Source organism: Acomys minous (assembly GCF_964271855.1).
Source record: "Acomys minous genome assembly, chromosome: 5".
Lineage (NCBI taxonomy): Eukaryota > Metazoa > Chordata > Mammalia > Rodentia > Muridae > Acomys > Acomys minous.
In genome coordinates this window covers 77,491,434-77,562,527 of record NC_140494.1, presented here as the reverse complement: position 1 = coordinate 77,562,527, position 71,094 = coordinate 77,491,434, and the positions used below count along the sequence as shown (strand labels likewise).

Below are 71,094 nucleotides of genomic sequence, written 5' to 3'. Positions count from 1 at the left end.
CCATTTCTTTTTTTCCCCCGTGAACTTGCTTTGTAACCCATCACAATGGTGGATGCACAGTGCGGTCAGAGAGGCATAGAGGTCACAGAGCCACAGAGAGGCAGCAATGTCATGAAATGAGCCACGTGAGCGAGAGATGAGGACCTGCGGCTGCCGCGCCAACAAGATCTCAAGTCCATTGCTGTGGACACTAGCTTCCTGGAAAGCAGAGGAGAAGCTGCCCAGGGCACAGATGGCCCGTCAGGCTCCTGGACTATCCCCAGCTCAGTAGGATTTGCTTTCTAAGTCCCTTTCCTCATCACTACTTTTTTTTTCTCAAGGGAAGAAAGAAAAGCCTTAAGTCTATGAGTTTTTCAGCCCCTCTCAAACACAACACTGAAGATGGCTCTGCTCGGGGAGCTCCACTTGGGTCATCTGTCCCAGGAGCTAGTCCTAGGGTGAATCCTGGGTGAAATTATGGCCTCCCCAGGTTAGGGTAGTGTGTGTATTATGAGAGGGGTAGCCTGGGGAACAGAGGAGAGCAGCAGAGAGGAGGGGAGGGCAGGCGAGGGGAGGGGAGAGTAGTGTTGCTCTACAGGCCCCTGGGCCACCTGACAGGACAGGGCAGTTGGGACTGGCCTCCCCAAGCTCCACTTAGCAGTGGGACCTGGGCTGTGCACCTACATCGTCTCCTCTCGCAGCCTGAGTGCTGAACTTGCCCTGTGTGTCCTGTAGGGAAGGAAGTAAGAAGCCATCATAAGACATCTTGCCAGTTGCGAGGGGCCTGGAAGATGGAAGCAGGTGGAGGTAGCCACCATGGTGGCTAGGGCGTGGAGTTGAGCTGATGACAACTCAGTCCCTTAAGAGCATTTTATCTCTAATTAATGTTGAGGAGAAACCAGAAAGGAAAGTCTATAGAGCTATAGAAATCAGTGAGGTCTTCCAGCCCTGAGGCCATATGTCTGAGCACCCTAAACAAGGTCTCAAGGCTGTTTGCCAGCACAGGGCTGAGGCGCTGCCCAGTTTACTCCAAGTCTAGCCTGAGTGTTCCAGACACTTTGCACTGTTGGGTCTCCTGCTCCGGCCCCCGCTGCACTGTCAGCATTTTAGTTGTCAGAACACAAAGGGGGCATGGACAGTTACCAGGGCTTTAACTACATGTCTACTGTGGTCTTTGTCCAAGACTCCATGTTGAGAGAGAGGCCTTTCAGTCTTCTGTCCTTGTAATTCTCTGGAAGCATCTGGGACAGAGGAGCTGCAGGCACTCAGCAGCCGTGCTGAGGTGGGGCAGTTTGCAGGCTCTGATCTCGGTCAACACTGAGAAAAACAACGCTGCTTGGGTAGTTTAGTACTGACAGCGTCCAAGGCCTAGAAAAAGAACCTCTTCGCTGGTCCTTAAAGTGCCAGGGCAACCAGGCCAGGCCGACTCCCCTGGTTGCTCAGAGGCAGGAGCTGGACCCATGAGGGGTACAGCCAATCTCCAAGATTCACGTCAGATGCTAAGACTTAAAGCAAAGACTCAGAAAACGAGGTTCGACACAGGCTTGGACATGACCTGCAGAGCTGTGCCTGGGTGCTCTGTGGCCCCCACTTTTGATACTTGGGCGCACACAAGGAAGCTGCCACATCTCTCTGGGCCTGAGAACAAGCCTAAGCCCAAACCTTATATAACTCCCAACCCACACTCAACTGTGTGTTCAGTTATAAGCACAACTAAAAAGCAGATGTAAAAATAATAATTAAATAAAGTTCTTCCTCATAGTGCAGAAGTCTAGTGTTCAGGTCTCCTGGGAGCATTTGATCATAGAACTTGAGCGTCTTCTCTCAGGATAGAGGGTAAAGGCTGTGACGTTTAGTGATGGTTGACCAACATCCTGCTTTGTCCTTGAGTAGGCAGTGTGGTGATGTCTGCGTACCTCCAGGTATCAATTGGGACATGAGAAGTGTTGAGGTCACATCTCTGCCACTGTGGTTTCAGTAAGTAGATTATTCTATATGTAAGGACTATTTCTGTCTCGGGGTTCGTAGCACTAAGCTGCCAAGAAAAACACATTCATTTGCAAAGGATTAAGAGTGTGTGCAGAACTCCTGGCACTGTGTTCTCTGTTTCCCAGAAGCTGGTGACCCACAGCCATGGAGTGTTCAGCAAGTCCCCACAGTGCCTCAGGGTGGGCCTGACCTCTTCCACACACACCGCCCCCGCCCCCAGCTTTCCCTACGGGTGGAGACAAGGAACGGTGGGACACTTTTGTTCCATCCCACAAAGGTCTCTTTTTGGAGCCCCTGCACGAAGTTTGACCTTTTTCTCTAAATGGGTTTCAAGACAGTTGTTCCAAGTGCGATCTGGCCTCAGAAGAGAGAACCCCGCAGTTCTTCCACTCAAGAAAGAAGCTCCAATGTCCCCTGCAGAGAGGCTCTCTCCTGCTGGCCTCAGGCAGCTGCACACACTTAATATAGTGACTGAAGCTCCCCCTTCCAAGACCTGGTGATCCGAGCACTCTCCTCCCTGCAGAGGCTTTTGGGAACGGTCAGATAAGGGCTGATGTCCAGGAGGCAGTGGGGATGACGGTGACACCTAAGGGGTTCCTGGGCAGGTCGCTCGTGTGTGTAGGCTGCAGACAGATCCCCAGGGACCCCCCTAAAAGCTGAGTCAGCCACAGTCTCTATATGTGCTGGCTTTCTTCTGTTTTTGTGTAATCGGTGTGTTTTAAGTGTCTTTGCTGTGAGGATTGCTTAAGGCATTTGCTGGTGGTGTGGCTCTTCTCTGGGAGACAGGCTGTGTGACAAGAAACCTCAGAAGCCAGTCCCCGAGGAGCACACACACGGGTCAGCATTTCAGTGGACTTCTTCTGGAATTGGGGAGCAGTATTTTTCCCTCTTTTCAGCACTATACCCTATTCTTGTTTAGTAATTTAATGGTATATTATAATGCGTATATGTAAGTGCATACATATGAGGTGGAATTTCTTTCCTTAGTATCCAGAAAACCCTACTTTTCCCCCCATAAACTCTCTTCTTGGGAGGACTGCAGGGCTCCCAAAGTGAATCCTGGGATTCCCCCTTGAGGTGAGAGGTCATTGTCTTCGGAGGGTGGATTGAAGTTTTGGAAATATCCCAGATTGTTCGAATCACAGGGGAACAGAACATAGAAGGCAATTAGACAGAATCAGAATCCCAGGGCTACTGAGACGACGCAGAGGAAAAGGCACTGCCCTGCCACCAAAGCCGAGACCTGAGTTCGATCCCCACGGCTCACCTGGTGCAAGGAGAGAAATAAGTCCTACAAGTTGTCCTCCCCACCCCCTCTCTCTCACACACACACACACCCTGGTTTTCAAGCCTCATGTGCTCGCCCCCCCCAATACACTACAGACCTACATACATATTCATTAGTGAGAACACCCCGTAGGTAGTCGATAAAGTGCAGATAGACTTAAGTGCATGTTATTGCCCTGTGTGCCGTGACCGAGGTGTGTCCTTGTCATGAGACTTTGCTTCTTCGCTTCGAGGCAGTGAATATACAGCAGTTTCTGGACTCCGCTTTCTAAGTTTTGCCGCCTGTGTTGTGTTTACTCGTGCCTTTGCCTGAGAATCTTGTCTCACCTACACACCTGTGAGTATTTATTACGATGCAGAACAGGGACAGGCTTTTAGCCACAGTATTTGGATGTGAATGGTTTTTGAGGAGGGACGGTGGAGCCTCCCTCAGTGAGGCACCCACAGAATCTGTGTCAAATTCTGTGAATCGAGGGCCAGCTCGGGTACCAGCTTCAGCCTGGCTGAGTGCCCTGGGGCCACTGCCTTCCCTCTCCACTGCCTGGTGTGTGTGTGGGTGTGGCTGTGTGTGTGTCCCTGTGCTGGGGGCATGTGCCGCACTTCCCAGCAGACTCTGGTACCCATGTGTAAACTTCGACATCTTTGTATTACTGCACTGTATTGCGTGGTGGTGTGCAGATCTGTACGTCTCCCCACGTGAATATGGATACTGTTGGTCAGCCAAAGATTTCCCTATTCTTTGCTGCTTTAACTTTGTGCCTTAATATTGTAAATAATAAATGGGTAAAACAGCAAGGTGGCTTCTCTTTCCCTTCCTTGTCCCTTTCTTTTCTCCGGAGGACCTAAATGAAGCACAAATGTCTCGTGTTGACAGCCTGCACACTGAGCACTCTTGGTGCTAGCCTTGCCCCCGTGGCCCTCAGCCCACACGGACACAGGCTCTTGAAGGAGGCATTGAGTCATAGCTTGCTGGAGTTGGCAGCCCACACTCCCTTCCCAGAAGAGGAATGAGGAGGGAAGAAGTGTGGGAGGCCAGGCTGGTGGTGGTGGGGGCATCCTCTCAGCATGTACAGGCATCCTCGGGGTGGGGGCTCATGGATGCTAGCCTGTGGCTGTGGAAAACAGCTCTGCCAGGGAGCAGACCACAGGCAGACATGCTCCGTGGTAGCTGCTCCGTGGCAAGAGAAGAGCAGTGACTCTCATAATAGACCAGAAGTCAGGCACGGTGCCTCAGTGAGTAACGCTGAGCAGAAGGGATGCCTCACACCCACCACACGCGCCTACATGGCAGGCAGAGGCACGTCTGATGGCGTCGCCCCTGAGTTATCTCTGGTCATGTCTCTCTAGCCCAGGTCTCAGCATGGGAGGGGAGTCCTGAACATGACCTCAGAGAGAGGGTGGAATAGCTCCAGACCCCCCCCCCCAAACACGTGTCCCTTTCAGTCCTCACATAGTCTAGTCACTGTTCCTCTATGGAGACCAGGAAATTGACACTCAAACAGGAGCAAAAGGTAGTGGGGCAAGGATTTCAACTCTAGTCTTCCCGACACAGTTGGAAAACTTGCCTACAGAACACGTGTGAATCCCTAGAGGCAAAGCACTCTGGCCTATGCATGCCGGACCTCTTACCAATCCCGCCTTCTGCCCAGATAGATCCTCTGTGGGGAACTGTTCCTTTTTAGGGGGTAATCACGGATTTATTAGGATTCACTCATGTAAAATGGAGCAATTAGTTAAGACAGCTGCTACTATTGGGCCCAGTGTTCGATTGTATAGCTTGTTGGATGAAGCAAGGAACACGAACTTATTCTAAAAATGTAATTTCTGACAGTGCAATGTAAGAAGAATACATATGAGGACATAAATAAAGCCAGTCTTGGTGGCACATACCTATAATCCCAGCACTCGTGAGGCAGAGGCAGGTGGATCGCTGAGAATTCGAGGCCAGCCTGGTCTACAAAGTGAATCCAGAACAGCCAGGGCTACACAGAGAAACCCTGTCTCAAAAAAATCAAACAAAACAAAACAAAAACAACAATAACAAAGACAAACAAATAAAAACTCTCGTGTCACATTCAACAGCAGACAGCACCTGTGTCCCTTGCCAGGCAGGCCAAAAAAACGTTTCTGAGGTTGCCTGTCTGGGGAGCAGGAGGCCAGGTGCTGCCGTGCTGGCACACTTAACACTGCATTCGGTGCATCGAGGCACTGGGCTGGGACCTGTCAGAGACTGCTGGGCTCCGCCTTCCTGGGCCTATGGAGAGTTAAGCCCAGTACAGAAGCCACTGGACCCTCTACATGGAATCTATGTGGATGTTGCACATGTGGGTAGGTGAGTGTAGACAAGGTCATCAAAGGGTCAAGCCCAGAACAATGTTCTTAATTCCAATGTCGTCTCGCTCACTGTGTCACTGTGGACCTAGGCCCCTCCTCAAAACTTGCCCTGCGCAGACCTGTTTACACGGAGATGTGTGCTTTGGTGTCTGTAAAGAAAGCATGGAGACTGCAGAGACGGCTCAGTGGTTAAGAGTGTATATCGTGCTGGTCCCAAGGAATGCTGTCTGGAGCTAATGAGCCATCAGTGGCACTTAGAGCCGAGGTAGGAAGGACCAGAACCCAAAGGGACTGTCACAGCCTGTGAGCAAATTGAAGGCTCTCTAGCTCTAGCCACTGTTTGTAATACCATTTGTTATACAAACAAAGCCAAGCTATGGGGAGAAAGGCAGGAGCTTCCAGGTGTGGTCCTGAATGGACCGGAGGGAAAATGCTAAACCAGTGACAAGGATTGATCCATCAGTTGTGTGGAATGGGATCTTCCAGTCCAATTTGGAGCAATCGCTCTTGGCTAGATGTTTGGGAAATGGCTATTTCATTGGAAAGTGTCCTTTTGCTCCTACCATTAAAAGCATTTCAACTGTCATTTTAATGTCCTAGTCGGTAGTTAATAGGTGGCACAGAAGAAAACATCGTCAACATCTGCCTTAACCATTCATCATTAAAATGCCCGAGGAACTCAACTTTCAACTGGAGAAGCATTTCTTTGCTTTATGGTTATGGAGGCCTCACTTTATAATTGCATGGCACCATCACTCTGGGCCTGTGGCAAAGCAGGACATTCTGGTGGGGTGAACATGGTAGAGCAAAGCTGGCACTTCATGGCAGACAGGGACAGCAAAAGAGAACAGCAGGAAGGGGCAGGGACAAAACACCACTCGAAGGCGTGTGCCCAGTGGCCTGCTTCCAACTCTGCCCCACAGCATAACCAGGGCCCTGCCTCCAAAAGTATCAGCTGGAAAAAAAAAGTATCAGCTGGACCCAAGCCTTCGACACAGCCTTTGGGTGATAGCCCATAGCCAAACCAGAACATCCCAGAATGAAGGTTTCCATTCAAAAAGGAAGGAACAGGGAGGTGTGCGGGGCACTAAGGGGAGCTGGAGCAAGGCAAGACCCAAACCCAGCAAGACAGTCATTCCATCCCATAACTCCATGGCCAGCATCTGGAGTACCTGACAGTAGGATGACACCACAGGAATGTGGTAGGGTCATCACTATGACCTTGGGACTTCAACCCACCTGGCTACCTTTGACCTCACCCTGCTCGTGGCGGGTACCTTTCCTCAGCATGATGCTCCGGCTTGCTGGCATCTCTGACTCCCTGGGGTCTCTATTTCAGCCCCAGCTTCCCTCCCATGACTCCATCCATTGTCTGAGGTTCCTTCAGGGATTCCTATGTTTTTTTAAAATATTTATTTATATAATAATAAATATATAATGCTCTCCTTGCATGTACCCCTGTAGGCCAGAAGAGGGCATCAGATCACATTACAGATGGTTGTGAGCCACCATGTGGTTGCTGGGAATTGAACTCAGGACCTCTGGAAGAGAAGTCAGTGCTCTTAACCGCTGAGGCATCACTCCAGCCCCAGGGATTCCTATCTTGCTGCACATTACATGGCCTCCCAAGCTTTCCTGTGAAATCTGGGCGGACACCTCTTGATTAGCTCTTTCATTTTGCACGTCCATAAAACTAGTGTCATGAATGATGCCAGGGGCCGCCGTCAGCTCAGGCCTTCGGTGGGCCCACTCAGACCATGGCTGCAGCAGGTCTGGGATTGAGCATGTGGGTGCGGCTTCTCAGCATTCACTTCTCAAAGCAAAGCCTTTCAAACAAATTGGCACTTTTACAGCCTTGAGACTGACAGGCGATATCGGGCCAGTTTCTGAGGCGCCCTCAAATTATGCTCCCTGTGGTCCTAGTACAATGGTCCTGGCTGCTTCGTAGTGCTGCTAATCTTTTCAACCACAACACCTTCGTTGCCCCGCCCCCCATTTTATGTGCGGTGTCCTGTCTAAAGCTGCGAAGTCTTCCCAATCTTTCCACTCTGCTCATTGCTCTCCATTTTCATTATAAACCTGGCCAGTATTCCAGTAGCCGGGAATGCCCATACCCATTCACTTAATTTGCTCCACCAGATTAATTATTCCATCCCCTTTATGCTCAGCCCACTACAATGTCTTGGGGAGTGAATAAAGCATAGACAAGTTCTCCATCACAATGTAATAAGAATGCTCTCTAGAACAATTCCCAGCGGTGCCCTCATTTGCATATGAAATATGATGGCCACTCCTTTTTAAACCAATTATTTCTTAGCCTTCTATTGCCATAAAAAATAATAATACTAATAATCTGAGACAACTGAAAAGAGGAAAGATTTATTTTTGCTTACAGCAGTGTGTAGCCCCATCCTCAGAAGTGCCCCCCTTCTGACTTCCTCAGGCGATGCACACGCATGCTGCACAGGCAAACATGCAGGCAAAACACCCACACACAGAAAATGGAAAGGGGAAAAAAAAAGAAGCTGAGCTGGAAGCTTGTGAGAGCCCAAGAGACCCTCCCCATCCGTGAGGTCATCTATCAGTAAAGTCTCTGCCCGCGTGCTTAGACACTCTTAATGTCCTGTGTGGAATGTTTGGGACTTGTGAGCTACATCACTGAGTCATTTGGAGTATAACATGAACCCTCACCCCAGGCTGGCTTCTCTTCGGCACTCAGGATGAGACCTGGTGCTGAAGACACTCAGAAAGCATCACTGTGCACAGACATTTTTGAACAGTTCTACTTCTGCCTGTGCCTGCAGGATCCACTGCAGGTCTGGAAAGGCCTCTGGTTATCTTCACTCTTTCAAGTGTTCAGGTTGCCAGGGTCTTGCTCTTGCTTCATGAGCTGGGTCACCGTGAGAAAGTTGTTGCACTTCTCGAAAGATCTCATCCCTAAGATGACAGAGCAGCCAGCCATATCTGGTTTTCCCAGGAATGAGGCCCCGGGGACCTGGCGCAGTTCTGACATGGTGCAGGCGCTCTGCTGACTCAGTCAGTCCTGGGATCTAATGAGGGGAAGAGCTGCAGAGTGCACGCACACCTCGGGGCCCATCACAGACGCCAGGCAGCTGTTCCAGCCCTGGCCCCAGTCTGCCTCTTGTATACTTCTTACACAAGCATCTGCCAGCTGTTTTGTCTTGGGGTGGGGACCCTGGCCTGGACCCCGAGAAGATGCTCATTAATGGCTGAGATGGCTATGAAAGGCTCCAAGCTTCTCACTACATATGGTGCAGGGTCTGTGCCATGGAAACTGGAAGACGCCATCCTGGAAGAATTTTTATTTAGAATGTTTACAGGAATAATACATATTTTCTATGAAGACAATCAAACAATGTAGAAGTGTACAAAATAGAAGCACCCTTCCGCGCCCCCTGTAAGTAGTCATTATTATTAACAGCTTGGAGAACTTCCTTCTAGACTTTTCTGCAGATTTATGTGAATAGCCATACATAGGGGATCTGTATAAACACACAGCAATCTGAAACAATAGACCGTGCTAGTCAAACAATGTGGTTTTCATTAACTACCAGATCTCAGCTTTCCCTGAGAGCATGCTTAGATTGTGTGTTGAGCTGTTCAGACAGCATGATGGGGAGGGTGACAGGTGCATCAGCATGGGTGTATATCTACAAACACGCCACAAGGACCCACAGCTTGCATGATCCACCTCACATACCTGAAGGGGCCTAAAAGTCTGAGGATGCAGATGCAGTTTACGTAAGAATGCTGTTGATAATGGCCAGAGTCCACTCAGTGAAGTTCCTCAGGGCTTAGGGAGTTGGGGGAGGGGTGGGGTGGGGTGGGGTGGGGTGGGGTGGGGAGGGGTGGGGTGGGGTGGGGTGGGGAGGGGTGGGGTGGGGTGGGGTGGGGTGGGTCTCAATACTGGTAGATGTCAGTCTGATGAAGATCTGTCCTGGTGATTCTCACAGAATCCATATCAGAAAATCACCTTCCCTGAGTCAGGACCCTGGGTGGTGATTTAAACTTATCTTTTCTGCAAATCTCAAATTCTGCTCATTCTTGGAAATCACTGTTTTACTTTTATAAATTTACCTTGCCATTTCTGCTGGTGATGATGCTACTACCTAAACAGTAGAGCAAGTGTTTTACATTGTTCAACATGAAATGTTTTTTTTTGATATTTATTTATTATGTAAGTAGTATTCCACCTGCATGTATGCCTGCAGGCCAGAGGAGGGCACCAGATCTCATTATAGACGGTTGTGAGCCAACATGCGGTTGCTGGGAATTGAACTTAGGACCTCTGAAAGGGCAGCCAGTGCTCTTAACCTCTGAGCCATCTCTCCAGCCCAGCAATGAAATGTTTTAAACTGCAGAAATTGTGGCTTTGCTCTAGAAATTAGCTGTGTAACTCTCACCTTGATCTTGGGGAATATTAACACAGTGTCTGAATTACTCCTCTCTGGAAAGCAGCTGTTTACTCTGACCAAGTTATTAGAAATGTATTTTAAGTGTTTAGTGATGATAGGCCTGGCTAAATGCTATCCCTGGCTTTCTCCATCCCATCTTTCTTTGTTGTTGTTTATTAATTTATTCATTCCTTTACATCCTGGTTGTAGCCCCTCCCTCCTCTCCAGCCAGTCCCACCTTTCCTGCCCTATTCCTCAGAAAAGGGGAGCCCCACCCCCACCCCAGCTCATCACGTTGCATCAAGACTGAGGATGTCTTCTTCCCCTGTAGGCTGGCAAGGCAATCCCGTCAGGGCTAAGTGATCGAAAAGCAGGCAACAGAGTTCATGTCAGAGACAGCCCCTGCTCCCCTCACTAGAGGACCCACATGAAGCCTGAGCTGCCCATCGGCTAGGTCTATGTAGATCCAAGGTCCAGTCCATGTGTGGTCCTTGGTTGGTCCTTCAGACTCCACAGGCCCCTCTTGGCCCTGGTTAGTTGGCTCTGTTGGTCTTCCTGTGGAGCTCTTGTGTATCATCTTAATACTGGTATTTTCCTCTCTGTGCACTCTTGAACAACGTAGTGATGCCACTGCAATCCCCAAAACTCCAGCACCACAACTCCACCAATGCAGCACAGCCTGGACTGTTCAGCCCCATCCCTCCCCCAGGAGCCTCCGGCAGCTCGCTCAGGGGCTGATTTCCCATCGCATGTCCCACCTGTTGGCCTGCAGAACATGATCCAGCTCAGCCCTCGCCCAGCCCAACTGCATTCAGACCACTCCGTTGTATCCACTTTCACGTCGTGGAGTTTGTGTTGTTTTGTTTTCACAAATATTTAGCTTTAGGGATCACGTGTAAGCAGGCCAGTGCTAGACTCACTCATGAGGAAACTAGAAATTGATCACGTGGCCAGCGTGTTTCGGATCCTGGATAGAAGCTGATAATTTGGATCTCATTGGCATTCTAGAAGGAAGCGATGGGGCACTGGGTGAACTGGTGTGAACTGTGTGACGCATGTTAATCATCACAGAGAACACAGTGAGAGTCAGAGAGGCCCAACAGACTACCAAGGGATGTATCCGAGTAAGTGACCAGGTGTCATCTGAAAGTAGGCCTAAGTGATTCTCCAAGTCTTCAAGTTTGACGCCATGAACAAGTACTGAAAACTGTTTCTAGTTCATTGTAGCATTCCCTGGCCTCAGTGATGGAGGGTGGTGACCTAGGACCAGTTACTCATCCCTTTAGGGCATCGACATCCTAATCTATTAAGTGAGAGCGTCATCGGAAGGGTGTGACAAGTCTGTCAGTACTCTACAGAGACCTGAAAATGAACACTGACTGTAAGCCCCGCCCTCCTACCCAGGGCCACGCCCATCCCAGGATTCCTGTGACAAGAAGTCTTCTTCTTCCCACAGTGCATCTCTGGAAGCTGAGTCACAGTGTTCCTGTAGACATAGGTCTTCCAAGGAGTACATTATTTTTGTACTGAGAAAATCTGTTTCCTTCCTCCTTTGACCCTCGCTGGCCTCTCCTTAGTGGGACAGAACATGTGCCTCTTCCCTTTCCCGCACTGTGCTCACTCATTATTTTTAATCTTGGGGCTTCTCTGAAAGGTTTGGTGGCAAATGACACGGGAACTGAAGACCCTTGACCTTTGTGACTTGAGCCTGCTTTGGTTAGCTTTTAAAAATGCTGAAGATCACTGACATTAAACCAAACCGAAATCCCCTGAAACTGGAGCCACTGGGGGCAGGCCAGGCTTTCTGCTCTGCTCTGCATGCTGTTCTAGCCTACCTCTCCCCGAGGCCAACACCACCTGGTGGGGCAAAGCTGGCAACCGCTGGTCCACTGCCTGTGCTCACAAAGCCCAGCTAAGGCTGTGCTGATGCCAAAGGGGCTTGAGGGCACTGCCAAGAGGTGGTAGATTTCAGACAAGACTGGACACAGAACACTGACCGATTTCAATGGTTTCATTTCTCTTACCCCACTCTTAAGGTGTTGATAGATACATCTTCAAAATAAAAGCCTTACCAAGGACAATTCCCCACAGAAGAAAAGGGTCCCCAAAGCCCCATGTCAAAGTGTGCATTTTAACCTGACTTGTAAGGAGGGCAGCCTGTCTGCTGTGTGGATGCTGGGAGGGATGCAGCTCTCCTGGAGCAGACAAGGACTATTTTCCATGAGAGAGATGAAGTGGTCAGGCTTTGTGACACAGTGGCTTTGTGTCCAAGATGAAGTGCCCCAAAGCCAGAATCCACCGTCTCTATTGTAAGCTGTGACAGCTGACTTTTTGTTCTGAGGGAGACCTCACCTCTCAAGGTTGCTAGCCGCAAATGCGGCCTTCAGAAAGGGCCCAGGAAAGAGTCATCAGGGACTTGCATTGCTGACGTGTCTAGTGGGAGCCTGCGGAGATGCTCAGCAATCAAGAAGAGGCCATTTTCCTCAACATTCATCCTGGTGAGAATGCAGGAGGCAAGCCTGTACTGGCATTGGTGAGAACACCCCTTACTGGTCCTGGGTTGCCATGGGCAACCAAGACTGCCAAGTTTCTCTTCTCTGGCGGCGCTGTCCCCTCCCTCATGCCCAGAACAGCTGTCTGCATGAGTCTCTGACCTCTAACCTGACAACCAAGAGCAATATCTATATGGTGGCTAAACTTCCTGAGATCTGGCCAACGTGTATGCGGTTTTCATTTCCAACAGTGTGCACTCCTCCGTTCGCAGAGGCTGAGGTTCGGAAAAATGAGAGAACTCACAGCTGGTGATGGGGGAGCCCAGACTTGGCTTCTTTTCCTTCTTGGCTCTTCCTGGTCAGTATAGACTGGATATGGTCTTGTTTGGTTTGGGCGGGGGTTTTTTTTTGTTTTTTGTTTTTTGTATTTTTTGCCAAGATGAATTCTTTCTTGTCCTCTGACCTCTGTTCCTACTTGGCTCAGTCAGAGCTTCTGGGAGGGGGGGGGGGTGCTGTAGGATGTGTGGAAGAGGCTGCCTCCAAACACACTGGGCTCCTGGAACAATCTGAGGCTGCTGACAGCTACTGTAAAGTGGAGGAGGATGCTCTTCACTCACGATACTTGGCTGCCACTTGCTGGCAAACTGTCCTTACGCACACCTAGGGAAATGATTTGCTCACATCCCATCTTGCGATTGGGTAGTGTGTAACCTGCTCAACTGTGCATGGTCAGTCAGAGCCACACAGACCTGCTTCTAAGCCTGCCGCAGGCAGATCACTGGGCTCTCCGAGGCTTACGGCCACTAGGATGGAGTCAACACCCCCTTCCCTTCATGCCATCCTATTCCTCCTGCCCCACGCGACTCCTCCTACCCCAGATCCCACTATTCACAAGGCTTGGACCAGGCATTAGGAAAGAAATGTTACTCAAGTCAAGGAGAAGAGCAGTTCGTGCTGAGAGATGGTGGGATGTTAAAGTCAGAGGCAGTGGTCCCCGGAGGACCGGCAGCCTTTCCGATGCGGCTGAGCTTCGGAGTTAAAATAACCTATTCTCTGGCTAAAATCAAAAATTCAAGTGACACCACATGCTGGCGAGGATGTGGGGAGAGAGGAACACTCCTTCATTGCTGGTGGGAATGCAAACTAGTACAACCACTTTGGAAATCTATCTGGTGCTATCTCAGAAAACTGGGAATAGGGCTTCCTCAAGACCCAGCTATTCCACTCCTTGGAATATACCCAGAAGATGCTCCAGCACACAAGAAAATTTGCTCAACCATGTTCACAAGCAGCCTTATTCATAATAGCCAGATCATGGAAATAGCCTAAGTGTCCCTCAATAGAAGAATGGATAAAGAAACTGTGGTACATATACACTATGGAATACTACTCAGCTATTAAAAACAAGGAATTCCCGAAATTTGTGGACAAATGGATTGAGCTAGAAATGATCATAATGAGTGAGTTAAGCCAGAAGCAGAAAGACTCAAATGGTATATACTCACTTATATCTGCATACTAGCCCAAGGGGCATGTCCCACGAAAGCCTTCTCTTACCAGGAAACTGGGACAGAGGGGAGGACATCCCATTGAGACTCTGGATGAGAGAAGCATGGGAGAATAGCAAAGTAGAAGGATCCAGAGGGTCCTAGAAACCTACAAGTAGAACATTATGGTAGGCAGATTTGGGCCCAGGGGTCCTGCTCAAACTAAGGCACCATCCAAGGACAATACAGGCGGTAAACTTTAAACCCCTACCCAGATCTAGCCAATGGTCAGAACAGTCTCCACAATTGAGTGGAGAGTGGGATATGACTTTCTCACGTACTCTGGTGCCTCACATTTGACCATGTTCCCTGGAGGGGGAGATCTGGTGGCACTCAGAGGAAGGACAGCAGGTTACTGAGAAGAGACTTGATACCCTATGAGCATATACAGGGGGAGGTAATCCCCCTCAGGAACAGTCATAGGGGAGGGGAATAAGGGGAAAATGGGAGGGAGGGAAGAATGGGAGGATACAAGGGATGGGATAACCATTGAGATGTAACAAGAATAAATTAATAAAAAAAATAAATAAAATAACCTATTCTCAGGAGGTAATTGTCATCTTGGAGGCTTTTAGCCTCCATCTGCTAACCTAGGCCTACCATTCCATGGTTAAAGCACCCAAGTCAGGTGATGGGGGTGCAATGGCCAGGGACAAAGGCCCCGCTTACCAGCCTGGCCTGGTGCAGGAGGTCAGCTCTTACAGTGAGGGAGAACTGGGACACCACCCTAGGACAAAGCAAAAAATGCAAGGATGACATGGGTGTCTCCAAGTTCAAGTGGGGCTGTTGAGTGTCACTGTAGCATCTGTGCAGAGGAATGCTGCGTGATTCGGTCCCTCTGGAAACTCACATCTACTGATGTTGCTCATTATTCCTGAAGACACGGTATTGAAATGGTACCCTGTAGAGTCTGGACTGGCCACACGGTGGGGTGCAGCACTTCCAGACACTCCCATGGCTCCACTGTGGAGAAGGAAGTGACCAGTCCTACAGGTGTGTCCCCCAGGGGTGTCCCCCAGGTGCCCAAAGTCTAGAGCAAAGCCATTGCCCTTCCATCACAAAATGAGTAGCACCCGACACAGGTCGATAGGCTTTTTTTGTGTCATTTCTTTCCACATAACTATGTGTTGTTAGAGTATTTTCCATGCTTGGAACTTCCTTCTGGCCATGAGCCAAATGTAAAACAGTGAATAAAGTCATTATTAGGAAAGGCAAATGGCATTGTTTTTATAATGAGCTATGAAGAGTTCGTGTGTGTTTAATAACATTCCTCCAGATGAGGGGAAAAGAGGAAGTTAGCTATCTGTTTCCACCTTTTGACACTGACCCTGTTAGAGAGCCTTGACACCCTGTGCTACAGGAAATAAAAGCCTGTCGGAGCCCTTGCTGGGTGATGGTGGTGCCGCCTAGTGGCCAACTAGGAAAATAACTGCCACTTTCCCTGGGCTTTTAAATTTTTTCTATTTATTTAATCATTTTATGGCTTGATCCCCAACCCTCCATCCTTTCCTCCCAGTTCCAACCTCACAACCTGTCTCCTCATCCTCCTCTCTCCTTCTCAGAGAAGGGGAGGCCCCTAAGGGGTACCAACCCACCCTGACACCTCAAGTCCCAGCAGGACTAAGCACATCCTCCCCCCAGTGAGGCCAGGCAAGGCAGCCCAGCTAGGGGAAAAGGATCCAAAGGCGGGCAACAGAGTGAGAGACAGGCCTACTCCCATTGTCAGGGGACCCACATGATGACCATACTGCACATCTGCTACACATGTGTAAGGGATCTCAGATTGGCTCTTTGATTGGTGGATCAGTCTCTGTAAGCCCCCATGGACCCAGGTTAGTTTACTCTGTAGGTCTTCTTGTGGTGTCCTTGACCCACTCTGGGTCCTTCAATCTTTTTTCCACTCTTCCACAAAATTCCCCAAGCTTGGCCTATTGTTCTGTTTGGTTTGGTTTGGTTTGGTTTTTCAAGACAAGGTTTCTCTGTGTATCCTTGGCTGTCTTGGACTTGCTTTGTAGACCAGGCTGGCCTCAAAGTCACAGAGATCCGCCTGCTTCGGTCCCAAGTGCTGGGATTACTGGTGTGCATCCCCACACCCGGATCAGCCTATTGTTTGGCTGTGGGTCTCTGTATCTGTTTCCATCAGCTGCTGGATGAAGCCTCTCAGAAGTCAGTTACGTTTAGGCTCTTGTCTGCAAGCACAGCAGTCAGGGATTGGCTCTCTCCCATGGGGTGGGTCTCAAGTTGGGTCAGCCACTCGTTTGCTTCCTCGATCTCTGCTCCATCTTTATCCCTACACTTCTTGTACCTTCATTTTGGGCAGAAGGTTTTATGGGTGGGTTGGTGTTGGTGTCGCCCTCCCTCCACTTGAAGTCCTACCTGGCTATGGGAGGTGGCGACTTCAGGCTCTACATCCTCTGCTGCTAAGGATCTTAGGTAGGGTCACCCCCATAGTCTCTGGGGGTCTCCCCTGTCCCAGAGATGCTCCCGAACTCATTCCTGTTCTCTCTTCAAGTCCTTGTCCCCACTCGCAAGCCTGCTCTCGCCACACCTGGTCCCCACCCCATGTCCCACACAGTTCCTTTCCTCCATCTACTTCAGACGTCTATTTTATTTCCTCTTCTGGGTGAGATTGGAGCATCCTCCCCTGGTCCCTCCTTGGCTTCTTTGGGTCTGTGGATTGTAGCATGGTTATCCTGTACTTTATGGCTAATGTCCACTTATAAGTGAGTACATTCCATGTTTATCTTTTTGGGTCTGGGTCACCTCACTCAGGATGATCTTTTCTGGTTCTATCCATTTGCCTGCAAATTTCATGTTGTCATCGTTTTTAATAGCTGAGTAGTATTCCATTGAGTGTGTGTACCACATTCTCTCTATCCATTCTTTGGCTGAGAGACATCTAGGTTGTTTCCAGACTCTGGCTATTACAAGTAAAGCTGCTATGAACGTAGTGGAGAAGGTGTCCTTGTGGTATGGTGGAGCATCTTGAGGGTATACGCCAAGGAGTGGTATTGCTGGATGTTGAGGTAGATCTATCCCAATTTTTCTGAGAAACCTCCAGGTTGATTTCCAAAATAGCTGTACAAGTTCTCTCTCCCACCAGTAATGGAGGAGTGTTCCCCTTTCTCCACATCCTCACCAACACGTGCTGCCACTTGAGGTTTTGATCTCAGCCATTCTGAGATTTTTTTTTTTTAGTCATCAGGGAAATGCAAATCATAATGATTCTGAGACTCCGTCTTCCCCAGGTTCTTAACCTAGGACAAACTATGCGGGCAGAGGGAGCCTGGATGACACTTCGATATTCCTGGAAGCTTCGCGTGACTTAGTGTCCTGAGTTTCAGCTTTCAAGTCTTACTGTAGACATTTGCCTGTGGAGTTGCTCCCCCGGCTCTCACATTCTTGGGACAGTGCGAGGTCTTTAGTATTACTGCTTCTCTACAGAACTTTGGTTAAGTCTGGCTGCTGGAGAGCAATGGCACAGAAAACGGAAGAGGGGCTGTACAGAAATGGAAAATGAGCTGGCTTTTGATTCTCTGTTCTTGCAAAGAGATCATCTTAGAAGTCTCTCTTTGGCTGCACATTACTTATGGGAAAATGAGCCTAAAATGGTCACAGAGAGGCCCTGGGGTATTAAAAGACATGAGTACCGGAAAGCTTACTATATATATATATATTCATATATATTCTGCTCCTCAGCCCTCAGAACACCAGTTTCCATCCTGGGTGCAAATTTGAAGAACATTTGTGAGACAGGAGAGAAGGCTCAGCAGTTAAAGCTCTCGTGCTCTTGCAGAACAGACTTCCCGCCACCTCTAACTCCAGCTCCAGGGGATCCAGCATCCTCCTCTGGTCCCACCAGGCACCACACTCATGTACACACACACACACACACACACACACACACACACACACACACACACACACTTCATAAATAAGTCTTTATAAAGAGAGTTTGTAAGGGTTCCAGTGTCTTAACCTACCTTTTGACATATGTTTGTAGAAAGATGCCTCCAAATGTCTTGGCCAGATAACAAAGTTACTAACTGACCACCTGCCTCGTGTCTATATCATCTGCTCAGTGTTGGCACTGGCTGCCTCATCCCTGCATTGTCTACATACTTCATGCTCCATGCCTACCCCACCTGCTCATGCCCCTATGGCCTTCCCCACACCTTCACCGCCTCCCTGCCTACATGGCTCACCCCACTCCTAGCCTACACAGTCTGCCTCGAGCCCACCCTAGCACGTCCCTTTTCTCTCTAAGGCTTCTTGGGACTTCTCGAGTTGCTGCTTTCGTCTCATGAACCATGGCTTCTCGCATGGTGGGATGTTCATCCATTGTGAGCACCATAGGCAACAGCTTCCAACCCCATGTTCACCGAGGGTCTGCTAGTGAATTCAACCTCAATTATGTACCAGACAATAGGAGTCTGCCACATCCTGTATGCACCAAAATGAGATGCGTCCACCAACAGGATCAAGCAGGACTTCAGACTGGGCTGCAGGTGGGGGTGACATTGAATGCAGGACCTAGCAGCATAGCTAGAAGAGGCGCACACAACCCACGTGTCACAGAAGCGGGTGGCATGAGGGTACATTTCTAGCTGGACTCCTGGGTGCTGGGATAGAGTGTGGGATATGAGATGGGGATGGAAGTCAAGGAAGAAAGGGAATGGAAGCGGTTGTGCCTGGGGCAAATCGGTGTTGGCAATGGAGAAAAGTTTGCCTGTCTTGAGTTTTGCAGTCAGCCTGGACGTGCTGCCTGTCTCCTCCCTCGTGTGCCTACCTGTCTCTGGGTGTGGAGCTGAAGGGTGGTGGCAAGTGCCTGACATAGCAGCCGACCGGGAAGAAGAATTATTTATTTTGTGTCTTAGATTCAAAAGTTGCAGTCTGTGATCTTGGCTTCCTGAGTTTTGAGCCTGTGGTGCAGCAGGGTATAGTGGAACGCACGTGTGGCTGACAGCACTCAGCTCACTGCAGATGGAAAGCAGAAAGCAGCGAAAGCTACATTCCTGTGCCTCTTTCTATTCCACCCAGGCGCCCGGCTTATGGATACTCCCTGTTCAGAGTGAGTCCTCTCCCCTACTTAATCCTCTGGTGAGCTTTCCTAATCTCCTCAATGCAGTCAGGTTGATAGTCAAATGTTAGCATCACAAGGCGAGCGCCCTGCCTTACCCCTAAGTGAAAGCAGCTGCCTCTGAGTGGCTGATGGAGTGGGCAGTGTCACAGAAACATGTGCACAGACCTTTGTGCCCATCTCAGACAGGCTGCCGACTAGCACCTTTAGGACAACCCTGAACCACTCTGCAGGAAGAAAGCTGTGTGTGTTCCTTGGCCGGGCTCCTAGGAGCACAGCCCAGGGCAGGGATTTGGGCCTGAGGGAGACTTTCTGGGTGAAATCAGAGGGTGAGAGCCACGTAGAGAAGGGAACGGGCCAGGGAAGGATGTATTCTTGGGGAGTCCATCCTGAACACAGTGCAAAGCCAGGGAGGGGCTCGAGGCCATAAGGACCACCACAGAATTCCCCCTGTGAAGAAGCTACACCTATGCTGAAGAGCCGATGACTGATGAGGACATCATAATTTTGGAAAGATGGAGTGTGGCAGGTTAAGTGCTTTCTTTAGTTCCCTTTTATACTGTCAGCCTCTGTGTCTAAGCTCACATCCTCATGGCTGCTGCATAAAACTCTTGGAATGTATGCTAGACCTGGACTTTGCCTCTACCGGACCCAGGCTAAGAATGTGACAAGGCGCATCCAAGTCCTGCGCAGGTGAGTTCCCTGCCCCGCTATAGTCCTGATGTCCCTCAAAGCAGAACTTTTAAACACATTGATTCATAGCATCTTTGTGTTCTATGGCTACTAGCAAGCTCCCGAATTTCACAGTGGAACATGTCACATTCAGGGTGACTTGACTACATCTTGCTGGGTCATGGTCACTCCTATTTAGCTCAGAATGAGGCTTTAAAGCAAGTTGTTGTTTTATGTCAACACTCTCACACCAGGCTAGGAGGGCCTGGTTTTCTTCTTCTCTTAGTTGTTGGCTGTCAGCCATAGTGGAGGGCTGGGGAGGAGGGGACATGGACACACACACACACAGACACACACAGACACACACAGACACACAGACACACACACACACACACACACACACACACACACACACACACACTGTGCTCCTGCTAGCCAGGGTGATGTGTTTTGGAAAATGGCAGCTCTCAGAGAGGGGAAGTAATGTTGGGTGAGTACTTCCTGCTGTCGATGAGACACCGTCTGCCATCTACCCTACTTACAAACTGAAGCGTTAGCTTGCCACAACCTCATGGCTCTTTGCAGAAGACAGAAATGAAGGACAGTTCATTTTGCCCAACAACAGCAGTGTCCAGGGTATTCCACTCCTATGCAGTTCTCCAGGCTCTGATTTCCAAGGTCTCTCTCTCTCTCTCTCTCTCTCTTTTTTTTTTAACAGAATCCTGGGTCGGGAGAGGAACTCCGAGTGGCCGAAAACCCAGCCCTTTATAATGGGCCCTAAACATCTTTGCCCTTAGCTCTGGATGATGATTCTAACCCTGTCTTCCAGGCTCTTCACTGTGTACTAGTCTTCAAAACAATAGCCTAGAACAAAACGAACGGTTGGCATTCTCTTCCAACATTCAACATTTGTGTGTTACGGACATCATAAGGCCTAGGTATAACAAGCTACATTTTAAAATGCTGAAATTGAAACCCAGGGAAACTTGCTTAAGCTCCCGCCTTGAAAGAACCAATTCCCTCTTCCGGTAGGGGTGGGGACTGGTAGCCTTGGCTGTCCTGGACTGGCTTTGTAGACCAGGCTAGCTTGAACTCACAGAGATCCACCTGTCTCTGCCTCTCCAAATGCTGGGATTAAAGGCGTGCACCACCACACCTGGCTTGGGGATTTTTTTTTTTAAGCATCATAGATGTTTTAACTCTTGACCTGAGTCTCTTAAAGGACAAGTAGCCAGGCATTGGTGGTGCACGCCTTTAATCCCAGCATTTGGGAGGCAGAGGCAAGTGGATCATTGTGAGTTCGAGGCCAGCCTAGTCTACAAAGTGAGTCTAGGACAACCAGGGCTATTACACAGAGAAACCCTGTCTTGAAAAACCAAGAAAGAAAGAAAGAAAGAAAGAAAGAAAGAAAGAAAGAAAGAAAGAAAGAAAGAAAAAGAACAAGTAGATGACGAACATAGCGTTGGAGTTCAGGATAGAGTAGGGCAGTGTCTTTGTTAGGATTACTATTGCTGTGACAACATATATGATCAAAGTAACTTGGAGCGTTTCTGTTTGGTATACACTTCTGTATCAAAGTATATCTTTAAAGGAAGTCAGGACAGGAACTCAAACAGGGCAAGAACCTGGAGCTGATACAAAGGCCATAGAGGGTGCTGCTTACTGGCTTGCTCCCCATGGCTTGTTCAACCTACTTTTTTTAATAGAACACAGGACTGCCGGGCACTGATGACAGGGGAAGTTGAGCTGGTTCTCTGACCCCAGCACCTTTCCCCCAGGAAGCTCTAGTTTCTTCTCCCTGCCTATTTCTGGAAACTGTGCCTGTAAATGCTTCGGGATTAAAGCCTGCTAGGCCTGGGGAAATGAGGAGCTCAGCTGCCTTCTTTCCTAACATTTACCTTAACACATTTAAAAGCAAAGAAACCTGGCTCTCCTCTGAATGGTGTGTCTCTACCAATAACACACCTGGGCCTGGGGTCTCTCCAGGAGATGCTTTCAAGCTGCTCCACTGAGCTAATCTTGCTTTATCTGCTTCCATTTATAAAATGAGATCTGTGCCCATGTTGACCCCCTTAAAAACAAAACCAGTGATAGCAATGAGAGAGTTTCCCACAAGGCACTGCGGCAAGGCCGTGATAAGGATGGCCATCGTCACTGCTGCCCTGAGGTATGGTGTGGCTTGGCTGGCTAGTGGGAGAAATGAACTTACAAGGGCAATCTGATATTGTTGTGGGGCTTGCCGGGGGCTGATGGGAAATACTGAGTATCATCAGAGTCCAGTGGCTGCCACAGCCTGAGGGAGTCCACCAGCTTTGAGGCTCTTACAATGGTTATGAGTGCCATACGGCTACCCTAAGTCGGCAGAATCCCACAGGTTCAGGCCCCCATGTTCCTTCCAGCTTGAGAGTTGTGTCATGGCTCCTTGGTGAATGGGGCATGGGGTGGGGGCAGAAGAAGCCTCTGAAATATACACCTATGACCTCTCATATAAATAGCCTTGATGCTTTGGAACTCTGGGCTCCGGATGTCTCAGGAATTCACCAACTTGTGCCCCAATTAGCAGGAACAATGGTGAGTTGTTTCCGTTTGCCTCTCTTAGCCAAGCTGTGGACGTCTGCAAACGCTGGGTAAGAGTGATCGGGGAAGTGGCGACAGACCTGTTCTCTACTAGTGAACTGTGGCATCGATGCCTGCGATCCTAGCAGTTAAAAATCCATGTTATTTCATGGGAAGGTGTGTGCCACGGTGCAGCTGCAGAGGTCTGAGGCCAACTTTGTGGTGTTCTGAGGGCTGCCTCTGTGCCTTTTCCAGGCAAGCCATCTTGCCAGCCCAGAAGAGCCTCTTTTAAAATAAGATAAATAAATAAATGACTAGAATATATTCTCCATCCTTTGGATATTTATTGGGTCCCACTTGAAACTAAGCTTTGACAATATATCAATTAAAAAAGTTTCTCTGGCCTTAAGGAAGACTTCATAGTTTCCTGTCATACAACAGAACCCAAATTAGGCCTGGAGAGTGGGACGGCTGCCCCAGAAATGGAGGGGAAAAAAAGTGGTTTACTCAGTTCCTGGGGATATGTAAGGAAGGAAAGTGTGAGTGAGCACAAGACAAGAGAAGACGGGGGGCTGGGGTGTAGCTCAGGCCTAGAGCACTTAGCCAGTATGCACAAGGTTCTAGGTTCAATTCCCAGGACCTCAACATAAAAGTAATAAAAATGAAAATATACAGAGCTGGAGAGGTGGCTCAGTGGCTAAGAGCATTTGCTGTCCTTCTAGGCCCTGGATTGAATTCCCAGTATCCATATGGAGGCTCCAGTTCTAGGGGATCTGGTGCCCTCTTCTGGCAGACACACACACACACACACACACACACACACACACACACACACACACACACAACACACACACACACACACACACACACACACACGCAAAGCACCCATATACAAAATAAATAGAATACAGAATATACAAGGGACTGACTAACTTCAGAACACCATAGAGGAGGCTGAGTCATACAAGTAAAACGAGGAGAAGCTAGAACCTAGAAACAAAGGAGAAAAGAAAGCAAAGAGAACAGTGGCCAAGAGGGAGCTGCAGACTGGATTTGTGTCTGCTGGATTTGCCCATCGCATCCATGGCCAAGGCAGCCTCATTTGGCGGCGGGGGGATTCCCAGCTCTCCAGGCTATGGACAAAGGGAGACATAAAGAGGCTCTGTTTCCTGACTGCTGTTGTGAAGTTTCCTGGAGTACCATTTTGTTGGCTCGCTTCATACTAAGACAGCCAGGAGAACTTCTGGGCAGGTCTGAGGCCCAAAAGTCACCACTGGCCGAAATCCCCTGTTCTTTATATAAATCTCTTGCTTCTGTTTGACACAATGTCCACTCTGTCTGGAAAGGGGACAGACACCTCTGAGACAGGAAAACAAGAAATTCCCTCCCTGCCCGCAGGTCTGCGTCACCTCCCCCACCCCACCCCATAGCTTGGACACTGTGGAGAAGCAGCTCAGGCAAGGTCACGCCAAGCATGGAGCCAGTGGGAAATGAAGGATGTCTGCCAGAGGCCTGTTTGCTTAGCAGTGAGTGCCCAGGGCCTGCTGTGAGGTCATTCTGCTTGAATCTAGCATCTCATGGGTCAGAACTTTGACTGGACTCAGCAGTTGTGATAATTGTCGCTCGAAGAGGAACACAGGCCCACACTCCAACGGCAGCTGCTTTCGCCCCCTAGAATTGGTGTGGCCTTCTCAAGTGGCACACACTATGGGCCCGTCTATAGTAGTCCATAGGAACTGGCACTATTAGAAGGTGTGGCCTTGTCGGAGTAGGCGTGGCCTTGTTGGAGGAGGTATGTCACTTTGGGGGTGGGCTTTGAGCTCTCCTATGTCTAAGCTGTGCCTAGGGTGACACGCAGTCTCCTTTGGCTGCCTGCTGATCGGATGTAGACATCTCAGCTACCTCTCCAGCACCAAGTCGGCCTGCATGCTGCCATGCTCCTCACCACTATAGCAATAATGGACTAACCCTCTGAACTGTAAGCCAGCCCCAAGCAAATGTTTGCCTTAATAAGAGTTGCCACAACTATGGTATGTCTTTACAGAAACAAAACACTAACTAAGGCACAAACTGCCTCCTTACTTGTCGGCATTGTCCAAAGGGTGTAATGCCCAGCAAGATAAAAGGCTCAGCAAACAAAATCCTCTGAGACCAGCCGCAATCCCAGCTTGGGAACTTTCAGTCTGGACCCAGTGAAAGTGGGGCGAGCTCAGTCTTATGTCTCTTCAGTCAAGAGTTCCGTTGTCAATACAATCTGGGACTCTGGGATCTAAGACACTTCCCTGCAGAAGGGGAGAGAAAACAGAGAACCCACATCTAAGGACCTTCTGTGTCTAACAGGTTCAGGCTTTGTTTGGGACACAGCCATAAAGCATAATGTCTGGGTTGTCACTCAAAGCCTGTCGACTTTACTCAAGTGAGAGCCTGTGCCAGTGATGGGCATGGTCACTCCACAAGCATTTTTTGAGCATCTTTTATGCATTTGCAAACATCTAAGAGTTCATAAACTGGACAAGGAAAATCTATGAGCGATGTAATACAGGACAGAAGTGGGCTGGGCATGGTGGTGCACACCTTTAATCCCAGCATCAGGAGGCAGAGGCAGGTGGATCTCTGTGAGTTCAAGGCCAGCCTCGTAGACAAAGTGAGTCCAGGACAGCCAAGGCTACACAAAGAAACCATGTCCACAACACCTCACTCACCACACACTCACCTGACCTGGTGCATGCCATGCTGTTGTCTAGGCACTTCCTTGCACACTTGGGCCCTTGCAACCTAGTCTTATTTTTTAGGACAGGGTCTTAACATGTAGCCTTGCCTGACTATAGCTCACTATATAGACCAGACTGGCCCAAACTCAAGAGCTATCTCTGCCTCTGCTTCTGGAGTGCTGGGATTAGAGAGACATGACATCATCACAAATTTGTTCTAGTGAAAAGTTTACAATAATTTGGTCAGATACTAATTTTTTTTTTTAAGGTGTGAGCCACATGAAGTTGTGATCTCTCTTGGGTGGAGAACTTTAAACTACTGTGTCCTCTCACTTACTAAGGTCTTTTTAGTGCCTTATGACAGTGTTAAGAGTTTTCTTCAGAATTCCAGCACATTTTTATTGAAGTTGTAACTACGTAGTTCACATTTTCTGTAGCTATGGTGATGGGTTTGTTCCCATTCTGTCTCCTGATTGGTGGTCATTCACTGAGGGAGTGGGAGGAAGCTGGCACGCCAGAAGCTTAGCCGGGTGGTATGCATGAGGTGGCCTGGCTAGGAGCTGGGTGTGTGCAGGGCCTGTGGCACAAGAAACACTTGGCTGCATAGATGCTGGCACCTGGTAGTTATCCTAGGCTTCTTCCTCCCTGGCAGCTTGCTTTTTAGCAGTAAATGTTCAAGGGAGAGACCCAGGCCCTGGTGCTTATTTAACAACCTTCTGGAAGAGGCACAGGACCTTTTACAGAGTCCTAACATGACACCAGAGCCTTCCTCTCCAGCTCACCCCCATGACAGGCTGACGTGGGCCTGCTGAGGCTGTCATCTCCCCTTAGTCAGAAAGGCAATCTGTCCGGCTGATAAGATGGGGGAAACTATTCTGGAAAGGAAGCCTGGCAGACATTCTTCTTCCCTTACAGTGCTCTGAAACCCAGGCCAGGAGAGAACAGTATATTTTGCAAAAATGAAATGAGAAATTCCGAAAAGAGCTTGCATATAAAAATAGTTTCAAAGCCGGGCATGGTGGCGAACACCTTTAATTCCAGCACTCGGGAGGCAGAGGCAGGTGGATCATGTGAGTTCGAGGATAGCCTGGTAGACAAAGCAAGTCTAGGACAGCCAAGGCCACACGGAGAAACCCTGTCTTGGGAAAAAAAATGGTTTCAAAGCTAGAATGTACACACATGGCAGAGGCTCTGCAGGAGAACACTCGATAGACGAGGCTTATGAGGGAGACGCCCTCAACCATACTACAGATAAGCAAAGGAGACCTAGCCTGTAAGACAGCAGAGCATGCATGCAGGCTGCAGACCTAGCTCCTTTCCCAGCTTTACTCTCAATTCCAGCAACATACAACTGCATCATCTCCACACTGGGAAAACGCTGGAGGAAGCTCCATCTTTTTCCTTAAGATGTAACTTTTCTGTGTGTATCTGGGTGTAGGACATGAAGGCCAGAGTAGGGCAGTAAAGCCCCAAGGCTGGAGTTACAGGCTATTACAACCACTGAATGACTTCTGGAGTTACGGGCTATTACAACCTCTGCAAGAGCAACCAACCTGAGTAACCACTGAGTCAAGTTAACCGATACATTAAGAGGCTAAGAAAAGAGGACTGCAGTTTTGAGGTGAGCCTGGGCACCCTACACAGCAAAATGCCATTTTAAAAATACATAAATGGCCTGATTGCTTTGTTGTTCTTCTTGCTGTAGGTAGTTTATTGTATATATATGTAATAATATAAATGTATATGTAAAAATTTTAATAAAAAATTAAAAATTCAATAGAATACATAAATGGTTTCCATTTGTGAAAGGCTCAATTTGTAGTCCCAAATATTCTATCAAAGTGGCACACTTAAAGCCACACTTCTCAGAAATTATGCTTTTTAGTAGAGTATAGCTATATCTCTCAGAAATATCGCCAACAATAGACACTCAAAGGGTTGTTTGTGTTGATATGAAACTGTTCAACTTTGTATTTCAAGCACATCAGTGTGTGGACACACACCTAACTCAGACATCGAAGGATGTTTGCTATCCTGGGGATGCAAATCACAGGCCAAAAGAAAGCACTGTCTGCAGGACTAAAATGGCAGGCACCTCCTGAGCTGCCGCAGGTGACTGCTAATGGTTCTCTGAAGTGGAATCCCTCTTACCTTCCACCAGACTTAAAAACACCGTGATGTCATCAATGGACCTCAAATCAATGTGAGAAAAAGGAGAAAATGTATTGAATTAAAAACACAGCACCCAGGTAATTTCCCTTTTGACAAGGAATGATGCAACTTTTTAGAAGCTGTATAAATTATAGCAAAAAGTTGGGGACACTGGTTTACTTAGGTTAAAATATTTATTGCAAGCAGATTCCCTTTTCCCCATATTAAAAAACAAAACTAAGGCTGGAAACATTCAGGGATGGAAACTAGGTAGGCCCATTGCTAAATCCATTATCAGATAAAGTACCACTAAGGGAATGAGATTGAGAAACTTAAAACCGAGAAAGCACAAAAACAGAAACAAAAAAAGTCAAATTGATCCTTAGCATTTCAGTCTTTAATCAAGCACATAAAACTGTACTACTTAATATATTTCTCCATGAACTTTTTGTGAAATTCAGATCGAAGTGTATCATTTACAAATCGTTTGTCTTTCTTCTGATCATCTATACCTTTTGCACAGTTCTTAAAAACGACGTCATCGTCCCACCTAAAGAGGGAAAAAAAGAAAACAAATCCCTTATAACTCTATCACGAGACAAGAATAGGACACAGACTGTAAAGTGTGACCAACACAGACACTCAACAAGATGCCACCTGACAGCAAAAGCAGCAGCATGCCTACTGTGTGCAAGGCCGTCGCGGCAGGAGGGCATCCCTCCTCAAAGCACACACCACTTCTCTAGCGGAAGCAGTTGTGAGCTAGGAAGAGACGCACAGATAGTGCTTAGGTAAAGGTGTGATATTTTTAAGTCTAAAAGCAAGAGAAGGGCCACCATCCTGACCCAGACTTAGCCAGACAGTAAGCTCTTTTTACTGCGCTTTGTTTCATACATTCTTCTACTCAGCCATCTCCACCATGGCACACAAATGATGGTCCACACACGCACATCAGCACATCACTTACAGTACCTTCTTTTAACCTTGAAGTTGGCCTGAGGCTGGGATGGACCAGTGAGATTAAGGAGAGGGTTCCCACTCAGAATGTTTTCCATGCGAATTCGCTCTTCCTCTGCTTTCTGTTCTTGTTCCTGTCAATGACAGAGGAAGACATAAAGTTACTAAGTACAAGTCTTAGTCCACAAATGAACATCTGTCAGATGGTTCAGGGAGAAAAGACAGTTTCTCTCTCTTTTTTTTTTTGAGACAGGGTCTCCCATAGCCCACGCTGGCATGGAACTTGCTAGATAGCAGAGGATGAGCTTGAACTTCTGATCCAACTTCTGAGTGTGCTGCAGGTGGGCACATCCATGCCCAATTTTTGCAGTGCTAGGGACGGGATCCAGGGCTTGGAACATGTTAAAAAAGCACTTTACCAAGTCACTCACTGCTCTTCCTGATTCTTAATAAATACCAGAAAAACGTTATTTATAAAAATTTACTATAAATATTTCATCCTTGCCAAGTCACTGGTCTCTCTAAACTGTGAGAAGTTGATTAATGTACAGATTAATTTAATAGTGTACTAATAAACATTTATAACTTAAGAACACATTATCAAAGGGCAGTTAAGCACGGCTACCGTTTTACTTTTTAAAGGGCCACAGACAACATACATGTAAGCGTCCACCTCTCAGACTGATTAGTTATTAACCAAGGAGTACCATGCAAAAGATGGTTACACCCTAGTAACATGTACTTCATTAATTTACATAAAATGCCTTTTGTTCTTGTACTTTACTGTTAGTGGTCTATTATACAGTTCATATATACTTTCTTCATGGCTACAATATTGTCTTTATGTATTTATTTAGTGTGCATGTGTGCATATGGGTACCACAGTGCAAGGATTATCAGGGGACAACTTGCAGGAATCTGTTCTCTTGTCGTGTGGGTTCCTGCCTTAGACACTGAGTGTTGGTACATGTATGAACCGCCATGTCTACATAATTTTCCTCACTTCTATTTTAGCATCAGTTTCTTCAAACTCAAATCACACTGTTTCATTTTAAGAATTAGAAACATAAAAGTCCTAAAATTCTTACCTGTACTTTTCAAAGTTATCTGTTAACATAACTTAAATCAAATTAACAATCCTACTTTGCTATGTTTTGGGGATGACAGAAATCAGTGACCTAATAGATCAAGAAGAAAGAGACTCTCTAGAAGTCACTTTCAATGAATCTAATTTTCCATACAGGTTTCTGATGTTTCATTTTAATATGCAAATGTGAACAACGGGTTTCATTTCTACCAGGACAAGTAACTGGTAGGTGAGAGAATGTCACTTGTGGGGAAAATTTTTAGGCCACTACAGAGACCTTACAGTCAGGAACTCTCTATTACAATTAAGACCAGAAAGCTTTCTAAAAACAATATGCTTACAGGGACAGGCAAGGGCACCCTGAGACAGCCCAGCTTACAGGGACAGGCAAGGGCACACTGAGACAGCCCAGCTTACAGGGACGGGCAAGGGCACACTGAGACGGCCCAGCTTAGAAGGATGGGCAAGGGCACACTGAGACGGCCCAGCTTACAGGGACGGGCAAGGGCACACTGAGACGGCCCAGCTTACAGGGACGGGCAAGGGCACACTGAGACAGCCCAGCTTACAGGGACAGGCAAGGGCACACTGAGACAGCCCAGCTTACAGGGACGGGCAAGGGCACACTGAGACGGCCCAGCTTAGAAGGATGGGCAAGGGCACACTGAGACGGCCCAGCTTACGGGGACGGGCAAGGGCACACTGAGACGGCCCAGCTTACAGGGACGGGCAAGGGCACACTGAGACGGCCCAGCTTACAGGGACGGGCAAGGGCACACTGAGACGGCCCAGCTTACAGGGACGGGCAAGGGCACACTGAGACGGCCCAGCTTACAGGGACGGGCAAGGGCACACTGAGACGGCCCAGCTTACAGGGACGGGCAAGGGCACACTGAGACGGCCCAGCTTACGGGGACGGGCAAGGGCACACTGAGACAGCCCAGCTTACAGGGACGGGCAAGGGCACACTGAGACGGCCCAGCTTACGGGGACGGGCAAGGGCACACTGAGACGGCCCAGCTTACGGGAACGGGCAAGGGCACACTGAGACAGTCCAGCTTACAGGGACGGGCAAGGGCACACTGAGACGGCCCAGCTTAGAAGGATGGGCAAGGGCACACTGAGACGGCCCAGCTTACGGGAACGGGCAAGGGCACACTGAGACAGTCCAGCTTACAGGGACGGGCAAGGGCACACTGAGACGGCCCAGCTTAGAAGGATGGGCAAGGGCACACTGAGATGGCCCAGCTTACGGGAACGGGCAAGGGCACACTGAGATGGCCCAGCAAGTGGAGGTGCTCGTCGTTAAGCCTGACAACTGAATTCAACCCCCAGTTCCCATACCAAGGCAGGCGAGGACTGACTCTGGGAAACTGTCCTCTAATCTCTGTGTGTGCATGTGTCTACCCCTGAATCCAGTGATGCCACCAACACAAGAGCAAACGGACAGTGTACTCACACTTAGCACACTGCACTGTGAAGAAAAGACAGCCCTTTCCCTACTCAAATACTCATTCGTAGCTAATGGTCAGATAGGCTGTGGGTCACATCCACACACATGAGAACTGGAGTTTGGGGAACATGGCCGCTATTCATACAGGCACAATGGCCACTTCTGTGCTGGAACAGCAGTAGGGCAGCTACAATACAGCTGGATGAGCAGCCACAAAACAATGTTTCCTGTCTGGTCTTTACAGGAAGTGTGCTCTTGTAACGCAGCTAATTAGCTGGAAAATGCTCCTGTAAGACACCTTCAAAAAGCAGCTAAGAAAAGGAGACAGGGACAAAAGAAGAAGTTGTCACTCATCTCCAAGAAATACCAACACAGAAATTACAAGAAACTCCAGCAACTCTTAAGAGCTTAAAAAAAAAAAAAGTGTATCTACGCGATAAGGTGAACCAAAAAACTGCAGACAATTTAGTCATCTAGTAGCAAGACAATGTCTGTTCCTGAAAAAAATTAATTAATTCATCAAAAAATATATATTAATTACAGGAATTATGCCCTCTATCCCAACTTTAATGACACTGTCATTCCCTTAAGTTTTTTCCTCTTTTTAAAACACAGAACAATTCTTGGCTCAAATAAAACCTTACACCAAAGCCCACACAAGAGCTGTGCTGTTCTGGTTGAATGTGGATGGGGCAGAGGCCTCTAAGCCGATGCTTTATGTGCTCAACAGGCCCAGGCTTCTCCTCTGCTGTACACAGACAAACAGGTCATTTCTCCTGCACAACCAATCAAGTCATTGACCCATTGACCCATTGGCAGAGCTTTACCAACACCTGGTTACCTCTCACTTCCAATTTTTTTCTTTTTTAGTATGTTTGGCCTGCAGGTAGGTCTATGCACCACAGATATGCCTGATGGCTGAGGAGCCCATAAGGAGTCAGATCCCCTAGAACTGAAGTTACAGATGGTTATGAACTATCATGTGGGTGCTGGGATTGAACCTGGGTCCTCTGCAAGAGTAGCCAGTGCTTTTCTTTTCTTTCTTTTTTTTTTTTGTTTTTTTTGTTTTTTTGTTTTTTTCAAGACAGGGTTTCTCTGTGTAGCCTTGGCTGTCCTGGACTCACTTTGTAGACCAGGCTGGCCTCAAAATCAGAGATCCACCTATCTCTGCTGAGTGCGGGGATTAAAGGCTTGCACCACCACACCCGGCTGCCAGTGCTCTTAATGACTGAGCCATCTCTCTAGTTATTTCCAATTCTTACACGTAGATTATGTTCATCTCATTACATATGAGGATTACTGAGATAGCCTCAAACTTTTCTCAATCTGTGCTTTTGCCAAAGAAGTCATTTCCTCCTGAAATCAAGGAGCTCCAAGAATCCTTTACAGCAAACCCCTGCTTCCCTTAGCAATGCTTTACAAACCCTCCACTCTCCTCCGGCAGTCTCACTCTAGCCAGGCTGCCCTCGAGCTTGAAGAGCTGCCTGAGCGTTAGGCACGGGGACCGAGCTTACTCTCTTGACTGTTTGAGCTGTTTGTTACTTTCTCCCACTGTGTAAGTGAAGAGCCTGGATATTCAAACAAGTTAGGTAACTTGTCCTGGATTGTATACAATTTATTAATTTTTTGAGACACAAATGCCTCAAACTAGGCAGGAGACAAGAGAATGTTTGTAGATTGTGTAGACCAGCGGTTCTCAACCTGTGGGTCATGACTTCTTTGGGGATCAAACAACCATTTCACAAGGGTTATCTAAGACCATTGGAAAACAGAGATATTTACGTTACGATTTATAACAGCAGCTAGGGGTGACCACAACATAAGGAACTGTGATAAAGGCTTGCAGCATTAGGAAAGTTGAAAACCACTGCTGGAGACTACCTTAAATTCTGACATTTAACAAGAAGATTGATGTTCATTCATTTGCTTTTAAAAAAGTTATGCATCATAGCTCATGTCTGAACATCTGGAAGGAATTTTCTCTATAATTAGGGGACTTAGAATGTCATTTTAAAGAAAGATCTACAGGTGTGACAATATTTAGCCACGGTGCTTTCTAAAAAGTGATACCACCAGAGTTAAAAAGAATCCTGGTTTGGAACGTGTGGTGGTGAGATGTGAACAGCAAAGCTACCTTCCTGGCCTGCTCTTCAGCTCTCTCCTTCTTGATCTTTTCCAGCTCTGCAAGAAGAGCCGCTGTGTCATCGTCGTCACTCTCCTCCTCAAAGTCCTCATCATCTTCCTGTGACGTCGAAGTGACCCAAGAGATCAGAAAGAAAAGAAACATTATTCACCTTTCTCATGGAAAGTGAACTCACCAAGTATTTGGAACAGAATTTTCCTAATGGGAAAAGTACCTAAATATCATAATTAGAACCAATAACCAATAAAAATATAACAAATAAAGTCCAACAAAAATTTATGAATGCTTACTAAAATGTCAACCCCCAATAAAGTATCTTTCATATTTAAATAGTCAAAAAGGACTTTTACTGGCAGCATTCCAAAATAAGTGATGCTTCACAGTAAGACACAGCACTACCTAAAGTATGCAGAAAGGATGCTACGATTCCAAAAGAAAATATTCTGAAAGAATAACTCTTTTGTTATATAGAAAATGAAGTCAGGAGTCAGGAATAGATGACTACACTTGTAAGCCCAGCACTCAGGAGGTTGAGGCACGAGGCAGGAGGGCTGTGATTGCTAGGCCAACCTGAGCTACATACAATAAAACAGGCTGTGAATGTTAATGCTCAATCTGCTTACATTACTTACATCTGTAATCACTAAAGGATCTATGAGCATTTTGTGTCTAAAAACGGCATCATATCTAAGGAAAATTAAGGGCCCATCTAGGTAGAATGCTCAAAGGTGCTATTCAGGGCACTCAGCCTGACAGTGCCCCGTGTAGATACAGCAAGGCAGCTTACAATCCTGTCCCGATGAGAACTGTCAGGGACAGACACAGCCTTTCTCACAGACTGCTTCCATATAGCCCTCCAGATTAAACCTGTCCAGATCTGATGCAGTGGCTCACGCCTGTAATCCCAGCACTCAGGAGGCAGAGGCAGGCGGATCTCTGTGAGTTCAAGGCCAGCCTGGTCTACAAAGTGAGTCCAGGACAGCCAGGGCTATGTATAGAGAACCCCTGCCTAAAAAAACAAAAACAAAAACCTGTCCTAAGTCTTTACACAGAAGAATACTGTTTTAAACACAATTATAAACTTTAAAGTTGAAGCCAGTGATCTTTAATAACAGTATGTAAAAATAAATGTAGATCATTTCACAAAGCCAAAATATAAAATATTTCAGTAAAATTTGGTAAGCTAGGCCCAAGGTCTAGAATCCCAGCACTTAGGAGGCAAAAACAACAATGACAAACCAACCCTCCCCGCCCAAAAAAAAAAAAAAAAAACCCCAAAAGCCCCCCAAAACCAACAACAGCAACAATAATAACAAAAAACCAAAAACCACAATCCAAACCAAAAACTAAAACACATACATCTGTGAGAGGATCGTCGGCATCAAGGTTGGCAGCAGGAATCTGGTCTAAGCGGGGCTTCTTTGACACTGAAGAGGAAGTTGTATGTTCTGAAGAAAACAAATATTTGGCTTATTGAAATAAATACTGCATTTTAAATAACATTTAGAAACTTCTGGGCAGAAAGAATCCACACACAGCACAGCGACAGCAGGAAGCCATGCACTGACTGGCAAGTAAGTCTTGGATAAATATATGTTGGTAAACAGTAAACGAATCAATGAGTATGCAGATCGCAGCAGCTCAGGAAACCTAGCCAGTGTCCACACAGACATGAAACACAAGAAGGGCATCTGATGCTCCTGCCCAAACTCCCCAGGTGCATGGGTGAGTTCCAGACAGAGGGCTCAGCTCCAGCTCCTAGAAAGCCAAAGCTCCTGACAGGGACTGAAGCAGTGGATTTCAAACATCCAGATCTGCTTTTCTTCTAATGTCAACGCACAAGATGGAGTTGGAATGAGCCTCATTCTCACCTCTAATCAAAGGGTATTTATCATAAAAATATTAATTATTTCCAATTACCAAGATACAGTTTCCACCATGTAATTTTCAGACAAACATGTGGGACAGTGTAGGTACCTCGGGTTGGACGGTCCCTATTTTTTTCCCTTGCAGCAGCTCTCTCTCTCTCTTCCAACTCTCTTCTGAAGTCACGGTTGCGAACCTCTTCAGGGGCATCCTGTGTAGTTTGCCTTAAGCAGAAAGAAGCCAGGCCAAAGTATCACCCTCACTTGTCAAGGAAAAGAACCTATATGGCTATAGCAATTTAAGATAATTCAGAATGCAGCTGTCTCTCAAGCATCAAACAGAAGGAAAAGATAAGACCCTGATCTGGAGGCTAATAGCCCCTCCCCCCCACCCCACCCCCAGAGGTTTCAGTGTTACCAGAACAACAGAGTGAAGCACACAGCTCCCCACAACATGGCTGCTGCATGGTTAAAATGGCTTTGGCTTTGTAACTATTACACCAGCTTAAGGGTTTCATATCCACTACAGCTCAGTCTCCTCTGAGGATTACTATGACTGTCGAGTGCTTCGTCTATCAGGAATTCCTGGTTAATAGGAATTTATGCTGAAAGAATGTCTAGTAACACTTTACAACTATAGCATGCAACTCTACTGTAAACTCTTGAATCCCTTTTCTTGGAAGATACGTAGTGTAAACACTGTCGTTCAGACGTGATCCTAAGTCACACACAGCACAAACGGAAGGCCTTACCTGTATTTTATCTTAGTGTGCGAGGGAAGGTCTCTGCTGGAATACTGCTTTGAGAGCTGGCTCAAATCCCCTTCGCCTTTGCCTCTTCCACCTCTTGCGGGTTCAAACGTTGGCCTGGCTGCTGTTGTCATCTTTTACTCTCTGACAAAGGTTGGATTTAAGTTATACTCAGTACAACTCTCATTCTAGAAATCACTCATAAATATCTATCCTCGTGAACAGTTCTCAAAACTCTCCCCAGAGACGTTTAAGTAGTTTTTAAAACTGCACAACTATGAAGCTCAGGGTATCCACTAGCTTTGCCCGGCCAGGAACTTGTATTTACAGAAGGCAGTTACTGTGAAAATCTTCTTTTGTTCTAGCTCAGTAGCCTTGGGCGAGAATCCTAGCCTGCTTTTGTCATGTGTGGAGTGCTGATATTTTTGACAGTATTATTATGAGAATTCTGACATGTGATGTCAGATCTTGGGCAATAGTGTAGTGTGGCTTTTTAATTAAATGACTTTAAAAAATTCTCGTTATCCTATTAGCACGAGGTTTATTGATTTCTGATTCTTTCTTTCTTTCTAATGATTAGGGTCTCACAATGTAGCTCTGGCTGACTTGGAACTCACTATGTAGATCAGGCTGGCCTACAATCCTCCAGAGATCTACTAGACCCTGCCTCCACGGTGATGGAATTACAGGTGTGTACCACCACGTCCTGCCAGATTTGCATTTTTATGAGAAACCTCACACAACAGCAAATAGCCCAACCCCCCCCCCCAAAAGAAGCAAATTCTTTTAAAATCACCGACAAACTTACTGTCTTAGAGTGGGTTTAAAACTCAATGATATTTACATGGGCAACATTACCGCAAAATTTGTTCATCCAATTTTTTTCTACAGAAGTTACCCTAACCTAAGACCTTTGGTATGCTGTTAACTTAAGCGATGCTGAGAAAATCGGAAGTCCACCCCAGCGAACGTCAAGAGCCCATTCTGAACTGGGTACGAAACTGTCGCTACAGTAACAAGAGAACCTTTTTGCCCCTTTCAGCTGTCAAATAAGAATTCCAGCCTAACTAAAAGGGCTACTAAATCTCCGTTAGCTTAAGCAGCTCGCTCAGACAGACAGTGTGGGAAGTGGGAGTTTCTCCCCCATGCCACCCTCCGTCGCTTTTCGGTTTCAGCGGCGCCGCGCCAGTGACCGCTCATTCTCGGCGGCAGCTCCCGACCGCCATTCCCGCACCGCGGCCCGGGCGACCCCGGCTCCCCGGGGCCACCCGCACAAAGACCACAAACCGCTCCGCCCTGCTGCTCACTCAGTGGGTCCGACGCAGCACCTTCGGAAGCTCAGCCACGAACCATTGCGACCCTCAGCTCCCAGAAATCTGTGCGCGAGGGGGGGGGGAGCGCCAGCCCAAGACCGGAAGCAAAAAGGCGGCGCTTCCAGCCTCTACACCTGGGGCGTGGTTGAGACCCGGAAGCAAAACCTTCGCGCTTCCGAAGGCCCTGTGAGAAGTTCGAACTCCATACCCGGAAACAAATCCGGAGTGTTGTTGGTTTTGTTCTGTTTTGTCTTGTTTTAAACCGTCTCTCAAGAGGCTGACGCGACGACCAATCGGCAGAGACTCAGGAGGAAGTTGGTGTGATGTTGTTGGGGGGGGGGGGGGCGGAGCCGAGGCTGCTCTGGGGGCGGGCGTTTGAAACCAGTGCTTCCGAGACGATCCGAAAAGTCATCTTGTGCCTTTGAGAACCAATTACTTAATCTCTCGCGCGTCTTTTCCTTTCCCGACCCCTCCCAGACTCATCGCTGCGGTTCTGCAAGGACGGAAGGCGCCAGGGAGCCGGTCCACCGCGTCTCGCAAGCGTGAGATCTGAGGAGCGCGTACCACCTGACCGACCCAAGGGCTCCTGCTCCTCAGTACTAGACCCCACAGCCTAGGGACTAGAGTTGTCATTTAAGTGGATATGAAGAAGGCGCAAATAAGTACGGGGGGCGGGGGGGAGCAGCCACGAGCTTTCCAAAGGTACCATTCCAGCGAAGCCATTAGCCTTAGAGGCAGGGGTTATCGCATCGCTTGTTAAGATATATATTTTTGTTTGTTACTTCAGTGTAGTCCTAATTCACATCACCAGGAATGAACTGATTTTACTCTAGAAAGAACACTCAAATATAACTACAGATCTAGCCAAATAGTGCAAAGGGGATAAGTATGGACGGTGAGATTGTGTACCAGCTGTCTATACTAAGTAGTATAGAAATTGAAACAAGGTCGTCACAGAGATGTGTATAAATGAAGGAGTGGATGGAAAATTGAGAAATAGGACTTCTAAAAACAAGACAAAAGAAAAATGCTAAGACCATAAATACAGATTTGTTTTTCCTAAACACAGTGTTTTAACCTCTGTGGAAAACAAAAACAAAAACAAAAAAACCATAGAAATAAAAACAAAAAAGAAGGTGCCAACACAAAAATGGGCATGTAGATCACGGAAAAAAACAACACCAAAAAACCTTTGACATAAGCCTACACAGCCAAGTCCCATGGCTTTTTACAAAAGTGCTGAAAATAGGAGAAAAGACAGTATGTATGGTCAACAAAGTGCTGGGAAAACTGGATTTCCATATGAAGAAGAAAAACTAGATCCTTATCTCTCACCTTCCATATAGATCAACTTAAGCGGGTTGAAACTCATATGGAAGAACCCCAAATCTGAAGGTACTAGAAAAATATATGTATAGAGAGAGTGGGTAAAGACTTCCTGAAGTGGACTCCAGTAGCTCAAGAAATAGTTACCAGCAAATTGGGTTTGAAGAAATTAAAAGGCTTCTTCCATACAGCAAAATAGCTAAGTGAAGAGGCAGCCTACATCTGCCAGCTGTACATCTGATGGAGTATTAATACCCAGAGCACACACCAGCAAAGTGCTTCACGTCCTTAGCCGTCTGGGAAATGCAGATGAAAACTACCCAGAGTCCATCTCACCCATGTCAGAATAGCTATCAAGAAAATGACAAAAATGCTGCAGAGGATTTGGAGAAAGGAATCTTCATTCACTATTGATGGAAGTACAAACTGATACAGTCACTATGGAAATTACTCTGAAGCGTTTGTTTGTTTGTTTTCAAAACTGAAAATAGAGCTTCCATGTGGCACAGCCATTCCATCTCTAGACACTCAAAGGACTGAGTATCCTAAAGAAATACTCGTTCATCCATGTTCATGCTAGAAAAAGGAATTGCTTAGGAAGACAAGTCAGCCTACCTGTTCATCAGTAGATAATGACTAATGAGAATGTGGGACATATACACGTTGGAATTTTCAACCATGAAGAAAAATGGAATTATGGAGTTGGTAGAAAACGGATAGAACTGGAAAATATCTTAAGTAAAGTAACCCAGGCTCAGCCATCTCTAAATCTCAGTCATCTGTGCTGCATTTGAAACCTGTAAGTTATGATTAATTGGATTAACATCTGACCATTTATGAGGAAATTCAATTTCTGGATTGTGTTCTATTAGCTAGCTATTGCTGTCCAAATTTAATTCCAGATATATTTCCTCTTCTGATTTCCACTGGGAAATATAAGTAAATAAAAAGATACATTTGTGGCCTCAAGAAGGTAGACTACTCAAACAGGAGAGCAGGAGTGAATCATAAGAGAAAAGTAATAAACTTAATTGCATCGAATTCTTTCAAAAGGCATGTGACCTATACTTTAAACAGAGATTGTGGGTCAGTAGAAAGGTATTTGCAACAGTGTAATAGTCAGAATTGTTTCCAAACACCAAAAGTTTACAAGTTAACAAAAAAAAGCAGTTCAACTGGACAACTGACTTTAAAAAATTAACTACCATCATAATCCACTGAACTGAAACTTGGGAAATGTTAGTAAATCAACAATAATGAGATAAATCAATCAAATTGTCAGAGTCCAAGAAGCTGACTAGCAAACGCACCTGGAGGAGGGAGGAAGCAAAAGCGGCGGGTCCTGTTGAGTGGTGTGTTTTCAGGATAGCCACCAGGTAGACCACATTGACAGTGATGTGCACAGATTCCGTGCAACACAAACCTCCAAAGTCCTCATAATCAGATTTTTGTTTGTTTTGGTTTTTGAGACAGAGTTTCTCTATGTAGCCTTGGCTGTCCTGGACTCACTTTGTAGACCAGGCTGAGCCTTGAACTCACAGCGATCCACCTGCCTCTGCCTCCCGAGTGCTGGGATTAGAGGCATGCACCACTACTGCCCGGCCATAATCAGATTTTCAATAAAAGTTTCAGGACAACTCAAAGGAAAAAAAAAAAAGAATAATCTTCAAAAACCAAAATTGGCCTGGAATATTGGATGTCCACATACAAAAGAATGAATTTGGATTCCTACACAAAAATTAATTTTCACTGAGATCGTAGACTTAAAGGCCAACCAAGACAACAAAACCTTACTAGCTAGTCCAGCGAGTGCTTCAGGACCTCAGATGAGGCACTGATTAGTGCCGCAGATTCAGCACCAATGGTAGGCAGCAGCATAGAACATTGGTAACTTTTAAGACTTGTGCTGGGCATTGTAGCACATTCCTGTAATCCTAGCAGCTGCCAGGCTGAGCTCTACAGCCAAGCCTTGTCTCAAAACACCAACCCAAACAAAATGATCAAAACTTGTGCACTTCAAAACACATACTCAAGATAAAAAGACTTTTTACAACTCAGTAATAAAGCAAAAGATTTTAACAGAATGCTCAATAAGCCTATGTAAAGACCCTCAATGTAATTAGTCACTAATTACATGTTAAAACCAGGATGATTGCTCCTGAAATTTCTCCAAGAAGACGGAAAGGCTGTCTATGCCATTGACACCCTCATAATTGTTGGTGGAAGAAAAAGACAATTGTGACAATTTCTCAAAATATTAAAGAGAACTGTCAATTGGTCCAACAATTTTAGGTATCCAAGACAGGCTTGTACATGAATGTTCATAACAGTGTTGTTGCTAATGGCCTCAGAGTGAGAATAACCCAAAATTAGATCAACTGATGAGTGGAGAAGCAAAGTATGGTCTATCTGTACACCATAGAACATTATTTAGACATAAAAAGAAACAAAATACTGGTATATAATACAACACAAATCTTAGGAATTTTCTGTGTCAAAAGAGCTAGGCACAAAAGACCATATATAGATTTCACTTACATTAAATATTAGGAATAGGCAAAGTGGAACAGTGGAGTTGCTTTGGTGTGCGTGGGGACAGGCAATGACTGAAGATAGAAGCATGCTAATTGGAATGATAGAAATGCCTTGCAATTAAGGTGCAGAGATAATTGTACAGTTACATGGAAAGCGCACTTCAGCTGACCAGCACTGAAATGGACACCTAAAGGTGCAAATTCTGTCTCAATAAAGTTTTAAAAACTGCCTGACGCAAATGGGAAAGCTCAAGTTACCAATGCTTACTAGTTGGGCTGTAGGGTTTTTTTTTTTTTTTAATAGGTGATCTGATTCCTGTTTGTTTGAGAGAGGGGTTGCCAGTGTAGCCCTGCCTGCCCTGGAACTCACCACTTAGCCTAGCTTCACCACCACCCCCTGCCCCCCCAATCTCACGGTCTTCTTGCCTCTTAGACTGCTGAGATTACAGCATTAACTACCACGCCTTGTATTTTATTTTAGTGTATCCATTTTTAAAGAAAGAATGGGGCATGGTGGTGAGTTCAAGGCCAGCTTGGTCTACAGAGCTTGTTCCAGGACAACCAGGGCCATACAGAGAAACCCTGTCTCTAAAAATCCAACCAACCAACCAACCAACCAACCAACGACAATAAAACCCACAGACACCACAAATTCTTGGGCCCCAGTTACTAATTAAAAAGTATGTACCTGGGCATGGTGGCACATACCTTTAATACCAGCATTTCCAGGATACCCAGGATCCTGGGTATCCCTCTGAAGAGAGATCCTGTCTTGCCTTTAAAAAAAAAAGTATAGATTTCAAGTCATTTAATTAGACTCCCCTTTAGGTATTTCCAGGTGTCCCCATTTCCAAAGGAAATGGCTAGATTCCTACTAGAGCACCCATAGCAAACATAGTTACTTGGTTCCTGCTCCTTAAATATATTTAAGTTGACACGGGTAAACCAAAACATCCTCATAGAGTGAATACAGAGAAAGATGCAGTGCGGAGAGCCTAAAAATGAATGAAGATCTTCAGCAACTAATCTGCAGTGAACATTCACACAACACAAGTAGTTTCTGGAACTGGAAGTGATAAGAGGTTGGCTAATAACAAAAGAAACTGTTGAAAACAAGAGGGGCAGGTGGTTAAGGGCTTACTCCTGAGGTTTGCTGTCCAAATGATGCTTATCCAAAGACAGAGGAGAAACAGAGTGGGGAAACACACCTGGAGCAACAATAAGGCTGTCTCACCGCAATGCAGATGAGTTTGTGTAAGGAGTGCCTAAAGAGTCACCACTCATACCTTAACAAACCAAAGGTCAGAGGACTTTAAAACATGGATACACACCTGTAATCCCACCACTCAGGAAGGAAGAGCCAGGCAGATCTCTGATTTGTTCAAGACCGGCCTGGTCTACAAAGTGAGTCCAGAACAGCCAGCGCTACTGTCTCCAAAAACAAACAAACACACCATGGATACACTAAAAGAGTGCAGAAAATGTGTATATAGGATTTTTAAAGGATTAGCAAAAGGTTGGGTTTGGATTTCTGAGAAGACACCAATAAAAGAATATCTAAAAGGAATTCTAAAAGGAAAGGAAGAGCATAGACCAAAAGACATCTTCAGATGTTCAAATTGTGGCAAACTGGTGTGGTACTTACGGCCATCTAATAACTTTAAGGTTCTTGTTCCATAGTTAGGAAACATGACACGATCCCTACCTCACTGGAGCTGAAGCCAGAATTCATCACATGCCACCTGCTGCAGCAAAGATGGTAGACATGGACCTAGGAAGACCTAGGCAAATGTTGACACCTATCTTTGTAGTGGATGTGGTGAGATTGCAAACACTAGTTAGGAATGGCTTTCACTCAGCATCTTTGGCACCTTTGGTAAGAAAAGGTTTTCTGAATACCCAGTACAGATTGCTGGCTATTCTTCCTGGATGCTGTCTTCAAACCTCATTGTGTTTCTTCGGGAGTTTTCTAATCTCTATGAAGTTTCCAGGGATGTTCCCAGTGAGTATACATGGAAGGCACCTGTCAGGAAGGGCCTGAGGGACTTATCATAATAGGTAGGGAATCCAGGAATTGTGGAGGGTGACAAATGTCAGGACGCAGGCTGGCAATATCTAGGACCACCTGTTCACCTTCAAGCAAGCATGGGGGCTCCAGGAAGAATATTTCTGAAAGGAGAAATCTGTTTTAGTGACCTAGTTTGCTTTGTGCATTTAGACTTAAATTTCTAGGAATCAATCAGGGAGTATGTATAAAACAGAGAAAAGGAAAAAAATAATAAAAATAGTTTATAAACAACCAGCAGTGCAGTCATTGTTCACTACACAAATCAGCTGTGGTTAATTTTATATGGTGAAGATTCTGGATTTTAACCAGAAAATGTGATTGATCGATTGGGGGGGGGGGCAGGGATAGTCCATATGTGTTGGCATGGGACATCACAGAATCAATTCTACATGAGTTATAGTATGTGTCTATGGGATCTGAAATTCAAAAGTCTAAAACCATAGGGAAAGCATAGTAAACACCTGAAGTACACAAGCAGTTGGCTTCGGTGAGCAGGGATGCAGGAGACGGTGTGTATGGATAAGGCTCTCTCAGCTGTACACAGTAAAATTCACTGTAGTTGAAGCCAAGGGGAGACTGTTACTGTATTGAATCATGTGTGTGACTTGCTGGCTCACTTGAGGAGTGTATGTAAAACTTACGATTCAAGCATTCACAGAGTGGTATAGCCTTGGGGGGGGTGTTTAAGGACCTCTGCTGCTCTTTGTCATTGGATACCATTATTACTAAACAGCAAAAAGTAACTAGAATGAAGTTAGTAAGGCCAATTTATCATAGCTCACACTTAAGTGACAATGTGATGGTTATGTTGCTGGATTTAAAGGCCACACAATATAACCTTTAACATTCCTGCCCAATTCTTTCTATTTATTTCTCTATAGCCACATGTCCTGTATACTCCTAACTTGAAGGTCCGCAGAAAAGACCTGTTGTCTCCAGGAGAAACGTTGGGAGACCCTTCACTGCTGAATATGGCCAGCCTAGAGGAAACAAGCAGGTCTTCGTGCAGGTAAGCATCATCCGAAATGAGCCCACTTCCAGTCAACTTCTGTCACCATCCAAAGGCTGCTGGGTGTTTGAGGAACAATTTGAATATGCAGTGAGAGACCAAAACCAAGACACAAGCAGCCTCTTCAAAGAGACTATATCAAGAAACTATACTCTAAACGCTACTGATATTTTAATTTTTTTTTTTTAGAGAGATAAATATATCTGGGCATGGTGGCACATGACTTTAATCCCAGCACTCGGGAGACAGAGGCAGGCAGATATCTGAGATCAAGGCCAACCTGGTCTACAAAGTGAGTCCAGGACAGCCAAGACTACACAAAGAAACCCTGTCTCAGACGAAAAATGTGTCTGGGGTGGTGGAGGACGTGAGGAGGTGGCTCAGCAGCTGCTCTTCCAGAGGACCAAGGTTCAACTCCCAGCACCGATGTGGCAGCTCACAACTGCCTGCAATTCTAGTCTCAAGTTCCAAAAATCTGACACTCTCACACATGCAGGCAAAATGCCAATGCGCATAAAATCAATTTGTTAAGTTGTCAGCAAAACAAGATCAATATGAAAAAGAGGAATCCACACAATAAAAACCAAGGCAATAGGAATGACCTATTGCAAAATCAAAAGTTCAACAAAAGAAAACTACAAAAAGATAATTTTGTGAAGATGAGAAAAAAATCTCAGAAGACACAGTATAGCGATTTAAAAAAACCAGAGAGTTGGGAGAAAGAAAAGGTATCACAAGGGTTCAGCCCACAGACAATTCTAGCAGTTTACAGAGGATTCGGGCAAGGGAAGCCATCAAGTAGCTTGGCCACGTGACAAAGCCAACCTGTGTTGTCAGGCTAGTCAAATGTAAGAACCATGGGAGAGAAGCCTCGCCAGACCAGACTTGGTCAGGGAGCCAGACCAAGTGAACGTCACCACAGAGAGCAGACAGCGCTGTTCATAGAGAGCAAGGAGGCAGCTGCACCACGGGCCACAAAAACAGTTTAAAGGTTCAGAAGTGCTAAAGCTGCAGGATAAGAGGTATAATTATCACTGAAAAAGAAAAAATTAAGCTAATAATGAGAAAGTGTATACAGCATAAAACATTTTAACCAGTGAAATTAAAGAAATATAAAAGATGTGCCAAATAGGCAGAAATACTACTACATCTAACAAAAGGCTTAAGGTGTACTATGTATAAGTAATATGTACAATGTTCATGTAAATAGGTTGGAAACACACTACTATTAATGAAAAATGGACAAAAGAGAGTGAACAAATATGAGATCCAAAGGTCAGCATTAGTAAAAAAAAAATTGTTATCTTTGTGGTGATATGAGAAATGTACTCGGGCGTGGTGGCACATGCCTTTAATCCCAGCAGAGGTAGGCAGATTGATGTGAGTTCGAGTCCAGCCTGGTCTACAAAGTGAGTCCAGGACAGCCAAGGCTACACAGAGAAAGCCTGTCTCAAAAAAAAAATACCCAAAAATATGTAAATTATAACTTGAATTACACTTCACCAAATAGTAAAAGTCTTTTTAAAAAAAGTTTGCTTAACATTGGAGAGTTATAGTTTCTTAGAGAAAAGTTTTGGCGCTATGTGCTAAAGATCTTAAAATTGTCCTCCAACATTCATTCCATTTCCAAGTCTGCAACCCAGAGAATTTCACTCAGCCAATATCTTACCGGGTATACTGTTTCAGACACTTGCAGACGGATGAGGTACTTGCATGTAAGTGACTGGTAGTAACTGAGGGCATGTGAACGAATAACTGTCCGGTGAGGAAGACTCATCGGTATAACAGCTTTTCAGCTAGCCAGTACTGTGACTGATGAATGATGATAAATGATCAATAAAAATGATGCTGTCCAAGAAACAGTGGCTAATATTTGAGGCACGGTACCAGTAATCCTCACTTAAAAGCAATAGATTTCGAACATGTAAATAGCGTGAAAGAAAGACAGGTTTTCCTCCTCTACGATGTGCGCTAGGGCTGGAGCAGAAAGGGTCATCAATGCTCAACTTCATCTCATATCTTCTTTTCTTTAAAAGACACACATGCCAAACTTAGGCAATTTTATTTTACTTATGGTTATTCTATGTGGAGGGTTTCAGGGAGAACACGCCATGGTGCGTGTGTGGAGGCCAGGGAATAACTTGCGGTTTGGGTTCTCTTCTTCACCATATAAGTTCTGGAGATTGAACTCAGATCTTCAGTCTGGGCAGCAGGTGTGGTATCCACCGAGTAATCTGGCTGACTGGAGGCATTGTTTTTAAAAGATGTGGAATTTCTGGACACCCATGTTAAAACACCAGAGTATTGTCTTTGGATATACAGCAACTTAAAGCTGTATATATAGGGACATATCACCTTATTCTTTCTAGAACACTTACAAATATAGTTTTAAAAAACACTACATGCCTAGCTCAAAGCACATTCAATTGAATAGTCAGTTAGAAACAGAGACTTCTGTTAACAGCAAGAATTTCTATTATGTCTTGGAGGAAAGATCCTTAGTGTGGTATTTAACACTCCTTTTAAATTATCTCACTTTTTAAGACCATGTTTCAGATGAATGAAATATTTGTCTATATATTTAAAATTTATTTTATATATCAAAGTAATTTATAAAATCATATGCATATATGTAATAGTCTGTGTGTGTGTGTTGAATGCTTGAGTATGTACATATGTGTGGGTGTGTACTTGTCCCTATGAGCCTATGTAGAGGTTCAGAAGTACATCTCAGGTGTCTTTATCGTTTTCCATCTTACTTTCTGAGGCAGGCTCTCTCACTGAACCAGAAGTTGGTTGTTTAGGCTAGAGTACCTCACATCTGTCTGTCTCTGCCCCTGCTCCTCAGTGCTGGGGTTACAGACACAGTGCCATGCCTGACTTGTTCATGCATTCTGGAGAGAGAGACTCAGGTCTTCATGTTTGTGAAAGGACTTTACCCATGGGGCAGTCTCTCTAGCTCTATAGATAATTTTTAAGATTAAAAACTTGGAATAAGATGGGGAATTATTACATGATGCATGGAATGTTGGTAGCAGTCAAGAAGTCAAGCCTCGGGGCAGGCTGGATATACTTGGTTAGTGTTTTCAGCCGGAGAGGGAAGAAGGCTGCACCTTGAGGTTCCTTATGGAAGGGTAGGAGCACAAAGAGACCGTGTTCCGGTTAGTGAAGCTGGCCTCAGGCTCTCATAGTAGACTCTCTTGCTGCCTTTCACACTCCTGACCATTTATCAGGGAAATGAGATGCAGCTGTCAGTGGTGGCCAGGCCAGCTGTGTTACCATTGGTGGAAATGAAGACGCCCACTGGAATTAGCCTCAAGGGGAAATGGTCCACCTGCTCTTTACAATTGACTTTCAAGGCCTCACTGGAAGATCCAACAAAGAGAAACAAAGTGGCCAGGACAGTGACTTATGCAAAAGGGAGATCAGCACTGACAAATGCCAACAGCACGGTAGGCAGAGAGTTAAGAAGAATGAGGCTTGAGCTTTGAGATGAGGCTGCACTTATGTGGTAGGAGGGTAGTGGTGGTGGGTCCACTAAACACCAGCGTGAGTGAGGTGTAATGCCGGGAGTCCCATGCGGTGGGGGAAGCTAGTTTCTCAAGGAGGACTCTTGAAGGTAAACTTTCAAGTCTTGACACATTTTAGTACTGAAAGGAAGGTGAAAGAGAAGCAGAATTTTTCCCAAGAAAGATACTGGTGACTGATACCTTAATAAAGAAAACAGTGATAGTGTTCACTTACCTGACTATGGCCTGGAGTAAAGGGAGGTGCTGAGGTAAGGAGGTGAAATACAGATCAGGAGAGGAGTATCTTCTCCTGGAGGAGAGATGGGGTACAACCAAGAGGAGACAGGATGCTGTGGGACAGTGGGTCTTGTTTAATTCTATCTCTCATAAAAGTATTCCAAGGGCTTACAAAAATGTCCTAAGGTCCTTGAGAAAATAGAGTGACACTCAGACAAAGCTCTCAGGATGCTATGTGGAAGACAAGACAGGCCCAGATAGAACCTGAGACTGAGGACACAAGCTAATGGGTTTTCACGTCATCACATCCTTACCACAGTCTTTACAAAGTGCGGGTGCTAACAGAGCCAGCTCCATGGAATAGCCGTGAAACTGGAAGAAGCAGGATATGAAACTTCTTAAATAAAGATACTGGCCAAATCAAGGTTAAGTGACACATTCCTAAAGAGAGCTACAGGAGATGAGGAGGGATAATATTTTTGTTGAGACAGAAAAGCAAGTTAGGAAAGGGTAGAATAGAAGAATTAAGAATTAAAAAGGATTTTGGGAGAGAGACTGTGAAAGGAGGAAAAGTTTGATTAACTGCATAAGGTTAAAAACTAGGGAAGGTATCAAGATAGATAACAAACAACAACAAAAAATATTCAGTTTAAAATGTGCCTAGTTAACCATTTTCAGTATTCCATGTTTTGCGCCTCACATTTCCCAGCTCCCTAACAGAAATATTTAACCTAATGGAAAAAAGATTAGCCTTAGACTGAAACAGCATCTTCTTCTCCCTCCTTGCCCCACCCCCTCTAGGGTAGATGAAATGGCCAATCATCTTCATGCGCTTGATCTTCCATCCACCCCGCTCTGGACGTTCTCTGACGTACACCTGTGGAGAAGCCAAGCCGACTGAACACCTACCCTTTCCCTGTGTCTGGACAGTCCCTACTCACAGGGGAAAGTCCTGTCGTCTTGTATTGGGCTGTGTAGGACAAGGTGTACAAAAACATTTATGTTACCATAAAACCACATAGTGTGAGTTAAGGAGATTCATGGCCTGTGTTTCATTTCCTTTTCTCTTAGCAGTCTTTCCTTTTCCCTTTATATCCTAATTACCTAGTTTTTTTTTGTTGTTGTTGTTGTTGTTGTTTTTTTTTTTTTTACTGAAAGTCTGGTTCATTTCTAAGCACTCTTTCCCTTCTAATCCAATTATGTATGCCTCTTTTGGTGTTGATGTTTATTCCCTATTTTAAGCAAACACAGAGAAGCTTGTAAAGATCCTCAGGCTAAATGAATGATCACAACGAGCTATTCTGATAAGCATTAAGCAGCATCTGGGGTCACAGCAGACCACAGCATTTGGGAGCACAGCTGCAAATCCTCCTGAGGCTTCCACCCACAAACATCTCTCTTTCACAGAGATACCCACTCTGTGAACTTTGAACATAAATTTCTGTCTCATCTCAATCTTATATAGATAGAATCATAAGATAGGTATACTCTTGACTTAGAGAATCTTGATAGCACTTTGATATAACTGGTGCCTCTATGGACCGACCTGTCTTTTGGTGTACAGACGTATAGTAATGCACCTCTCCACTCCACAGTTGACAGGTGTGTGCTGTTCGCAGGACGTGGCTATTGCAAGCAGTGTTATCAGCTGCTCAGACCTTGGCATTGACAGCCTTCTAAGTAGTGGACCTCTGAAGGTACTATACAATTGAATGTTTAATTTGCATTTCCGGAAAAGCTTTTTCTAAACATTTTCAAATTTTATCCTTTCAGATTTTGTTTTAGTCACTTCCCAGAAGATATTGTGTGACACCCCAGTCTGGGCAATCTAGTAGACAACAAGAGGAACCAGGTCCCAAGTGAGGAACGCAGCACAGTCTGAGGCTACCTGAACGGAGCTGATGCCCAGAGTGCTGGCTCTTGGCTAGTCAGCAAGCCTACAGAAAGCTAGTCCCATCCCATGCGCAGAAACCCGCTGGTAGATTCTGCTACATCACACCTACAGCAATTCATTTGTTAAAAATGAATCCTGTGTATATATTGGCGTTTGCTGTTTAAACTGAAGCTATGAAATCTAAGTCCAACTGTGCTCAGAATCCAAATTGCAGCATAATGATATTTTGTCTAACCACAGAAGAGTTTAATGATTTTGACAAATACATTGCCTACATGGAGTCTCAAGGAGCACACCGAGCTGGGCTGGCCAAGGTCATCCCAGCCAAGGAGTGGAGAGCTAGGCAGTCTAATGACAATATCAGCAACATCTTAGTAGCAACTCCCCTGCAGCAAGTGGTCTCTGGGAAGGCAGGTGTGTTTACTCAATACCATAAGAAGAAGGAAGCCATGACAGTGGGGCAGTACCATCACCTGGCCAACAGTAAAAAATACTGGACCCCGCCACACCTGAACTTTGGAGATTTGGAGAGGAAATACTGGAAGAATCGCCTGTTTGGGTCACCAATTTATGGTGCTGACGTCAGGGGCTCCCTGTTTGATGAGAACACTCACCACTGGAACGTGGGACACCTGGGAAGCAGTTTGGATCTCTTGAGGCAGGAAAGCGGCATTGTGATTGAAGGCGTCAACACGCCCTACCTGTACTTTGGCATGCAAAAAGTACACGGAGGACATGGACCTCTACAGCATCAACTACCTGCACTTCGGGCACCCCAAGATGTGGTATGCCGTGCCCCCCGAGCATGGCCGGCGCCTGGAGCGCCTAGCCAGGGAACTGTTCCCGGGCAGCTCCCAGCGCTGCCAGGCCTTCCTGAGGCACAAGTGGCCCTCATCTCACCCACGGTGCTCAAGGAGAATGGCTGCAGGGTCCGCATAAAGGCGTCCATAGAGAAGCTCACCCGAGCCTCCACACAGCTGCATTGAGACGCCACCTTGCCATAGTCGATCTACCTCAGGGTGGCAAAATTGATGGCCTCCGCACAGTTGAAGCCATGGTTGAAGCCAGCATGGTAGCCATAGGGAAAGGTGACCATGAACTCCCCAGCCTCGTGCGTCATGCGGCCACACAGAAGTGGTCTTCCACATGCCAAATACAGGTAGGGCGTGTTGACACCCTCAATCACAATGGCACTTTCCTGTTCCAATAGGTCGTGAATCGTTCCCGTTCCAAGGTGTCCCACATTCCAATGTTGAGTCTTCCCATCAAACAGGGAGCTGCTGACTTCAGCACCATAAATTGGTGACTCATAGAGGTGATTCTTCCAGTTTTTGCTGTTGGCCAGGTCACGATATTGCCCCACTGTCAGGCCCTTCTTCTTCTTATGGTATTGAGTAAACACACCTGCCTTCCCAGAGACCACTTGCTGCAGGGGCGTGGCTATGAAGGTATCCATGACATCCTCATAGGAGGATTCTCTGGCTCTCCACTCCTTGGGTGGGATGACCTTGGCCAGCCCAGGTCAGTGAGCCCCTTGGGACTCCATGTAGGCCATATATTTGCTGAAATCAGAAAATTCTTCCATGCTTGGCAGAAACTCATGATGGTATTGCCCGGGTTCTGGGAGCCACCCTGCTCAGATGCCATGGCTACAGCAGCTCAGCAGCACAGCCTGGGAGCTTGGCTGCTCTGAGTCCCTGAGCTTCTCAGGAGAGCACTTCCTGTCTTTCTGTAAGTTGTCTTCTTTTCTTCCTGCTTTCCCGCAGTGTTTTCCTCACTCTCTCCTCTCTCCTCAAGCTCTCCTTTATCCTTCTTCTCTCTCTCCTTCTGCTCTGTTTCCTGGTGGTCAAGATTATATTTAAAGATTATATATAGCTCTCAGGAGAATCAAAAGTCTGTGCAGACACTGATCTATGGAGCAGGAACCTTCTCCTCTCCACTGCAAAAAAGCCCAGCAAAAGTGAGAAAAGGGAAGCCTTCCTTGCTTCTTAGACCAGTGTTTTTTACCTGGTAGAGTGAGAGTCTCTATGGATCAGAAGGCCAGTGCAGGCCTCCCTCCCTCAGTCTGCTGCCCAAAGCAGTTCCCTGCAGGCCTGGCACCTACAGGTCTCTTCTGGTGGCCTGGAAGGCAGGGAAGCTGAGGTCTGTTCAGAAGGATGAATCCCAAACCTAATGAGAAGAAGTGGACAAGAGAAATACAGAGTTAAACAGGATGCCAATTCAAAAGAAAAGGCTGGTAAGGAGACATAAATAGTTTGAACTCAGGTGGATAAAATCAGGCTTTACACTAAGCGACACCAAGTTGTCCCCAGCACATGAGAGTTGGCAGGAAGAAGATCAAGAATTCAAGGTTGTCCTTGGCTGGAAATTATATTCAACTTATCTTGAATAATTGGGATATGAAATGTTTACTCATCCAATTAAAAAAACTCATGATTTAAAATCTCAAAAAAAATTATACAAAGCAAAAACTGACATTTAAAATGAAACTGTGAGAACAAAAAACCTAGCCTCCCTAGGGATGAGCACAGAGATGAAACCTGACCTGTGTGAAAAGACCTTAGCACAAGGGACTCCATGATGGAAGTACCATTCAGGCTGTAAAACAGCACACAGACAGCATCAATGGCCAAAACTAAAACAAAGGCCTGGTCCATCACATCCATACTCATGAGACAGTCCCTAAGTGTACTAACCTTGCTTTTTGGCTTCTGTAGTTCTGCCTCAGGCTAACTGCTTTTGTCGACTGAAGAATAAATACCAGATTACATGTGGGATTTTTTTGTGTTTAAAACCTCTCCCTGAGAACCAGCTAGGGCTACCACACATCTTTAATACCAGCACTGGGGAGGCAGAAGCAGGCATAGCTCATAGCTGAGGCAAGTCTGGCCTACAAAGGGAGGTCCAAAACTACCAGAGCTACAACACAGGAAACCCTGTGTCAAAACATGCCACCCCCTCCCCCCCATCCCCAAGAAGCTGACTTAACAAAGGGTCAGTGCTACACTGGGACCCCAACACCCACTGTAAGTGCAGGCCAGCCAAACCCATGTCCCAGCAGTCTCAGCTGGTTTCCATTTAAATAAGGGGGCTGGCCTTTAACACCCTGGGCCTCCTGAAAACACTTGGATAAACACTTAGAAAAAAGCCCCTCCCCCAACAGTACCCAACGGGAAAATTCTATTCAATACCATTACATACATCTAGCACTTCCATAAAGATGATCCTGAGCTATGGAAAACTTGGGGAATCAAACTCGTTGCCACAGGAAAGGACAATGGGCCTATAGTTTACCATTCCTAGGCAGGAAGGGGTCAAAATGTCTGGTTGTGTCTCCCTGCCCGGCCTCCATATGCATAGGATGAGAACTAAGCAGACTGTCAGCCCACTGACTGACAAAACTTACAGTGACCTGGGACAGCCCAGATTCATGTGAGAGGACTCACAAAGCACTGAAACTTGTCTACCTCCAAACTTTTTACTTACTACTCTCCCTAAGTAGCAGATGCCTGCCTTCTGCTTTGTACATGGACATATCCTGTCCATAGCAATATTAGCAGGCCTCTGAGACCACATGGAGGGCAAGGTACTAATGCTTTGACTAAAGCTGATGCTTTACCAACAAATTGGACAGGTGATCAGGACTTCCCAGAATTAAAAGTTTCTGCTTCTGTTAAAACAGTAGAGTTCCTTTTAGGAATGTTCCTTCAACTTTGAGAGGCTACCACATTCAGGAAGAGTCCCACCACTTGCCGGCAAATTACATGAAGTCCCTGTTTTGAATAGCTCAGTACTATTCCATTGTGTAATTGTACCACAAATCCTATTCCATTCTTCAGTGGAGGGACATCTACGCTGTTTCCAGATGCTGCCTATTATGAATAAAGCTGCTATCAATATAGCTGAGCAAATGTCCAAGTTGTGTGGTGGAGCATCCTTCAGGTATATGTCCAGGGTTGTAGCTGGGGTCTGAGATAACACTATTCCAATTTTTCTAAGAAGGAGCCAGATTGGATTCCAAAGTGGTTGCACAAGTTTTCACTATCACCAGCAATGGAGGAGTGTTCCCCTTTCTCCACATCCTCCCCAGCATGTGCTGTCACCTGTGGGTTTTGATCTTAGCCATTCTGATTGTGGTAAGATGGACTTTTAGAGTTGAGTGAGGTAACCCAGACCCAGAAAGACACACACGGTATACATAGTCACTTCTAAGTGAACATCTGTCATATAATACGGGATAGACATGCTACAATCCACAGAGGCAAAGAAGCTAAATAACAAGGAGGATGCTTGATTCCCACCAAAAGGGCAAACAGAACAGACAGCGGAAGAAGCTGAAGAGAAGGAGCAGGCAGGGAGCCTACCATAGATGCCCTGTGAAGGACTCCACCAGCAGGCGGTCCCTGAGGAAGCTGAGACTCACAGCGAGTCTTTGGGAAGAGCACAGGGAGTGTCATGGAGACCAGGAGATAGAAATACATGAAGAAGACAAGAGCCGCACAAGGAACCAACAGAGCCAATGGGTCTGCTAGGTGAGGAGGGCCGCCCTCTTCTGTGGACTAGGGGAGGCGGGAGTAGGGAAGAAGGAAAGAGGGTGGGAATAAGAAGAGGAGAGGGAAAACAATCAGGATGTAAAGTAAAATTTAAAAATAAAAATAAGCTAAAAAAGAAAGCATACATATTGGAGAGGCCTAGACTTCTTTACAGGGGAAAGGCAGGTATGTGTGGCTCTGGGAGAAACCTGTGGCTTCTGTGTTAATCATTCAGGATGATTAGGAAACATCTCACCAAGGATGGGGGGAAAAACCTTAAAAAAAAAGATTTTGTGAGTGGCGGCGAAGCAGGATGGACCGCCATGAAGGCGTCGGGCACGCTTCAGGAGTACTAGGTGGTGTGGTGCTGCTTGCCCACCCCAAAGTTCCACATGCCACCGCTGTACCGAATGCGCATCTTTGAGCCCAACCATGTGGTGGCCAAGTCTGGATTTTGGTACTTCGTGTCGCAGCTGAAGAAGATGAAGAAGTCGTCCGGGGAGAAAGTGTGCTGCGAGCAGGTGTTTGGAAAGTCACCGCTTCGTGTGAAAAACTTCGGCATCTGGCTGCACTACGACTCCCGCAGTGGCACACACATGTACTGAGAGTACCAGGACCTAACCACCGCTGGCACCGTCACCCAGTGCGACCGCGACATGGGTGCCCGGCACCGTGCCCCTGCGCACTCCATCCAGTGCTGCAGGCCAGCTGGCAAGCAGTTCCACGACTCCAAGACCAAGTTCCCGCTGTCCCACTGTGTGTTGCGACGCCAGCACAAGCCGCGCTTCACCACCAAGAGGCCCAACACCTTCTTCTAGACACAGAGGCGCATTGAATAAAACGCTAGAGCGCCAAAAAAAAAAAAAAAAAAAAAAAGCAAAGTTATAATTCAGACTGTGGATACAGTTCCCAACTTACTGCATGAACACAAGGGCCCTGAATTTTAAACTAAAATACCAGGAGCCCACTGTGTCCCTGGCCCTGGTCAGTCACTCTCAAGATCTGCCTGCCTCGGAGTCCTGAGGACTGGGATTAAAGGTGTGTGAAAAAAGGCATTTTGCATTCAACGGAAGTTGGGTGGGGCTCCGTGAGGTGAGCACCAGTGAGAGGCGTGACGCTGAAGTGGGTGTGGAAGCAGGGATTACAGCATGGGCCTCCTTGGGTATAAAGGAGGGAGAGACAGGGCTCCAGCTTCCCAGGAAGCGGAAGTCCCACAGGAGACAGCTTCTCTGTGCTGCTGGACTGTCCTCAGGCAGGTCTCCCCGCCGTTGGTGTAGGGTAAGCCGTCCGAGTCTCTTCTCACCTTTTGGATTTTGTTCCTCTGAGAAGACGACTGGTGCCAATCTTCAGCTTTAGTGTGTCTGTTTACCTGGGATTTCTTTGTCATCTCTCCTCATGGGGATGTCTTTTAGGCCTGATTATTATTGGATGGTCACCAGCGAAGACTGTTGGGACATAGGTTAGATTCAACGGAAAGGCTGTTTTCACTGGCCAGCAACTACACTGGGTGTTGGGGATCCCAATGATAGCACTGAGCCTTTCCCAAGTCAGCTTCCTTTTGGGGGACACCATGTTTTGGGATTAAAGGCATGGGCAACCACCCAACTTGATCTGCCATTCTTTTTTTTGGAGGGAGGGTTTGGGTTTTTTTTTTTTTTTTTAAGACAGAGTCTCTCTGTGTAGCCTTGGCTATCCTGGACTCCCTTTGTAGACCAGGCTGGCCTTGAACTCACAGCAACCCGCCTACTTCTGCCTCCCAAGTGCTGGGATTAAAGGCGTGTGTCACCATGCCCGGCTGATCTGTCGTTCTTAATGCTATCTTCCAGTTTGTTTCACCGTGGCCAAGACGGTCCTCAATACTGTTGGTATGAGGTTTAAAGTTGTTATTTCTCAATATTGATCAAAGCTTGAGAGTGTATTATGCACAGAAGAAGGCATCCACCCCTCCCCAGTTATAACACGAGAACTGCCACAGCAACCACTGCAGCGCCAATCTCCACGATACATTGACGGTTTACTAGGGTGCCACACCCCAAGACTGACAGGGCCAGGGACACAGTGGACTCAGAAACCAAACTGTTACCCCAGTCTGTTTCTTGGGTTTTGTTTTTCAAGACAGATTTTTCTGTGTAGTCTTGTCTGTCCTGCACTAGAATTTGTAGACCAGGCTGGCCTGAACTCACAGTGATCCACTTGCCTCTGCCTCCTTAGTCCTGGGATTAAAGGCATGCCCCACCACTCCCAGCCCCAGTCAGTTCCTAAGGTAATTTTTCCCCCCTGGCTCTGCATCTGGGGTTAAAGGTGTAACCACCACGCCTGGCCTAAGGCAGGTTTTTATGGGAAAAACCGTAACCAGAAAGCAACCGGGTAACTAGGTAGGAAGCAAGGAGAGGGCAACATTACATTATTTTGACTAGCTTAACACAAGAGGAATCCATTCTGTTCCGAGCACAGTGTATCCAGGTAGCTAGACAAATCGCTTTAAGCTCATTGGCTAGGATATGATATTGAGGTCTTTGCAGTTCCCCACCCTTCCCGGAGAAAGGAGCATATAGCATGGCACCGTGGTTTTGTTTAAGTAGAACATTCCAGCAGAAGGTCCAACAAGTATTGAATTGTAAGTAAACCGCTATTGGAGCTCCCAGGCAGGTAGAGCCTAAGATCTGGAACCTACATCACCTTATGATCAAAATGGAGACTTGAAGACAAAACCCTTTGTGTTGTGATGAGGACAAGAGCAGGTGTGAATAGCAGAGTTTCAAGTGCTTAGGACACTGCAGCCCCTGACTCTTCCAGAAAGGCTGTATCTGTTTAAACCCAGGCTGTCCTGGAACTCACTGTATAGACCAGGCTAGCCTGGAACTCAAAGAGATCTGCCTGGCTCCAGAGGATCAGGATTAGGATTAAAGGCAAGAGCCACCACACCCTAACCAAAAGCCATTTCTCACTTTGAGGTTGTTTGCATTTCAAGGAAGTTGGGTGGGGCCCCGTGAGGTGAGCACCAGTGAGAGGCGTGACCCTGAAGTGGGTGTGGAAGCAGGGATTACAGCATGGGCCTCCATGGCTATAAAGGAGGGAGAGGCAGGGCTCCAGCTTCCCAGAAAGCGGAAGTCCCACAGGAGACAGCTTCTCTGTGCTGCTGGACTGTCCTCAGGCAGGTCTCCCCGCCGTTGGTGTAGGGTAAGCTGTCCGTGTCTCTCTTCTCACCTTTTGGATTTTGTTCCTCTGAGAAGATGACTGATGCCAATGGTTCCTAAGATTCAATTCCTCCACTGAGCATTAAAGACCGCCTCCGACCTTCAGCTTTTTGTGTGTCTGGTGATCTGAGATTTATTTGTGTTCTCCTCTCATGGGGATGTCTTTTAGGCCTGAGAATTACTGGGTGGCCACCAGAAAAGACGGCTAGGATGTGGGCTTGAGCCAATAGAAAGAGTGTTTTAGCTTTTGGGAGCTATAATGCGTGTTGGGGATCCCAGGGTAGCAGTGAGCCTTTCTCCTCAGCTTCTTTCTGGGAAGCAGAGTGTTTTGAGACAGGGTTTCTCTGTGGGATGGCTCTGGCTCTCCTGAACACTGCCACCCGCCCCCTCAGGAGTACTGGTATTAAAGGTGCTGGCAAGCCCAGCTGAATGTGAGATTTTGGTAACAAAAAAACAGAACTAGACAAACAAAAGACACCACGCATATTACGGTTGTCATATTTCAGTTAATGAAACAGGAAAGAGAAGGCCGTGTTTGTCCCTGTAAAGACTTTGGTGGACTGCATCTGTGATTTGGTTCTGGCAGGTCTACCTGCCTGTTTTCACTTCCTGAATACTGTCATGGTGTCAGTTATCCAGGGTTTGGGCCCCTTTGACCTTCCCCAGTGGCCTTGATGAATGAGTCAAAGTATGGGCTCCTGGTATTTTAGTTTAAAATGCAGGACCCTTGTGTCCATGCAGTAAGAACGGGAGCTAAAGGCCCAGCCAGTGCCAGTAGCAGTGTAGCTAGCCAGGGGCACCCAAATAGACAGAGACTGGTATCCACAGTCTGAATTATACCTTTGTCTTTTTTTTTTTTTTAAGTTTTTTTTTCCATCCTTGGTGAGATGTTTCCTAATCATCCTGAACGATTAACACAGAAGCCATAGGTTTCTCCCAGAGCCACACATACCCACCTTTTTCTCCTGTAAAGAAGTATAGGCCTCTCCAATATGTATGCTTTCTTTTTCAGCTTATATTTATTTTTAGATTTTATTTACTTTACATCCTGATTGTTTTCCCCCCCTCCTTTTCTCTTCTTATTCCCACCCTCCTTCTTTCTTCCCTACTCCCCCCTTCCCTAGTCCACAGAAGGGGGCGGCCCTCCTCTCCTACCAGACTCCTTGGCTCTGTTGGTTCCTTGTGCGATTCCTGTCTTCTTCATGTATTTCTATCTCCTGGTCTCCATGACACTCCCTGTGCTCTTCCCAAAGACTCGCTGTGAGTCTCAGCTTCCTCAGGGACCGCCTGCTGGTGGAGTCCTTCACAGGGCATCTATGGTAGGCTCCCTGCCTGCTCCTTCTCTTCAGCTTCTTCCGCTGTCTGTTCTGTTTGCCCTTTTGGTGGGAATCAAGCATCCTCCTTGTTATTTAGCTTCTTTGCCTCTGTGGATTGTAGCATGTCTATCCCGTATTATATGACAGATGTTCACTTAGAAGTGACTATGTATACCATGTGTGTCTTTCTGGGTCTGGGTTACCTCACTCAACTCTGAAAGTCCATCTTACCACAATCAGAATGGCTAAGATCAAAACCCACAGGTGACAGCACATGCTGGGGAGGATGTGGAGAAAGGGGAACACTCCTCCATTGCTGGTGATAGTGAAAACTTGTGCAACCACTTTGGAATCCAATCTGGCTCCTTCTTAGAAAAATTGGAATAGTGTTATCTCAGACCCCAGCTACAACCCTGGACATATACCTGAAGGATGCTCCACCACACAACTTGGACATTTGCTCAGCTATATTGATAGCAGCTTTATTCATAATAGGCAGCATCTGGAAACAGCGTAGATGTCCCTCCACTGAAGAATGGAATAGGATTTGTGGTACAATTACACAATGGAATAGTACTGAGCTATTCAAAACAGGGACTTCATGTAATTTGCCGGCAAGTGGTGGGACTCTTCCTGAATGTGGTAGCCTCTCAAAGTTGAAGGAACACTCCTAAAAGGAACTCTACTGTTTTAACAGAAGCAGAAACTTTTAATTCTGGGAAGTCCTGATCACCTGTCCAATTTGTTGGTAAAGCATCAGCTTTAGTCAAAGCATTAGTACCTTGCCCTCCATGTGGTCTCAGAGGCCTGCTAATATTGCTATGGAAAGGATATGTCCATGTACAAAGCAGAAGGCAGGCATCTGCTACTTAGGGAGAGTAGTAAGTAAAAAGTTTGGAGGTAGACAAGTTTCAGTCCTTTGTGAGTCCTCTCACATGAATCTGGGCTGTCCCAGGTCACTGTAAGTTTTGTCAGTCAGTGGGCTGACAGTCTGCTTAGTTCTCATCCTATGCATATGGAGGCCAGGCAGGGAGACACAACCAGACATCTTGACTCCTTCCTGCCTGGGAATGGTAAACTATAGCCCCAGGGTCCTTTCCTGTAGCAACGAGTTTGATTCCCCAAGTTTTCCCTGTTTTCCATAGCTCAGGATCATTTTTACGGAAGTGCTAGATGTATAATGTTATGGTATTGAATAGAATTTTCCCGTTGGGTACTGTTGGGGGAGGGGCTTTTTTCTAAGTGTTTATCCAAGTGTTTTCAGGAGGCCCAGGGTGTCCAGCTCCCTTATTTAAATGGAAACCAGCTGAGACTGCTGGGACATGGGTTTGGCTGGCCTGCACTTACAGTGGGTGTTGGGGTCCCAGTGTAGCACTGACCCTTTGTTAAGTCAGCTTCTTGGGGAGGGTGGGTGGCATGTTTAGACATAGGGTTTCCTGTGTTGTAGCTCTGGTAGTTTTGGACCTCCCTTTGTAGGCCAGACTTGCCTCAGCTATGAGCTATGCCTGCTACTGCCTCCCCAGTGTTGGTATTAAAGATGTGTGGTAGCCCTAGCTGGTTCTCAGGGAGAGGTTTTAAACACAAAAAAATCCCACATGTAATCTGGTATTTATTCTTCAGTTGACAAAAGCAGTTAGCCTGAGGCAGAACTACAGAAGCCAAAAAGCAAGGTTAGTACACTTAGGGACTGTCCCATGAGTATGGATGTGATGGACCAGGCCTTTGTTTTAGTTTTGGCCATTGATGCTGTCTGTGTGCTGTTTTACAGCCTGAATGGTACTTCCATCATGGAGTCCCTTGTGCTAAGGTCTTTTCACACAGGTCAGGTTTCATCTCTGTGCTCATCCCTAGGGAGGCTAGGTTTTCTGTTCTCACAGTTTCATTTTAAATGTTAGTTTTTGCTTTGTATAATTTTTTTTGAGATTTTAAATCATGAGTTTTTTTTTTAATTGGATGAGTAAACATTTCATATCCCAATTATTCAGGATAAGATGAATGTAATTTCCAGCCAAGGACAACCTTGAATTCCTGATCTTCCTCCTGCCAACTCTCATGTGCTGGAGACAACTTGGTGTCGCTTAGTGTAAAACCTGATTTTGTCCACCTGCGTTCAAACTATTTATGTCTCCTTACCAGTCTTTTCTTTTGAATTGGCATCCTGTTTAACTCTGTATTTCTCTTGTCCACTTCTTCTCATTAGGTTTGGGATTCATCCTTCTGAACAGACCTCAGCTTCTCTGCCTTCCTGGCCACCAGAAGAGACCTGTAGGTGCCAGGCCTGCAGGGAACTGCTTTGGGCAGCAGACTGAGGGAGGGAGGCCTGCACTGACCTTCTGATCCATAGAGACTCTCACTCCTCCAGGTAAAAGGCACTGGTCTAAGAAGCCACAAAGGCTTCTCTTTTCTCACATTTCCTGGGCTTTTTTTGAGAGTAGAGATGACAAGGTTCCTGCCCATAGGCAGCGTCTGCTCAGACTTGTGATTCTCCTGAGAGCCATCTTTAATCTTTAAACGGAATCTTGACCACCAGGAAACAGAGCAGTAGGAGAGAGAGAAGAAGGATAAAGGAGAGCTTGAGGAGAGAGGAGAGAGTGAGGAAAACACTGCGGGAAAGCAGGAAGAAAAGAAGACAACTTACAGAAAGACAGGAAGTGCTCTCCTGAGAAGCTCAGGGACTCAGAGCAGCCAAGCTCCCAGGCTGTGCTGCTGAGCTGCTGTAGCCATGGCATCTGAGCAGGGTGGCTCCCAGAACCCGGGCAATACCATCATGACTTTCTGCCCAAGCATGGAAGAGTTTTCCGATTTCAGCAAATACATTGCCTACATGGAGTCCCAAGGGGCTCACCGAGCTGGGCTGGCCAAGGTCATCCCACCCAAGGAGTGGAGAGCCAGGGAATCCTCCTATGAGGATGTCATGGATACCTTCATAGCCACGCCCCTGCAGCAAGTGGTCTCTGGGAAGGCAGGTGTGTTTACTCAATACCATAAGAAGAAGAAGGGCCTGACAGTGGGGCAATATCGTGACCTGGCCAACAGCAAAAACTACCAGACCCCGCCACACCTGAACTTTGGAGATTTGGAGAGGAAATACTGGAAGAATCGCCTGTTTGGGTCACCAATTTATGGTGCTGACGTCAGGGGCTCGCTGTTTGATGAGAACACTCACCACTGGAACGTGGGACACCTGGGAAGCATTTTGGATCTCTTGAGGCAGGAAAGCAGCATTGTGATTGAAGGCGTCAACACGCCCTACCTGTACTTTGGCATGTGGAAGACCACGTTTGCGTGGCACACGGAGGACATGGACCTCTACAGCATCAACTACCTGCACTTCGGGCAGCCCAAGACGTGGTATGCAGTGCCCCCCGAGCATGGCCGGCGCCTGGAGCGCCTAGCCAGGGAACTGTTCCCGGGCAGCTCCCAGTGCTGCCAGGCCTTCCTGAGGCACAAGGTGGCCCTCATCTCACCCACGGTGCTCAAGGAGAATGGCATCCCCTTTGGCCGCATGACGCAGGAGGCTGGGGAGTTCATGGTCACCTTTCCTTATGGCTACCACGCTGGCTTCAACCATGGCTTCAACTGCGCGGAGGCCATCAATTTTGCCACCCCGAGGTGGGTCGACTATGGCAAGGTGGCATCTCAGTGCAGCTGTGGGGAGGCTCGGGTGAGCTTCTCTATGGACGCCTTTGTGCGCATCCTGCAGCCTGAGCGATATGAGCTGTGGAAACCAGGAGGAGATCAGGCAGTTGTGGACCGCCTGGACCCCGCCTCAAGTTCCAGGCAGGGACTGAGACTTGGGACCTCCCCTCTGGTTCAGGGCACATCCTTTTTAACCCGGAGGCATCCACACCCGGGGCCCCTCAGGAGTGTGGTGGCCAGAGGCCACAACAGCTCTCCTTACACAAAGATGCAGTGTGCTTCCCCACACCGTTCAACCTCCAAGCCCATGTCTCCTCAATTCACTGCACCTGGGAGAATCCTCTGCCGGCAAGCTTCTATGCTCTCCAGGATCCATGTGGACACTGTTGATGCTATTCCCATGGGCAGTTCCCAGGTTTGCAGACTCCCTGCCTCCTCCCTGCCTCTCTCGGAGGTGGACGTGAACTCAGTAAACAGACTGTGCTCCTCCCTCTGAGGCCTTTTGGCCCCCAGTGGACCTTCCTAGTCATCTGAACTAACAGCTGCCCGATATGTTGACAAATAAGACTGAACTTTTGATCCCAGATTCGAGTCTCCCTTTCACTTTGCACACGGTCTTTCCTTCAGAATCCATTCAAAACTTCATCTGCAATGCCCTGTGAAAACGCCTGAAGAGAATGGATCTTTCGTCTGACTGTGGTGTCAAGGTTGGGGCTTTGGTAGCTCAGACAGGTCCTGGGGATGAGACCACAGGAGTGAGTCTTTCTGTCACTACAGAGGAGGACTACCTTCCTGCTGTAAGGGGAAGCAGCCACCAGACGTCCTCACAGGAAACTGTAACTGATTGAGTTTGGGCTGTAAAGGCTTGAGTCCAAGGATGCTTCTTCTCCTCCTTGGGATCTGATGCCATACACCCATTCTGGGTCTGGCCAATACTCCATGCAGGACACAGTTCTGAGAGTGCCTGATGCTTTCTCCTGCTCTGACAGTTGAGCCTTCATGTGAACATTGGCTTGAACCTCCCACAAACAGAACAGGATGCCACAAGGAGAGAAAGCAGGCCTTGGGGCTTCTCGGCATAGTTCTGGGAGGGTATGCACCTGTGACCATATCATGTCATCCTCCTCCTCCTCCTCCTCCTCCTCCTCATCACCACATCAGAAAGGACCTGCAAGTGAGCCTCAGATGCAGCCACTGAGTGTTGACTTTCAGGCCTAGACACAAGGAGGGAGGAGAGACTGAGATGTAGGCTCCGCCCACCTGTACTTTCTAGACCTTTATTTGTAATTCTGTCCTAATTGTCTCACTGTCTAAGGGGGGTGGCTACAGAACATGCAGTGTGGATGGCTAACAGAAGCGGGTGTGGGCTCCACCTGGGCAGCTATGAATGCTCTGTTGTCCAGGCTAATGTGACTCAGCTGGCTCTTCAGGACAGGCACTTTGCTGTTAGACATCCCTAACCCATGCTCTGTACTTTACCCAATAAAGTATTAGTTCTCTAAGCTGGAGTGTGCAGAAATACTTCAGTTTGTACTTGGAGTGCTATGAAGGAGGGTAGAGGTTAATGTCTCCCGAGGGTTGGAATTCTCCAAAGAGTCCCCACCTCACTCTGGATGCCAAAGACACTGCTTTTGTCCCTGTCACATAACACCCCTTGCCCTCAGGATATTTTTCTTGAGGTTCTGTGGACCAGTTCTCACCATCACACAATCCAGCCCTGGGTGAAGCTGAGACTCTGAGCTAGGCCTGAGTTCTACCTGGACCTCTGAGTCATTCACCCTGGCTTCCTGGAGACGGTGCCAAGGCCCCTTATGCAAAGTTGAAAGATGGAAGGAGGAAGGAAGGAAGAAAAGCTGACAGTTGTCTGGTATTCTCAATGGAGAGCAGCCAAGGCCTGGGTCCGCACTCTTCCCTTCCTGGCAAGCTGGCATCTTGGTGCAGCTGTGGCAGGCCAGGGATTCCATCCATACTCATGGGACAGTCCCTAAGTGTACCAACCTTGCTTTTTGGCTTCTGTAGTTCTGCCTCAGGCTAACTACTTTTGTCAACTGAAGTATAAATACCAGATTACATGTGGGATTTTTGTGTGTGTGTGTGTGTGTGTGTGTGTGTGTGTGTGTGTGTGTTTAAAACCTCTCCCTGAGAACCAGCTAGGGCTACCACACATCTTTAATACCAGCACTGGGGAGGCAGAAGCAGGCATAGCTCATAGCTGAGGCAAGTCTGGCCTACAAAGGGAGGTCCAAATCTACCAGAGCTACAGCACAGGAAACCCTGTGTCAAAACATGCCACTCCCCTCCCCAAGAAGCTGACTTAACAAAGGGTCAGTGCTACACTGGGACCCCAACACCCACTGTAGTTGCAGGCCAGCCAAACCCATGTACCAGAAGTCTCAGCTGGTTTCCCTTGCAAATAAAGGGGCTGGACACTCTGGGTCTCCTGAAAACACTTGGATAAACACTTAGAAAAAAGCTACCATCCCATAAGTGGCCCAAGGGTTTGGGGGTGAGTGTTGTTCTGAGGGAGGTTAGTGAGGTGGCAGCTGGATGCTGGAGGGCAATTACCTGGTTTTAAGAATGGCTGTCTCTGCAGTAAATAGGGCCCCCGAGAGTGTTGCTCCTGGGCACATGATGTGGACATGCCTCATACATGATAATCAGGCCCTCTTGTGGGGATTGCATGGCTCTTAAGCACCTGGGCAGAACTGCAGCTATGGAACAGAACACATCAGTCCCACAGCACACAGGGGGCTCTTCCTATGTCTTGCCCTTCTGTGAGATGGGCAGAGTTACAAATAGATGGAGCTGTACCCTTGGCCATTTTGACACTTAGTGATGACTGTCTGTGGAATACTGTGCCATATGTGCCTGTGCCTCTGATGTGCATCTGAGACCCACAATGTCTCAGGCAACTGCAATTTTGATTTCAGCCTGTCCTTTGGTGAACTCCTCCCTACCTATTCCTCATCCCGTCTTCTAAACTCTCGTGTTTCTGTCGATCCCTGATATTTTCTCTCACTGTGACAATTGATCTTCCAGTGTCCACTGATACAGACCTCCCCACCTACTGGATGTCACAGCAAGAATACTTCTTCCTGTATGTCTGTGACTCCTGGCAAGGGCTGGGGCCATGTTCATCTCCTCATATGGCCCCTGAGACACTTCTCCTGAGGGGCTGGCAGCCATCTGTTTTTGGACCAACACTGGTTGCTGTTGAGATCCTGTGCTCCATTCACTCTTAATTTCCATGGGCGCCTTTCATCAGGTATCTCGGTGTTCTCAAGACCATCCATCCCACATTCCCTTAGAGAGACCAGAAGTTTATCCCAGTGATACACTTGTCACTGGCCCATCTCACAGACCCGGCATATCTCTGCTCATCAGATATTGGAAATGAGCCAGTGGTAACTCAGGGAGAACTTGTAATGGCCAATCTCTAATCGTCTGTCTCCTTAAATGTATGTGTAAAATCTATAAATAGAAATTTTGGAGCATTTTAGAAATTAGATGTTGGGGGCTGGAGATGTGCCCGACATTTAAGACCATTTACTACTCTCTCAGGGAACACAAATTTGAATCCGATGAGTCTCAGAACCCATGATGAAGGCTCCTGATGAAGACACACACACACACACACACACACACACACACACACACACACACACACACACACATACACTCAAAACAAAGAAACAAACAAGAAAACAAACATGACAAACAAACACAAGCCAGTCTGCTAATGGTGACACACAGATCTCAGATTTCAAGGCAGGCTTGGAGTCTGGTTTACAAAATGAGTTCCTGTATGCCATGGCTACAGAGAGAAACCTTGCCTTGAGAAACAAAAATGAATCAAATAGACTGTCACGCCATCTTCTGGGGCATGCTCACATACATATACCTACAGTCATACACATAATTAAAAATGAAGATATGAAAGTTATATAAAGTACATGTAGTGGAGGAAAACGTTTCAGAAGTCTTGATAAATATAATCAAAACTGTGACAAAGAGCACTCAAAATACGAAGTAAACAAACAAAATTGTATCCAGTGGTTTTTGTTATATTTATTATTAGTGTCTGTCTGTCTGTCTGTCTGTCTGTCTGTCTGTCTGTCTGTCTATGTGTGTGTGTGTGTGTGTGTGTGTGTGTGTGTGTGTGTGTGTGTGTGTAGGTGTTGGCATGTGGGTGTGTGTTTTGTGTTGGTGCCACTTTAGGGAGTTAGTTCTTTCCACTGCTGTTTCTGAGGTGGATAGGTCTTCAGGCTTGTGAGGCAACTGCTTTTGTCTTCTTCCCCTGTGGCCTGGAGAAGTAGCCTCGCCAGGGTAAAGTGATGACAAAGCCTGAAACAGAGTACATGTCAAATTAAACCTTCATCTTGTTCTCCTTACTAGGGGACCCAACAGAAGACAGATGTGCTCTGGTTACATCTGTGTAGGAGGCCTAGGTCCAGTCAATGAATGATCCTTGCTTGGTGCTTCAGTCTCAGCAAGCCCTCCTATGCCCTGGCTAGTTGAGGCCCATCTTAAAATTAATCAATTCACTCTACATCTGGATCGTAGTCCCATCCGCCCTCTCCTCCCGGTCCCTCCTTCCCTCCCTCCCTCCCTCCCTCCCTCCCTCCCTCCCTCCCTCCTTCCCTCCCTCCTTCTTTTCCCTATTCCTGCACCACACTTATTAGAAAAGGGGACCCCTCCCAGCTCATCAAGTCACATAAGGACTGAGCACACTCTCCTCCCCTGTGGTCTGAGAGGCATCTCTGCCAGGGGGAAGTGATCAAAAAGCAGGAAATAGAGGCAATGTCAGAGATAGCCCCAGCTCCCCTTACTAGGGAAGCATGCCACTGTGCTTGTGTGGGGTCAGCTTCGAGGACTTGGTTCTCTCCTTCCAATTCATGGGTCCCAGAGATCCCAGTCACGCTCTCAGGCTGCAGGTTTCCCCACCCACTCAAACATTAAACCCAAGTCAAACATTAAAAAACATTGTTTCCTATGATTCACACTTCATTTCATATGATTAAAGCGAAAAGTTGCCAGATCCAGGAAACAGGATAATTATTAAGATTATTAAGATTGGGGCTGGAGGGGCTGGAGAGATGGCTCAGAGGTTAAGAGCACTGTCTACTGTTCCAGAGGTCCTGAGTTCAATTCCCAGCAACCACGTGGTGGCTCACAACCATCTGTAATGAGATCTGGTGCCCTCTTCTGGCCTGCAAGTCCTGCAAGTGTACACTGTATACACAGTAAACAAATCTTAAAAAAAAAAAAGAAAAAAGATTGCGGCTGGAGAGATGGCTCAGAGTACTGTCTGCTCCTACAGAGGTCCTGAATTCAATTCCTGGGAACCGTATGGTGGCTCACAACAATCTATAACGTGATCTGATGCCCTCTTCTGGCGTGCAGGTGCCCATGTAGATAGAGTAGTCATATGTAAGATAAATGAATAAATACGTCTTTAGAAACAGATTGTTAAGATTAACTCTGATCTGCATGTGGCATTGCTCAGGTGTGCCTGTAATCACAGTACTCAGAAGCTAAAGGCATGAGGAGGATCAGATGCCAAGGACCTCCTGTACTGCATTGGGGGTCAGAGGCCCTGAGACTTTCAGAGAGCAATAGGTGGAGTTATAGCCTCATTGGTGTCTTAGCCCAGCTGCTTATCCCTGGGTTCCATCCTCAACACTGCAGCAATCGGGTAAAGGGAAAGGATCAGAAGTTCAAGGTCATATAAGTGTCTTAGTGAGGGTTACTGTTGCTGAAATGAGCCATGTCCAAAATCAAGTTGGGGAGAATCGGGTTTGTTTGGCTTACACATTCGCATTATAGCCCATCATTGGACAAAGTCAGGTCAGGCTCTAACAGGGCAGGAACCTGGAGACACATACTACATCACAGGCCATGGAGTGAGTGGTGCTGCTTACTGACTTGCTCCCCGTAGCTTGTTCAGCCTACTTTCTTATAGAACCCAGCACTACCAGTCCAGGATGGCACTACCCAAAATGGGCTGGGCTCTCCCCCATCAGTCACTAATTAAGAAAATGCCCTACAGGCTTGCCCACGGCCCCATCTTAAGAAGGCATTTTCTTAACTGATTTTCTTTCCTCTCTGATGACTGTGTCAAGTTGACACAAAACTAGACAGCACACTAGGATACACAGTTTGAGGTTAGTCTTAGAGGGCCTGCTTTGGAAATCAGTATATAAAACAAGTAAGCATACATAGTCATGAGTAAACACATGCATATTCATAAGTGAACATATACATATTCACCTTCCAAAAACCAACAAGGTCAACACAATGACATAAAAGGGCCTGTGTATCTTAGTGTTTTAATGCTGTGACGACACTATGACCATGGCAACTCTTATAATGCAAAGTATTTAATTGGACCTGGCTTACAGTTTCAAAGGTTTAATTGATTGTGTCATGGTGGGAAACATGGCGGTATGCAGGCAGACATAGTGCTGGAGAAAAGCTGAGAGTTGTTTGCGTTTTGGTTTCTTTAAAAACTCAGGTATGATCCGGGCGTGGTGGCGCATGCCTTTAATCCCAGCACTTGGGAGGCAGAGGTAGGTGGATCACTGTGAGTTCAAGGCCAGCTTGGTCACAAAGTAAGTCTAGGGCAGCCAAGGCTACACAGAGAAACCCTGTGTGATAATGTTTTTATACACAGCTCTCATGAAATTCCAGGTACATATAGAAAGGATCTCACAACATAGAGTTTGGTGCTAAATCAAAATGGCATCATTTGTGCAATGGGGCATCCAAGAACTAAATTTTGTTATAGTAATGTGTTGTCTTGGCGTAAGAAAAGTGTAAATGCAGTTTCACAAATATAAATGTACATTAAACTCAAATGCCCACACACATGGGCCTGTGTAAGAAATGTGAAATCAGGATGTCCATGACATAATCGCCTTAGCTGCTCAGCAGGAGGCAATGAGAGGTAAGCCAAATTACCAGATGCCTAGAGAGGGTGTCCAAAGATGAAGGAGCCTAAATATTAGGCTCTTCCTCGGGATGTGCAGTCTAAAGGTGAGGGGTCAACCCTGTCAACCCGAGGGGACGAGTACCAGATATGCATAGCTGGAGTCAAACACAGTGCTGAAGTCGGACTCGTGTGTAGTAAGACCTTTGAGACCTGAATACCATCAAGATCCACTGGAGCAGGGACGCAGCACTGTCAGTGAGTGAGCCAACACGCCTTCCATACTCTGCAGCTCGTGAAAAGCCACCTTCACCTCACACACAGAGGACAGGAGTTATACAGCACTGACTTAGGCAGACTGATGGAGAAAAGGTCCATGACCTATTTTACACTGTAGCCATGGCTTTCCACCCATGCCCAGTTCCTGCGATAATGACTCCCAGACTTTATTATTTTTAAATTAATGCCTAAAGCATAAACTCTGTCTTGTTTCATGACTAGCTCATAAATTATTTTGCCCTTTTATTTTATTATATATGTATCACATAGCTGGTTACCTCTCCTCAGTTTCATGTATCTGTCTTCCTCAGAGTCCAGGTCGAATTCCCTGCCTCTGACTCTATCCTAGAGTTCAACTCTCTCTGCCATAACTTCCACTTCCTATATCCTTCCTCAGCCATCAGCTTTTTATTGACAGGTGATACTCCCATACAGAACACAAGATATTCTCTCTATGTTTTCCCATTTTAGTTCAATAAAATGGTCTTTTTTTATTACAATAAACTACAGACAATAAGAATAATTATGAAAACTATTATGTAAGAATTAATGTTCACAATGTATTTGGCAATTTAGAGAAAATATTCTACTATCTGTCCTATCTTGATGAGTTCAGAGCTCTGTACTTAAATCATATTCTATCATAGTTTGTATTTATCAACCTAAAAGTATCTATTTAGCCAAAAAATATATTTTTTAAACAAATTAAACATTATTGTGAGACTATAACTATCTACTCTTTAACACCATCAGACAGCAAGTAGCTTCCAAAATTATAGAAATGGCAGAGACAGCTGACTTCCTGGACAGTCACCCAAAACTCCTCAGCAAATGTTGGGGCATCATCTTTGGCCTTCTGGCTTAGTACATGACAGACTTTTCTGTGGAGCAGGAATTATGAAGGACCACCTACAATCGGCTTCTGTGTCCTGCTTGTCCTCAGCTTGGTCAGCACGCTGCCTGCAGTTGAAGCAAGAACAGGTTTTCCTGGTGGCTAGCTTGCCACATTTGAAGCAAACTACATATCAAGGTTCTTTGATGCTCATCATCTTCCTTGAAGTGGACTGGGGGTGCAACCAGGAGCTGACGTATCTCATTGCCAAAACAATCTTTTACTAGCAAAACATATTTAAATGGCATATTCTGAGATCTCTGATGTTTTTGAAGACCACTTATTTGTTTATAGTCTATCTGAGTAGACAAGCATTGCTCATTTCCATCTATTTGTTATCTGTTCATCCTAGGAAATATAATTTCTGTAATTAACTAAATGAATATCTAACATGACCATGAGTTTGATTGTTTTACTACTAACTTCCATTTCTTAGTTATCCTAAACAGTCTGTAATAGTAGCTTTCAAGGACTAGAACTTAACATTGCATGTTTAAATGAGTTACACTGGTATAATACCTTAGACAGGAGTTGAAACACACACGCACACACACACACACCACACCACACAATATGTGTATCAAAAATAGCTTTACATTTGGATCAATATATAATAATCTATACCAATGTAAAATATGTGAGATTACTAATTACTCTTTAGTTTAAGAGTAGATTTAATAATCTACCCTTTTATCTCATTATTCCTATAGCTCTCCTTTTTTCTTTTCCTCCCTTTTCCTCCATTTTCCTCTTAGCATTAGATAAAAGAGAAAGAAGGATAAAGGGAAGAAAACAAAGGAAATCCATAAGTCTAAGTTGTCTATACCTTGTTTGCTCCTTGACCAAGACCATTTAACAACTTACAACAAAGCCCCTTGTAATGACAACAAGTATCCATAACTCACAGAATGACAAAAAACCATCCACTCCTTTTTAAGAAATGGTGCATTATTC

General features: G+C 46.4%; 3 protein-coding genes and 1 pseudogene across 14 annotated transcripts in view; 3 read left to right on the top strand and 1 right to left on the bottom strand.

Moving 5' to 3' along the window:
* AMOTL1 (angiomotin like 1) overlaps positions 1-4,051 on the top strand; it is a 123,269-nt gene extending 119,218 nt beyond the window's left edge. For all 9 annotated transcript variants that reach the window (XM_084782910.1, XM_084782909.1, XM_084782908.1 and 6 more), the window contains one exon: positions 1-4,051. This exon is cut by the window's left edge and continues 1,264 nt beyond it. The gene's annotated coding sequence lies outside the window, so the exon portion shown is untranslated.
* Positions 4,052-27,588: 23,537 nt separating this feature from the next.
* On the bottom strand, positions 27,589-36,931 carry CWC15 (CWC15 spliceosome associated protein homolog). Of its 3 annotated transcripts, none has more exons than XM_084783565.1 (7): positions 36,775-36,931; positions 35,471-35,611; positions 34,831-34,943; positions 34,213-34,301; positions 32,845-32,952; positions 28,186-28,304; positions 27,589-27,763 (listed from the first exon to the last, which is right to left on the bottom strand). In XM_084783565.1, the coding sequence occupies exons 2-7, from the start codon at positions 35,599-35,601 to the stop codon at positions 27,634-27,636; spliced, it is 690 nt and encodes a 229-aa protein (XP_084639691.1). In that variant the 5' UTR covers positions 35,602-35,611; positions 36,775-36,931; the 3' UTR covers positions 27,589-27,633. The 3 variants fall into 3 exon arrangements, with proteins under 3 accessions (XP_084639691.1, XP_084639692.1, XP_084639693.1); XM_084783566.1 differs by having other exon boundaries at positions 36,796-36,927; XM_084783567.1 differs by lacking the exon at positions 36,775-36,931 and adding an exon at positions 36,276-36,425.
* A 17,231-nt stretch (positions 36,932-54,162) lies between these two features.
* LOC311597944 (large ribosomal subunit protein eL20-like) lies at positions 54,163-54,764 on the top strand (annotated as a pseudogene). The gene has a single exon. The product of its transcript is annotated as a large ribosomal subunit protein eL20-like (transcript).
* Positions 54,765-56,977: 2,213 nt separating this feature from the next.
* Positions 56,978-63,543, top strand: KDM4D (lysine demethylase 4D). Its single transcript, XM_084782592.1, has 2 exons — positions 56,978-57,069; positions 60,603-63,543. Exon 2 carries the CDS (start codon positions 61,125-61,127, stop codon positions 62,535-62,537), a length of 1,413 nt encoding a protein of 470 aa, XP_084638718.1. The 5' UTR covers positions 56,978-57,069; positions 60,603-61,124; the 3' UTR covers positions 62,538-63,543.
* The last annotated feature ends 7,551 nt before the right edge of the window (positions 63,544-71,094 follow it).

What these genes read in the sequence shown, in the direction of transcription:
- CWC15 (XM_084783565.1), bottom strand. Translation starts at nt 35,601, where the DNA reads ATGACAACAGCAGCCAGGCCAACGTTTGAACCCGCAAGAGGTGGAAGA. An exon ending in CTGAAGAGCAGGCCAGGAAG is followed by an intron (nt 28,305 to 32,844) that starts GTAGCTTTGCTG and finishes TGTCATTGACAG; the next exon opens with GAACAAGAACAGAAAGCAGA. An exon ending in AACTTCAAGGTTAAAAGAAG is followed by an intron (nt 27,764 to 28,185) that starts GTACTGTAAGTG and finishes TTCCCTCTTTAG; the next exon opens with GTGGGACGATGACGTCGTTT.
- KDM4D (XM_084782592.1), top strand. Translation starts at nt 61,125, where the DNA reads ATGGCATCTGAGCAGGGTGGCTCCCAGAACCCGGGCAATACCATCATG.